This window comes from Schistocerca americana, chromosome 6 (assembly GCF_021461395.2).
Source record: "Schistocerca americana isolate TAMUIC-IGC-003095 chromosome 6, iqSchAmer2.1, whole genome shotgun sequence".
In the NCBI taxonomy this organism is placed as follows: domain Eukaryota; kingdom Metazoa; phylum Arthropoda; class Insecta; order Orthoptera; family Acrididae; genus Schistocerca; species Schistocerca americana.
In genome coordinates, this window is record NC_060124.1 from 537,932,017 (window position 1) to 538,004,105 (window position 72,089).

Consider the following 72,089-nt stretch of genomic DNA (forward strand, 5'->3'; position numbering starts at 1 on the left):
CTTTCGCGATTACTAAATGGTCCTGTAACGAAGCGCGCTGCTCTCCGTTGGATCTTCTCTATCTCTTCTATCAACCCTAGCTGGTACGGATCCCACACTGCTGAGCAGTATTCAAGCAGTGGGCGAACAAGCGTACTGTAACCTACTTCCGTTGTTTTCGGATTGTATTTCCTTAGGATTCTTCCAACGAATCTCAGTCTGGCATCTGCTTTACCAACGATCAACTTTATATGATCATTCCATTTTAAATCACTCCTAATGCGTTCTCCCAGATAATTTATGGAATTAACTGCTTCCAGTTGCTGACCTGCTATTTTGTAGCTAAATGATAAGGGATCTATCTTTCTATGTATTCGCAGCACATTACACTTGTCTACATTGAGATTCAATTGCCATTCCCTGCACCAGGCGTCAATTCGCTGCAGATCCTCCTGCATTTCAGTACAATTTTCCATTGTTACAACCTCTCGATATACCACAGCATCATCCGCAAAAAGCCTCAGTGAACTTCCGATGTCATCCACAAGGTCATTTATGTCTATTGTGAATAGCAACGGTCCTACGACACTCCCCTGCGGCACACCTGAAATCACTCTTACTTTGGAAGACTTCTCTCCATTGAGAATGACATGCTGCATTCTGTTATCTAGGAACTCTTCAATCCAATCACACAATTGGTCTGATAGTCCTATGCTCTTACTTTGTTCATTAAACGACTGTGGGGAACTGTATCGAACGCCTTGCGGAAGTCAAGAAACACGGCATCTACCTGGGAACCCGTGTCTATGGCCCTCTGAGTCTCGTGGACGCATAGCGCGAGCTGGGTTTCACACGACCGTCTTTTTCGAATCCCATGCTGATTCCTACAGAGTAGATTTCTAGTCTCCAGAAAAGTCATTATACTCGAACATAATACGTGTTCCAAAATTCTACAACTGATCGACGTTAGAGATATAGGTCTATAGTTCTGCACATCTGTTCGACGTCCCTTCTTGAAAACGGGGATGACCTGTGCCCTTTTCCAATCCTTTGGAACGCTACGCTCTTCTAGAGTCCTACGGTACACCGCTGCAAGAAGGGGGCGAGTTCCTTCGCGTACTCTGTGTAAAATCGAACTGGTATCCCATAAGGTCCAGCTTCCTTTCCTCTTTTGAGCGATTTTAATTGTTTCTCTATCCCTATGTCGTCTATTTCGATATCTACCATTCTGTCATATGTGCGACAATTTAGAGAAGGCACTACAGTGCAGTCTTCCTCTGTGAAACAGCTTTGGAAAAAGACATTTAGTATTTCGGCCTTTAGTCTGTCATCCTCTGTTTCAGTACCATTTTGGTCACAGAGTGTCTGGACATTTTGTTTTGATCCACCTACCGCCTTGAATAAGACCAAAATTTCTTAGAATTTTCTGCCAAGTCAGTACACAGAACTTTACTTTCGAATTCATTGAACGCCTCTCGCATAGCCCTCCTCACACTACATTTCGCTTCGCGTAATTTTTGTTTGTCTGCAAGGCTTTGGCTATGTTTATGTTTGCTCTGAAGTTCCCTTTGCATCCGCAGCAGTTTTCTAACTCGGTTGTTGTACCACGGTGGCTCTTTTCCATCTCTTACGATCTTGCTTGGCACGTACTCATCTAACGCATATTTTACTATGGTTTTAAACTTTGTCCACTGATCCTCAACACTATCTGTACTTGAGACAAAACTTTCGTGTTGAGCCGTCAGGTACTCTGTAATCTGCTTTTTGTCACTTTTGCTAAACAGAAAAATCTTCCTACCTTTTTTAATATTTCTATTTACGGCAGAAATCATCGATGCAGTAACCGCTTTGTGACCGCTGATTCCCTGTTCTGCGTTAACTAGTTCAAATAGTTCGGGTCTGTTTGTCACCAGAAGGTCTAATATGTTATCACCACGAGTCGGTTCTCTGTTTAACTGCCCAAGGTAGTTTTCAGATAAAGCACTTAAAAAAATTTCACTGGATTCTTTGTCCCTGCCACCAGTTATGAACGTTTGAGTCTCCCAGTCTACATCCGGCAAATTAAAATCTCCACCCAGAACTATAACATGGTGGGGAAATCTACTCGAAATATTTTCCAGAATATCCATCAACTGCTCAGCCACAACAGCTGCTGAGGAAGGGGGCCTATAGAGACATCCAATTACCATGTCGGAGCCTGCTTTAACCGTGACCTTCACCCAAATTATTTCAGATTTCGGATCTCCGTCAATTTTCTTCGATACTATTGCACTTCTTATCGCTATAAACATGCCTCCCCCTTCACTGCCCAGCCTATCTCTGCGGTATACATTCCAATCTGAGTTTACGATTTCATTACTGTTTACGTATGGTTTCAGCCAACTTTCTGTCGGTTTCAGTCCCTAGTTACGAAGCATTTGGCTTCCTTAAAAGAGTCATAGTTACACCTGCCAGTTGTTCCCCTTTTTTCCACTATCACATCTTCAAGTTTACTCTGGCCTGTCCGCCAGTAGTGATACGCAACTATTTGGCAGATTAAGCTTTTCACAGTTACTCCTGCCAGATGCCTCTCGAGTTTGCCGATGTTTTTCGCCTGGTGGCGAGGCATTTGGCTACCTTAAGAGAGTCATAGTTACTCCTGCCAGATGCTCCATCTTTTTGACCATGACACCTTCAAGCTTACATTGGCCAGTGCTACAGAAGCGATACGCCATTATTTGTGCACCTTAAGACTGTCCCAGTTACTCCTGCGAGACACTTCTCGAGTTTGCCGATGTTTTTCGCTTGGTGACGAGGCATTTGACTACCTTAAGAGAGTCATAGTTACTCCTGCCAGTTGCTCGCGCTTTTTTCACTATCAAATCTTCAGGTTTAGTCTATCCCGTCCATCAGTAGTGATACGCATCTATTTGATACATTAAGCTTTTCACATATACTCCTGCCAGATACCTCTCGAGTTTTTCGCCTGGTGGCGAGGCATTTGGCTATTTAAGCCGTCTTTATTCACGTCAAGTGAACAAACATACAGAAATAGATACCCACAGAGTGGGTTTTAAATGACATATACAATACAAACATTAGACGGACAGGAAGAGACGTGAATAATGATGGTGGTGTGCCTGTGGATAGATGCCAGGCAGCAGCGTAGACACATGTAATTGGGCCATCACCCGCCACCACTCTGGGGCATCGTGCGCCTTACGGCAGTCATAGTGTCAAACTGCCATGCCGCCATCACAGTTCCGATGAATACCCACGTAGACATCGTCGCGAGGTGGTGGTTGTTGAACCCAAGCTGACGCAGGTCCTGTGCAGATGCGGGTGTCCACACCCCCCTCCATGAGATGGCAGCCAAAGAGGTGGTGATGTTCTTGGCTGCTGGGGTCTGGCTCCTAATTGCCTGGTGGACGGCTTCCCTACTGTAGACCGCAACCTTCTGCTGGTGACACTCATCGATGTCAAGGTTGACACCAACCACCTGGGCATCGATGATATGGGCTGCATCGCCACGAACTGCCACGATGCCCGGCTTCTTCAGTCCCTTGGGTGTCCTGAGGTGGGGCTCCAGATGAACGTCGAAGCCCCTGCGACAATGTCCTTGCGCGGTATAGGACGCAAGGGCGTTGTGTCGCTTCACTCAGGCGTCGTGACTTCTGAAGCAGTGCGGGACAACGTGATTTGCAGTTTCCTTAGCAATGCAGCCAGCCCGGCAGTTGGTGTCACCAGCACAACCTCGCTGCAACCGTGCCTGGGTTGGAAGGGCGTTGATCCTAGTATGGAAGCAGGAGATAAAGTCGCGGCCTGTAATAGCTAGTTGTGGATTGTCGACCCAGCTATGCTGCCCTGGTGTTTGGGCAGACTTCTTAAGGGCGGCGCCGTCCACTGACAGATGCAGCCATTCAGCCCACATCCGGCCCATTTGGTTGGTCGTTCGTATTACTGTGTTGGTACCCCATAGTTGCTGATCAAGCCTCCCAATCTCACGCCCCAGAATGTCATCTGCTGTCCTGTCAGATAGGACACCCAATGCCCGCATCTTCGTGAGCTGGTTCCGCTGTAGCAGAGGCCCGAGCCAGCGAGCTGATGGCACTCCCAGTCCCCCAGATGTCACAGGGGCATGGAAGTAACCAACATGGACGTCCACTGGCAGGCACAGCCAAGATCTAATTGCTGCGCGGATGGTGGTGTCCATGGCTGACAGGGCTCCAAGGCGGGTCCTCAAAAGGGCCAAGCCATGGTGGATTCCTGGCAGGATGATGGTTCTGAGGGCATGCAAACGCTGTTGTGATTTGAGTGGTGCCTTGGACAGGACACTTAGCTGTCGCGTCCGCTTGAGGAGAACTCCAGGCCAAGGTACCGGAAAGTGCTCTCAATCGCCAGGGCTGGAGGATGGTATACCCAGCCCTGAAGGTCGCGGTGTCACTGACCCTTATCTTCTTCTCGCGGCCAGATGCAGCGAGGGCGAGAGTGAAGCACTTTCTGGGATTGACTTGCAGACCAAGGTCCCCAAGGGCAGATGTTGCTGCATCGATAAGGTCCTGAAGCCCTCCTGGAGTTTCAGTGAACAGCAGGAGGTCATCAGCGAAAGCAGCAGCGTTGAGACATCATCCCATCACGTTGGCACCAATGTAGTCTGGGAGGCGAGCAAGCATGAGGTCCAAGGAAAGGTTGAAAAGGATAGGAGAGAGGGGATCTCCCTGCCTAACACCCCTTGAAGGCCGCAATGGACCCAGCAACTTCCCAGGACCAGAGATCATCGTCACTCCATCCTCATAGCATCCCAGGATGTGTCCAATGAACTCGTCAGGTAGACCATGTGCCTCAGGGCGGGCCTCAGGGCGCCATGGTCTAGAGAGTCGAATGCCTTGGACACATCCAGGGACGCGACATAGAGGGAGCGACAGTTCGCCCTGGCCTGAGTCATTGCCAAGTCCAACAGGAACGTGTTGTGCTGAGGAAGGGAAGCCCACTGACGCCTGTCCAGCACACAGGTCCGCATCAGATGGCCCACCAGGATCTTATGGGAGACCCTAGCGAGGACAGAAGTCAGTGAGGGATGCTGGGGCGGCCTTCTTGGGCAACAGGGGTGTATGAGCTAGGAGAAGTCGTGATGGGAGGCGACGGGTCAAAAGGAAAATGTTGAGAATTTTAAGGAGGACCTCATGGGGTATACGGAGAATCTGGGCCGGTGTCAGTCGGTCTGGGCCTGCAGCGGAGCGACGAGGGGGGAGCGCTGAAGCAACTTCCTCCATCGTAATAGGGGCCCACAGCTGTTCAAAGGGAACCTCGATGGAGGAAGGTAACAGCCGACCTTCCAGACGGTCCACCCGGCCAGATGGTCGCCGGGTGAAAAGGTCCTTCCAGAACTCCACCAACCCAAGAATAGCAGGTGGTGGGTGAAGGAGCATTCCATCCAGAAGGCCGCTGATGCAGCGAGCAGCACTCTTTGAGAGGGCCCACTGACAGAGGGCATATTCCCTCCTCCGCTGGGCCCTCTTCGTCACTGGTGGTTCCGACATCCAGCGGGAGGCAACAGGATCATGTGATGGCTCCCTGCTGCCAATGGCATCAAGGGCAGCTGATAACATGCCCATAATGACCGAGGCTGATGCAGTTGGCCCAAGAGCCAGGGTGTCATCGACTGCACGGAACTTAGGCCCAGATGATGGGAGGGCTGCCAGAGCCGACCAGACTGCCTGGTCGACTATATCCCCAGCTGCAGACGGGGAGGGGGGTACTGCACAGGAACCTGCAGGCTCAATGGTTGCAACAGATATAGGTGGCCCCACCCCAACAGCAGAGAGGGCAGCAACAAACTCGGCGACCTGGTTCCTATAGGCTGTTGCACGACACTGCCCTTTAATAGACTCAAGAGAGTGGTGCGGGAAAGCCTTTGTCAGCTCTTGATTTGGAACCGGGTGCCCTTGAGAGTAAGTGCTGCCTCAGAGTGGGCCAGGCATAGCAGCTGTTCACTGGACCACCTGGTCTTTGTCCTCTTGGTGGTCACCTTTGCATTGGTTGCGAAAGGATGGGCACGGCAACGATGTACACCAAGACCCGTCTTGGTGGTGAAAGTCCGGTCGCACTCAGGACATGTGACGGCAGACACTGCGGCTTGACCCGGGCTGGCGGCATCAGATGCTGACCCAACAACTGGTGCGGCGCCTCCTGTGGTACTACTGCTACCAGGTTTTTTTATTCTGTTGGGGCCAGCTGAAAGAAGGGCAGGGGGGATGGCAACCCCCAAGCCCCGAAAGAGTCATAGTTACCCCTGCCAGTTGCTCCCAGTTTTTTTCCACCATCACATCTTCAGGTTCCCTCTGGCCAGTACACCAGAAGAGATACGCCATTAGTTGTCCACCTTAAGACTGTCACAGTTACTCCTGCCAGGTGTTCCTCGGGTTTGCCAATGTATTTCGCCTGGTAATGAGGCATTTGGCTAACTTAAGAGAGTCATAGTTACTCCTGCCAGTTGCTACCACTTTTTGACAATCTTGATCATTTCAAGCTCAGTCTGCCCAGTCCACCAGAAGAGATCCGCCATTATTTGTCCACCTTAAGGCTATGCTTAAGCACCAAGTTATTAATACACCGGGAGGTTTCATGCCCTGTGATCGCCTTAGTATCACATAAACGTCAGATTAGACTCGTTTGTATGCAATGGCGATGTAATTTCTGTGTACTATCGTCAATTCAAGACTAGAAGAAAATTACAAAAGTTATCGGTTACAAGTTATTAATTTACAGGAGGGGTTCCATGTGCCTACCGTAAACGCTGTTCGCCCCCAGTAGCTGAGTGGTCAGCGCGATAGACTGTCAATCCTAACGGCCTGGGTTCGATTCCCGGCTGGGTCGGAGATTTTCTCCGCTCAGGGACTGGGTGTTGTGTTGTCCTAATCATCATCATTTCATCCCCATCGACTCGCAAGTCGCCGAAGTGGCGTCAAATCGAAAGACCCAGCGAGCAGTCTACCCGACGGGAGGCCCTCGTCACACGCCATTTTTATTATTACGGTAAGCGCTTTAGTACCACATAGACGTCGTTTTAGACCCTGTTGGATGCAATGGCGATACATTTTCTGCGTACCATCGTCATTGTGACAATTCCAAGACTAGAATAGACATTCGAAAGTGCATCGGTTTTAAATTATTTGTACTCTGGAGAGATTTCATGCGCTTAACGTATTCGCTAATCCAACGTTTCTGTGGCAGAAGAGCGAATATGGTAAGCGCATGAAACTTTTCCTGAGCGTAAATAACTTAAAACCGATGCACTTTTGCATGTCTATTCTAGTCTTGGAACTGTCGCAGTCTATTTGGTACTAAAACGATTACGGTAAGCGCATTAAACCTCTCCTGTGTATTAATAACTTGTAACCGATGCACTTTTGAATGTTTTTTCTAGCCTTGGAATGGTCACAAAGACGACAGTAAACAGTAATTGATCGTCCATTGCAAACAAGAGGGTCAATTCAACGTTGCTGTGCTACTAGACCGATAAAGGTATGTGCATGAAGCCTCTCCAGAGTATAAATAACTTAAAACCGATGCACTTTTGTATGTTTCTATTAGTCTTAGATCTGTGACAATGACGATGGTACACAGAAATTGCTTCGCCGTTGCATACAACAGGGTCTAAGCCGACGTTTCTGTGGTACATGAGCGAATACGGTAAGCGCATGAAACCTCTCCCGAGTATTAGTAAGTAAAAACCGATGCACTTTTGCATGTTTATTCTAGTCTTCTCTATCAAAATGAGTACAGTACACAGAAATTGCATCGCCATTGCATACAACTGGGTCTAAGGAGAAGATTCTCTGGTAAGAGAGCGAATACGATAAGCACATGAAACCTCTCCTGGGTATAAATAACTTAATACCGATGGACTTTTGCATCTTTATTCTAATCTTGGTATTGTCACAATGACTATGGTACACAGAAATTGCTTCGCCATTGCATACAACAGGGTTTAAGCCAACGTTTCTGTGGTACAAGAGCGAGATTACAGTAAGCCCACTAGACCACTCCTGTGTATTAATAACTTATAACTGATGTAGTTCTGCGTGTTTATTCTAGCTTTATAAATGTCACGCTGACATGGTAAACAGAAAATGTTTTACCACTGTATACTACAGTGTCTAATCCAACGTTTATGTCGTACAAGAGCTAATACAGCAAGCGCATGAAACCTTTCCTGAGTATAAATAACATAAAACCGATGCACTTTTGCATGTTTATTCTAGTTATGGAACTGTCACAACGGCGATGGTACACAGATATTTCATCCCTGTTGCATGTAACGACGTTTATCTGCTACTAAAGCGATTACGGTAATCGTATGAAACGTCTCCTGTGTATTAATAACTGGTAACCGATGAACTTTTGCATGTTTATTCTATCCTTGGAACTGTCACAATGATGATAATACACAGGAACTGCTTCGCCATTGCATACTACAGGGTCTACGCCAGTAGTGAGATAAAGTATGTGTCGCCCCACTCTCCATTGTTGCCAAATTTATTCAAAATGAAGGCGCTGACGTCATCCAAGATGGCGACATGTAGATTTGGCAACAGCGCAAGACGTCATCCAAGATGGCGGATTTTGGCAGGAAAATAGGCCAATTGCGCTACGTCCGCTAACCTAAACCCCAAGAAAAAATGGCGGGAAATTTGAATTTTGGCGCGAAAATTGGTCAGTTGGGCTACATCCACTAACCTAAGCCTCCAGAAGAAAAAATGGCGGGAATTTTGAATTCCAACAGGATAATGGCGCCCTTCTCATTATTATTATTATTGTTGTTGTTGTTGTTGTTGTTGTTTATATAATGTACATGTCCAATTGGGTTATTTGATATCTGCCCCACCCCCATTACGTGATTAAAGATGGCCAATTGGGCTACGTCCACTAACCTAAGTCCACCAAGTTTGAATTTTCGTGGTCACTTATGCTTCCGCCGCTACATTGTTAAAATCTCGTCACTTGTACTACGCTAAGTCACAAGGTGGGAAAAGCACTGTTTATTTCAGGCTTTACGGTCATGCAGGCGTGTCCCAACTGACTTCGCGCTGCTCACATAGCGAACTCTAGAGCACAGCTGACGTACGCACGGCCGGCTGAGCCCGCTCCCTGGCCGGCCGAGGCGCTCCACTCCGCTCCGTGCCCCACCGGTCGGCCGCCGATCCACCGGCGCCTCAGAGTCCTGCTATGTAAACATCTTTTCACAAGCACTTTGGACAGGATAGAACCTGTCGACCACGTGCTGGACAGAGGATACCTTTCACCCCAAATTTATTTTTCTGAACAGGTTGGAACTTGTCGATGCCTGTGTCACACAACCACCTGAGATGTTTGGAAAGTTCTATCATGTGACCCACTAAAAGCTATATCGGTCTTAAAGTTCGGAAATTCCCCACCGACAGATAGGAATCGACACGCTTGCTTTGTCCAAACCACCCTCACGCCACATACCGCGACTCAACGGCACCACCAGCATGTGTGATGGAGCATAAAGGACACTCTCATCCCCATAAACTTTGGAATTCACAACCGATAGACAGGAACCGACACACTCGAACTGGAATGTTTGCTACCGAGTTGGAAACTTCCTTTACGTCACAACGAACGATCGACCACATGGCTCCGTCGAACAAAGGACGCTCTCACTAAGTTAACTGATCACCCAATTCTCATTATTCACCCCACATGCTTCGATTACTTAATCCAAGATCTTCGCGAAAACACACACATATGCGTGAACCGTCGCTCCCGTCAAGATACGTGCCTCCGCAAGTTCAAATGGCTCTGAGCACTATGGGACTTAACATCTGTGGTCATCAGTCCCCTCCGCAAGTCAATTTAACACGAAGCTCTCAACTCAAACAAAAAAAAATAACAAGTCAATATCACGCGCACATGCGGGAGCCATCGTTTGCTGCTAGCAAACTTCTCAACCTATCAACTCACTCAAATTCTATATCGTCCCACAAATATTTAACCTCCCCTTTATTCATTCAAAATAAATTCGTTCCCTGCCATAAACTCCTCGCTAATAAAAAAAATAGCAAAAAATTTTCATCTCCAAAAACATTTCCTTCAGCGCCATTCTTAATACCATCAACCTCGAATTACGCCTACATAACATACTTTTAAATAATAATAATAATAATAAATCATTCATCCTAACACACATATAATGATCTCATTATCATCTAATCTAAATAAGATCTTCACTGATACTATGAATTATTTGTCTATAATTTTATAAAATATAAAATGCTCAGCCCTCCACCATGTCCTGGAACCATCTGACTAGTTCAGCTGTCAGCTACTAGGGACGCTAGTCAACTCTTTCACCAGCCCTACAGAATTCTCAACAGCCTTTCGTTCATCCTAAGATCACGTAATACTACGTCATCACACTTATATAAGGAGTCACCCCCCAGTCATCTTTCTCACTCGTCACTTGCCTTCCGTATCGTGCGTTTATGTGTCTGCCTAGTTGCTGTTAAAATGAAGAGATTCAACAGCCAGGAGTCTGCTGCTGCGAAGAGACTTAGACTCCACGATTCACAATTACCGAGTAAGCAAATAATTTTTAATTTTCACTATCATTTTTCCTTTATATCTTATATATTCCGGTTATTAATTATATATCTCATTGTTATAGCTGAACTCGTGGACTTTATCCTCGAGTTTGAGGAGCGAGCAGGTGGCGTCAATCAGCCTTATCCTGAACAAGTTCCATTACCTGGTAAGTACATTTTCAATGTTCTGATATCTCTACCCTTTAACTCCGTGTACGAGCTCTACATCTGTTTTTGGATAGCTCTATATAAAGATCCGCTTTTCACGTGGTGCGTGTGTGTGTCTGTTATACTCGCTCTTTTATATCTGCTGTCGTCCTCTCATTTCTATATCACCAAACTTCTTCTACAAACATTTTTTACTTTATATTATACTCATTATATTCCACATTTCTAGATTACATCGGCCCAGCGCTAGAAGCGCTTGATCACCGCCAACTCGAAATGGAGAGAGCTCAGCGCGAATGTAAGTACATCTCTGTTGTTGTTGTTGTGATCCTCAGCCCTGAGAGTGGTTTGATGCAGCTCTCCACGCTACTCTATCCTGTGCAAGCTTCTTCATCTCCCAGCACCTACTGCAGCCTACATCCTTCTGAATCTGCTTAGTGTATTCATCTCTTGGTCTCCCTCTACGATTTTTACCCTCCACGCTGCCCTCCAATACTAAACTGGTGATCCCTCGATGTCTCAGAATATGTCCTACCAACCGATCCCTTCTTCTAGTCAAATTGTGCCACAAGCTCCTCTTCTCCCCAATTCTATTCAATACCCCCTCATTAGTTATGTGATCTATGCACCTAATGTTCAGCGTTCTTCTGTAGAACCACATTTCGAAAGCTTCTATTCTCTTCTTGTCTAAACTATTTATCGTCCACGTTTCACTTTCATTCATGGCTACACTCCATACAAATACTTTCAGAAACGACTTCCTGACATTTAAATCTATACTCGATGTTAACAAATTTTTCTTCTTCAGAAACGCTTTCCTTGCCATTGCCAGTCTACATTTTATATCCTCTCTACTTCGACCATCATCAGTTATTTTGCTCCCCAAATAGCAAAACTCCTTTACTACTTTAAGTATCTCATTTCCTAATCTAATTCCCTCAGCATCACCCGACTTAATTAATCTCTAATAATAATGTAAAAAATCATACTCACTAAAAAATTAAATAATTTTTTTCTTCTAATTCTAATATATACCCTTCTTCCTAGTGTATAATCCAGCCTTAACATGTATTTTGTTTCTAGAGGGAGCCAAGCACAGTAATAACTTTTTAGACGAGGACGAACTGGACATGCCTGACTGGCTTGAGGGGCTTGTGGAATGCGGCAATGAACTGCTGAAGCCGTGGAATGAGATCAGAGAAGGTGAATAGTTTTCACCATTAGTCCAAAGTAATTACCATTATTTACTCTTATTATTATTATTAGTAGTAGTATTTATCACTCTTTTAAATCCAGATCATTAAACTTATATTTATGTTACAGGTATATCTCACGGCATTACCCGTGTTTCGCGAGCGGCGGTTGCGGTCGCGAGGCTCGAGGGTGGGCGAAGACACGCCCCACCTTGCCTCACACCGATCACAGCAGCGCGGGAGGCCGCGGCAGCCCAAACAATCTGGCGTCCTTGGGCGTCCCAACAAGCGGGTAGCAGCACTGCCAGGGGTCCCTCGCCACGGCCTGGCTTCTCCACTGGTCTCTCCTCGCCGCCTTCTCCGCCTCTGCAAGCTGACTGCCCACGACACCGCCAGCGCAAGGTTCGTGTACCAACAAGGATACCCCTCCCATTAAATGATGATGATGCACCATCGCCAACACCGTCATCCACCGGCTGGACCCCCAGTATTAGTAGCAGTAATAGTATTAGTGATCATCCTGTGGCTAGTGGCAGTTCTCTGACCCGCCCTTTTAGTCAAGTAGATCAGGTCGGTGACACCATACCGCAGTTGGAGTACTTGGCGGTTGCCGACGCCTTTGAGGGGCGAATCTCAGTCACTAGAATCGAATACCCGGCAGGGTGGTACTGCGATCCTGTTGGATTTGTAAACGTGTGCCTCCCTGTCCTGGAAACCGAGCTCCTCAATGTAGTCGATAATCCACGTTATCCCGCCGTTAAGTGCAGTGCATTGAGTTATCGCACCCCCCCCCCCCCCCCAAAGATCAGTCTGGTGATGGAGAGACCAGCATTCATTATCTTTGGGGGGATAATGGCGTGATAACGCGGAGCACATCAATAGCCGTGTGGTTTCGTAAATCCACCTTGAGTGTCATATTGGGCCGGTTTTCCGAGATGGAAGTCAACGGCTCTCTGCTAAGGCACTCAGCCGCATTCTACACCACGATGTCCATATTCATGTCCACGATGCATTAAATGGAGGTTCCAGCTATATTAAGCACCCTAAAGAAATAGCTAACAAGAGAGCGTGCATTAATGTTGAAAACAGAAACGATCATGCTTGTTTTGCATGGTCAATCCTGCCTTGTGAGAGAAATTACGATAGAAGAGATCATCCTGAACATCTGATTACATACCATGTAGGTGATAATATTCATTCCGTTATAACTTCAATGGTATTGAGTTCCCCGTCAAGATCCAGGACATACCTAAATTCGAGGCACAAAATACCTCACTATCGGTACATGTTTATGGCCTGGAGAAGAAAAGCAAATCAGACGAGCAAGACAAGCATATCATTGTCGGCCCCCTCCATTTCTCAAAATTTGCCGGTGAGCGAGAGCTGCATGTAAATATGCTTCTCTTTTCTGAAGGTGATAATTATCACTATGTCTGGATCAAGGACATGTCCCGAGTCCTTTCCTCCCAACTATCAACTAATTGTCATGTAAAACATATTTGTTTAAGGTGCCTCAATTATTTCTTATCTGAACAGTTATTAGCTAAGCAACTAGTAGACTACCTCAAAGGATGCGGTACGTATTATCATGCCCAGCCGGGAAAACAAATTCATAAAGTTTAGCAATGCTCACCACCAGGAGCGGTGTCCGTTTGTAGTATACGCCGACTTCGAGTGCCTCCTCGCTCCTGTGACCCGCTGTGAAGGCGACCCTACGACCTCACACACTACCTTTACAGAGAAACACGTACCATATGCGGCAGCGTACCAAATTGTATCGTCATATCACTCCAACCTTAACCGATACAAATCTTATGTCGGGGCTAATCCATCGATTTGGTTGCTCTCTGAGCTTGACAAATTTTCGCGCGAAGTTAGACTGTACAGCGACAACGTTCCCATGACCAAATCGAAGGAGAATGAAGATTTGTATAATAACGCCATCGAGTGTCATTTCTGTGGGCTGCCGTTACACAGAAAAGCGGAAACTCCTCGTAGGGATCACTGTCATCTTACAGGGAAATTCCGCGGCACAGCTCACAATGCATGCAATCTGAAGTACCAATTACCTAGGCACATACCAGTTTTCTTCCATAACTTAAGTTTTTCTAGTTGAGCACTTGGCTGATTTCGGTTTGGAGAAAGATCAGGTAAGTGTCCTACCTGAGAGTGTCGAGAAGTATATTTCATTCTCCAAACGAATGACGCCGAGAATTACGCTGCGCTTCCTCGATACACTACGTTTTATGCAGGCACCACTACAGAAACTTGTTGAGACTCTACCTCTGGCGGATATGCATATCACTCGAGCTGCATTTCAGGACGAGGAAAAGTTTCAACTCGTCACTCGCAAAGGGGTTTTCCCATATGAGTAAGTGGATAGTATAGCCAAACTCAACGAAACCAGGCTACCCGACATAACTGCATTCTCGAGCAACCTCACATGCGACACTATAACGAATGCAGAGTATGAGCATGCCGTGAATGTCTGGCGGGAATTCAATATTTCTAATTTAGGAGAGTGCACTTGCTTGCTGACGTTTTCGAGAAGTTCCGGGGTCTATTTATGACCACATATTCTCTGGACCCCGCCTTTTATTACACGGCACCTGGGTTGTCTTGGGATGCGATGCTCAAGAAAACGAAGTGCAGTATCGAATTATTGACCAATCCTGACATGCTGCTTTTCTTTGAGCGAGGGATCCGTGGGGGGCTCTGCCAATGTATTCATAGACACATGAAAGCAAATAACCCACGGATGGGCGACAGGTTCAACGCATCCCCTGATTCAAGTTATATATTGTATCTCGATGTGAATAACTTTTATGGGCACGCTATGATGCAATCGCTGCTGATTGGTGAGTTTACGTGGCTGTCCGAAGATGAATGCAAGGGATTAGGTGGAAAAATCAGGGGGGGGGGGGGGGTATGGCCGCTGATTCTGATGTAGGGTATGTTGTGGAGGAAAAACTAACTTACCCTATTAGTTTGCATGATGCACATGCCGATTTGCCGCTGTGTCCTGAGCAACTAGTTCCGCGAGGAGGTTCCACACCAAAACTGATGGCGACGCTGGGGGACAAGCAGAGGTATATCATTCACTATCGTAACCTCCAGCAATGCCTCAGCTTGGGTATGGAGCTGGTTAAAATCACCCGGGCCATCTCCTTCAAGCAGTCCCCCTGGTTGAAGGAGTATATTGATCTGAATACAAGACAGAGAACTTCCGCGTCATTTCACGTTGAGAAAGATTTTTATAAATTAATGAATAATTCAATTTTCGGTAAAACTATGGAGAATTTGAGCGAACGACGTGAAATTTTTATTAGAACGCAATGGGATGGGCATTATGGCGTTGCATTGCCATATCAAATTTTAAACAGGTCACCATTTTCAATAAGAAATTTGTTGCTGTGGAGATGGCTAAAACTGCAGTAGAGTTTACTAAACCTATCTATGTGGGGGTGTGTATACTAGACCTATCCAAACTCCACATGTACCGCTTTCATTACGAGTTCGCGAAAACTCATTTAATAGATCCTAAATTACTTTATACGGATACAGAAAGTTTCGTCTATTGGGTGAAGAACTGCGATCAATATGAAGTAATTAGGTACCACGCCAATGAATTCGACACGTCTTCTTATGTGTCCGATAATCGTTATGGTATTGTTCCACAAAACAAGAAGGTTATCGGTCTCATGAAAGATGAGTCGAATGGATTGCCGATTGTGGAGTTTTTAGGTCTTCGGTCCAAGATGTATGCATATCACACGTTGGAAGGTCCCACTGAGAGACAGGCTAAGGGGGTACGACGCATGGCATCGCGAGCTCTGTCTATCGAAGACTATCTGCAGTGCCTACGTCGTGGTGTTTGCGGTGCTCAGCTGCAGCCACCGCATATGGTCCGGCAAACTAGTATTCGATTAATAGCGCACGAGGTGTACACTGTGCTGCGGTTTAAAATCGGTCTGTCGCCTCACGACGATAAAAGGGTCATCTGTGATGACGGCATTGAAACTCGCCCATACTCACACTATTCACTTGTAGCGAGAGAAGGGGTGGGGGACTCTAATTGACAGGGGGAGAGAAATAGTGAGAGAGAGGGAGAGAGAGATGGCGAGAGTGTCTGCAGAGTAGTAGTATGACCCTTTTATCATAGTGTAAATACTAGATGAGGGTGTTTTGTAGTTTGTATCAGCTTGTGTACTCCTGTGTATGTCTGAGTGTGTGAATGTGTGTGTGCCTGTGTTAAGTATGTCTGTATGTAAATACAAATATTATTTATTCTACAAAAGAAAAAAAAATCATAGAAAACACAAAAATTGAAAAAAAAAAACAGAAAACTAAAAATAAAAGTATTAAAAAAGTATTTATTTATTTGTATATATTTCTTGACGAGTATTACTAGTTAATATATATATGAGCAAAAAGATAAAATTTTAGACCTTCAATTCATCCTTTTATAATGAAGAAGAAGAAAATACGCCGGCCGAAGTGGCCGTGCGGTTAAAGGTGCTGCAGTCTGGAACCGCAAGACCGCTACGGTCGCAGGTTCGAATCCTGCCTCGGGCATGGATGTTTGTGATGTCCTTAGGTTAGTTAGGTTTAACTAGTTCTAAGTTCTAGGGGACTAATGACCTCAGAAGTTGAGTCCCATAGTGCTCAGAGCCATTTGAAGAAAATACAATTAAAATCAGAACTAGTTTTAAGTATGTGAGTTCCACAAATTAATTATATATATATATATATATATATATATATATATATATATATATATATATATATATATATATATGCCCAAACTCTTTGCCTTTACATATGTCTGCCTGTGTCTGTATATGTGCGGAGGGATATGTGTGTGTGTGTGTGTGTGTGTGTGTGTGTGTGTGTGCTAGTGTATACCTGTCCCTTTTTCCCCCGAAGGTACGTCTTTCCACTCCCGGGATTGGAATAACTCCTTACCCTCTCCCTTAAAACCCACATCCTTTCGCCTTTCGTCTTTCCCTCTCCTTCCCTCTTTCCTGATGAAGCAACCGTGGGTTGCAATAGCTCGAAATTTGTGTGTGTGTTTGTGTGTTTTTTTTAATTTTTTTTAAATTGTGTCTATCTACCAGCACTTTCCCGTTTGGTAAGTCACAGAATCTTTGTTTTTTTAAATATATTTTTCCCAAGTGGAATGTTTCCCTCTATTATATATAAAATAGGGGGAAATATTCCACGTGGGAAAAATATATCTAAAAACAAAGATGATGTAACTTACCAAACGAAAGTGTTGGTATGTTGATAGAGACACTAACAAACACAGACACACACACAAAATTTTAGCTTTCGCAACCCATGGTTGCTTCATCGGGAAAGAGGGAAGGAGAGGGAAAGACAAAAGGATGTGGGTTTTAAGGGAGAGGGTAAGGAGTCATTCCAATCCCGGGAGTGGAAAGACTTACCTCAGGGGGAAAAAGGGACAGGTATACACTCGCACACACACACATATCCATCCGCACATATATCTCCCTTTAAACCCACATCCTTCCATCTTTCCCTCTCCTTCCCTCTTTCCTGATGAAGCAACCATGGGTTGCGAAAGCTTGAATTTTGTGTGTGTGCTTGTGTTTGTTAGTGTCTCTATCAATATACCAACACTTTCGTTTGGTAAGTTACATCATCTCTCTCTCTCTCTCTCTCTCTCTCCTCTCTCTCTCTCTCTCTCTCTCTCTCTATATATATATATATATATATATATATATATATATATATATATATTCATTTTATTTGGTGAAATGTTTTTAACGCCACATATATGTTCACCTGGTTGTTCTAGTGGGAAAAAAAAATTACTCCACCACTTTGCATGAATGCTATTAACGCACAGTGTTTAATTATGAATCACCAACGGTCATGGTATAAAAATCTCTGAATATCAGCTATGTATGATCTTCACACATTGAGGTAACATTGTGATCTGTCTTAGAGCTAACAGAGTGCGTATTAATTTATACAACTCGTTGCACTAGATCCATGGGGGGGGGGGGGGGGGGGGGGCAATAGTTAACAAGACGATAATGCAGAACGAGAGCATACGCCGAAGTCTGATCAGGAATGTTTGCCAAAGATTCAAATTCAATCTGTACATCTACAGGCCCTGATTTAATTATCTCATTCTGTTTTGAACAGTCAGTCACAATTATTGGTGCTAGCTTCTTGAAACTCTGTGGACTGAGTAGGCATCCTTCATTTTCAATGCCTTCATAGTAAGATGCCCGGAATCTCGCGTACATGTCAAATGCCAGACTGTATACACTGCTGCCCCACTGTAGATGTAGATTCTCGTAAGGGAAGTGTTCTGAATTCAAGTAGACTCTGGCGTTAGTTAACTTGCAGTGGTCATATTCAGTCGAGTCCTTTGTACATTACCATGCCTTTGAGTTTGAAATGTGAGTATGATGAATCGTGGTGCTTCCAACTGCACTGATGTTCTAATAGCCCAAGTATGTGTGGATGCTGTAGGTAGGACTGGGTATTTAAAAAGCTCCCATGACGGAAAGGTTAGTGGTAGGTAGGTGCCGGCATTCAGAACTTTTAAGAGCTTCAAGCACTCCTCGTCAGCAATGGTGATATGAGGCATTTTCCATGATATGCTATTGTAATACCGACATTGCGTGTGCGGTTGATTTCAATTCCGTTGCGTTCATAACGTATCTCTTGAAACAGGAATGCTACAGCATTTCGAGTGAGTTTCGAGAGCTCTACCACAGCCCCGTCAGCTTTCTTTAATGTGTAGTCCAGATAGAGGAAGCTCTTTCTAGGCAGTGTTACCACGTCCTGATGCTGGATAACAATTCTAATTTCATCATTTTTGTTAAATGTGCTTGAAGCGTAGGGTTTGTGTGAGTGGTATTCATGACGAATAATTCGGTCCTCATACTCTACTGACTGAGTTACGTTGAACGACGTCATTCTGCGGTTTTAAACCTGCTGAAATGAGGAATTCGTAATTAAGACATGTTATCACCTTGCCTTTCCGCGTTGCACTGATGGGTTGTGAGCTTGGTGCGCTAGCTTTATACCTTATTCCCATCTCGCCTTAGATGCAGGCGTACAATGATCTCTTCTCCTCTAAAGTTAACAAGCTGATTATTCTGGTCCACAATACGCAGTTCACGGCAGTCCAGTGTCTGAACAGTCACCGGGAGATATATAGGGTTTGTGGGGGCTTGAACTATTTTATACCCTGTGCCGACTGTAGCAAAGAATCCGTAAATTGAGTGAATCAATTTATCGTTCAGGTATGAGTTGTGGCAATATTACACTCAACGTGGGTTGTACTCACTGGGAGTATATCTACAGCATGATCTGATGCGTGAAATTTACTGGCTTCCTTCACCAAAACACGATCCTTCGCAAAACCTAGCAGTGGACCAACTGAATGTCTCTGTGTAAAGTCGATCGTAGCACTCTCTGTCCATATTTTAGATTTAAGGGTATTAATGTTTCCCCGTAGTTGAATACCTTTTCCTGACTGTTTTAGGAGCTCGTTTAAATCATCAATATCGTAGGCACCATGTTATATTTGTAGAATCTCCTTCCGGCCGTCAGTTTCAAGATGTAGTTTATTGTTGCTCTATGTGATATTTGGAATGCTGTTATACGTCTCTAGACCAATCAACGCAATACTCCACTCCCCTGAATTTAAATCAATCGGTGGAAAGTAATTTGCGCGTAATACTGATCCTCGCTCTTTTAAAGTCAGAGTGTGCGACAGCCGACATTGCATCCAAACATCAAATTACGGTTATCCATTCAATGACGGCTCTTTTATATGTGGCACGAGGACAGGCGAAAGCGCAGATTCCGGACTCCTCGGTCTAAATATAGCGCGCATTCCCAGGGTTCGCCATCGCTGTGATGAGGAACATAACGCATAGATGCCTGCAGAAGTATGTGTTAAAGTCCTGGTATCGCCGGAAATTGTAGAAGACGCGTCTTTCACTGGTGAAGTAGCGCTGTAATTATTGAGGTGGCTGTAAATCCCCGGATGAATCAAAATACTGTACTGTATTTGCACTTTTCTTAACATACGCAACCCAATGGGTCCCTGGACCGCCAGCAACATCTAAATTTACAATTCCACACTCATTAGTCTGCCACATGGTCTTCGGTAATGTATTCCGCATAAAGACGCCGCGGAATGCGAGAATATGGAGTTTTTCTTTAACAATTTTAACTAGATCTTTATTTGTGAGCGCTCGGTAGGGTAGGATAACTAATGGACTTTTTTTATTTATGAAGAGACCTAGTCCTTTCCTGTATGGCTTCAAGTAGAGGCCTTTTCCGATAGCTGCTACCTCCATAGCGCGATTATGTCTTCTGGCTTCCTCTAGTTGGGCTTGTGCATTTTGTGCGTTTTTGACCATTTTGGCGACAGCTGCAGCCCCGCCTGTGAGTGAACCTACAGTGGACAGGGCTGCAAGGGCTGGAACGAGGAACGGAATAATTCCGCCCAAAGTCTTTGGTGGTGGTAGGACCCTAGGTGGTTTAATTCAAGTCGTGTTTTTCTTCTTGTTCCCACCATTCAACATACGTTTAGCTGCAGACTTCGAAGTGAGAATACATTTTTTCAAACAACCAGGTTTGTTGTTCTTCTTCTTGTTCTTCTTCACTCGCAGAGCTGTTCGCGCTGCCTTCATAATTCGTTTGAAACTGATCACACTGTAACATTATGTGATTGCCTTATCATTTTAAATCATTCACTAATCGAGCAGTCGCTCGGCAACAGCTACAGTTAGCAAATAATGTTGCGAGAATGTAAAAGGTGAACGACCTGTGACGTAACTTGTTTATTGTCGAAGCGCCGTCAGAGATGCAGTGAGTTATTGACTTTGAAAACCGCGGCGCGAAAAACGGACAGAAGAAGAACACTTTTACACATTTTTTTTTTTTTTTTTGATGTACGAGATATTCTCGATTAACAGTTACTCATTCTTCTCTTGTCTCTTGTAACTTGTGTCGGACGCGCCTGTCTTGCCGCCGTATTATTATCGTTAAAAATAATATTTTTTTAGTGTAAAGTAAATGTGTAGTACTAAAAGTGCCTAGCAGTAGATTTATTGTGCGACGTGTATGTGAAAACGTCAAAGGAATTGTTTTCATTACGAGAAGTGCCAGTCAAAACGGCATCCATGTTAAATCCTTCATTGCAGTGTAAGTTCGTCTATTAATTGCCATAAATTCAGAGTTAAATGGAACTGGTGTATGGACTATTCATTTAATATAGAATCTATGTCTCACTCCTTCATGAAGTTATTTAATTTTCTTTATGTTTCTGCCAAATAGAGAGTTCACAGTCATGAATTCTTTCGTCGAGTTCGGCTGGAAGTTGCATGCGGCGAAATATTTTCTCCGCGCCATATTCTACTGGTAAATGCATGATAAACTACGGTCCCTTAGGAAATTCATGTTGAGCTATCCAAAAATAATTATACGAGGGTTATTCCAAAAGTAAGGTCCGATCGGTCGCGAAATGGAAACGACTATGAAAATCGGATAAAGCTTTGCACAGATGTGTTGGGTAGTGTCTCTAGTATAACCCCAGTTAGCATCACGTCGCTCTTCTCATTTCTGAGCTCGCAGTGAGTGCGTAAAGATGTCTAGAAAATAGTGTCTGCCGCCAAGTACGAGGGCTTGGTGAGAAATTTCGCCTGAAGCTATGCAGCCAACATTACATAACTGTCGTGCTGTTTCGTCTTCACGACAATTCTCAGCCGCATTCTGCAGTGGCAATGAAGATGCTCCTGCATCGTTTTCAAATGGAAATGTTAGATTACCCACAATACAGTCCGCAATTGTCTCCCCCTGAGTTTCATCTCTGGTCACATGAACCGCTGTCTTTGAAGACAACATTTTGACACAGACAACGAGGTGTAGGCCAGCGTGGAGAATTGGTGGAAAGCACTGGCGGCTGCCTTCTATGATGAGGCTATTGAAAAGTTGGTACAACGCTATGACAAAAGTCTAAGTCAGAACGGCGACTACGTAGAGAAGTAGCTGAAAGATGTAGCTAATTGTTACAAGTAAAACATTTCTGATGTTCACTGTGGTTTCAATTTGGCAATCAATCGGACCTTACTTTTGGAATAACCCTCGTATTTTGAATAGGCATTTACTCTCCTCTGCAATGCAACTTCCGACTGATCAGACGATCAAACAAGAAACAGCCGCACACGGTCGGCGTTCGCAAATATGTTTCCACCGCTGATTATAGCTATATGTTACAGCACAAAAGTAAACATATTGTTATAATTAGCGACTACGAACGGGGACATTTATAACTGTATGTTTATGTATACACATTACGTAAACATATCGTTATAACACCCAAGCCCAACTTAATTTTTCCACACATGGTTTTATCAACCACGAATGCAGCAACGCGTTGGCCTATTCCGAGATCTTTTCGTCGCCTTATTTGCTTGGCTTTATCTGCTAATATCCGGTCGGCGACGTGGCGTGCTGGGAGATCCTTATTTGCTGCGTATGCGAGGTCGTGCTCAAGGCAGGCTTCGTATAGTAGGTTAATACCTTTATCACCTTGTGCCAGGCGCTTCTGAAGCTTTGTTCCAGGCCCACAGAAGTTATATCTGGGAATGTGCAATTCAACAGGCAACTTGTCGAGAATACCACCTCCACCTATTATTATGATGTGCCTCCTATCGTGCATGGTACGTTACTGAGGAGATAGAGGTCTACTCTCCCTGTTATATACTAACTTGCCAGCTTCGATCCAACTGTTCAGCCATTTAACCAGGGCTCTATTCCCACGACGTCTTATCACGTGTTTGATGAGAAATACATGTGGTTCAGAACTCTTCTGCAATTCCTCCGTGTAAAAGCATCCTGAAATTTCTTCGCCCTTGCCGTCCTTTAAGATATATGTCCTAGGGTTGGTTTTCTGCACTTTGGATACAGTTAATATCTCAGCCAACCAATTTGGTAAGTACGACTTCTCGAACACTGTCTTGTGTTTTGAAATACGTACTAAGTCGCCTATATTGAACCTCTGTTTGTGAGGGTCCAGCATTTTTATCTAGAAATATACTGTGTCCATGAGTGAATTATCGCGAACATCGATCGGTCTCATTTTTACTATGTTTGGTTCGATTATACTTTGCAATTATCTGTGGGAGGATATCTACCCACTTGTACGAACCGCGAAGATTAAACTGCATCCACATTTGAGGTGTGACTGTTCTGTTCAACTGCTCGACGATACTAGCTTTAAGGTGGGTAAACGTGGAGTAGTGGTGTATGCCATACCGCTCTATCAAAGTCTTGAAATGTTCATTGTAAAACTTTCCACCGTGATAGGTTTGAAGATTGGCCAGGCATCGATTCATTCCTGTCTGCAGCAAACGCTTAAACACCACAGCAACATCTCTACCGGTTTTCGTTATCGCAGGTAATGCCCATACGAATTTAGAGTATGTATCAATAACCATTAAAATATATTTGAATCCATTATTATGAGGTGAATATGGATTCATATCTACAAGATCAGCGTGCCACAAGTCATCCAGCCCTTTAATCATGACATGCCTACGAGGGTATGTTTTGCGTGCTGGCTTGTGCAGTTCTCGAACCACGGTCTCCATACTTATTCAATGATAGCTCTCTCTCGAAGCTCGGAGATTATGGATACAACCTCATTCGAATGAGCTGTATTGCCCGCAGCAGCCAAAGCCATCAACAGTCGAAGTCTGTCTATTAGTTCATCCAGCTCATCGTAATATATATACTGAGGGGGTTGATTGCTCACTCCTTTGTGCTGGAAGTCTACGCCCTCACCGATGCTTTTAGGTTGTTCATTAAGTAAAGGTTGTATAATGGTCGTGTATTTAGAGTTTTCTGGCTTTCTCAGTGTTCTGTCAGGATTTTTATACACATCAGTCAAGTGAAGTATTTCATGACAGACTTTGCGATCATCGGCAGAGTATTTTAAGTTTTTTGATGCCCTTATGAAGATTAGGTTCACTAATCCAGGGGTTCTTTTAAACTCTGTATCCCCGAAGCGTATTGTGCTATTGGATAAATTTATAGTTTAATAGCCTAGCATGTAAGGTCTCTCCCTGCTGACACCAAATGTTCTATCTACCTTAATGGGCGGATACTGGTTTGTGAATTCTCCTATTGGATCATTATCACGCGAAGCCATCTTGGTGATGGATTCGGTAACGGGTTTAAAAGTTTGCTCACGATTGATATGTCCCAACTGCAGCAAACGTAATTTATGTCGAACTGCTTTGCGCACCTGAATGACTTTATGCTTTGTCGACATCTTGAAGGATACTAATCAGAGCTCTGAATATCATGTGGTTTTATATATGCTTTGTTGTTGTTCTTTCTCTTGTTTCCTACACTACCTCCTTCAATAATACAGCCTTGGCTTCTATCTGCTACTCAATTGCACTAATTCTGTTCTCTATCCGGTTTTGGTTAATCGTAAGAAGTTTCTGAATGTCCTTTAATTCCCTTACAACATTAACAAGTCTCGCTTCAAGATTGTTAAATTTGATATTGGTGTATATGCGAGCATTCTGTGTCTGCACACCTAACTTCTCAGACTGAGTGTGTGCCATACTTGCGAATTTGTCCATGGTGTAGTGTCAACTGAAGCACTAAGCTATATTGCATGTTTATGTATGGAGAAAGTCTTGAAAGTTCCGGCTATACCTAACGTCATTCAGTTTGCGAGTTTTATCAATAACGAGAAACCCGTATTGTGAGTGGTTCCAACAATCAGAACATATCTTCACAAATTCATTGTATGACATGTCAGTCCCCACATGATCATGGTCAATGTGCTTTAAATTGAGATTGTCTTGTTTGAAGGCTATAATGAGGTTTGTGTTATCCCTCACCAACTGTTTTGGGATCCTGGCATATGTCTGGCTTGGATGAAATACGTCAACACCCATATGACGGCCAAAGCAGAAATATTTACGGATTTGATCCTGCTTTTTGGTTCAAATGGCTCTGAGCACTATGGGACTTAATATCTGAGGTCATCAGTCCCCTAGAACTTAGAACTACTTAAACCTAACTAACCTAAGGACAACACACACACCCATTCCCGAGGCAGGATTCGAACCTGCAACTGTAATGGTCGTGCGGTTCCAGACTGTAGCACCCAGAACCGCCCAGCCACTTCGGCCAGCTGATCCTGCTTTTCAATGACCACATCATCAAATATGAAAACGGTGTTAGGCTTAACCTGTTCAGGTGGGGGGGGGGATGTCGCCACTTTCACTAAGGCTCTGTACTGGTACTTGGGTTGAAAGAGTGTTTTAGAGAAGATGAAAAGATGCTCGAAGCGGACTCCGTCTATGTGCATTAACAGAGCCATGAGGACATTTGTCTTACCACAGTTGGATGGAGCTACAATTATAGCTCGTATGCTGTCAGGAAGGAGTGATCCATTCTTGTTGGTCTTCTGGTCTTGGTCATCATCACAGGACCAGTCACCTACAACGAAGTCCTTGCAGCAAGGGTGTTTCACCCAGCCTGCCATGATACCTACTGTGGTAAGTCCAGGCGTGTAATACACTTTTATATGTCTATGGTGAACAATATGTATGTGTGTAGCCCGTATAGCACAGTCATCTTACCAACTGAGCTACAACATCTATAAATTAATGTAGGTGACATTTTCTCTTGAGAAATAAAAACACACACTATTTTAAGATTATAAAAATATTTATTTATAAAAAGATTTACAAATATGATCAGAATGACAAAACATCAGTAGATTCTTTTTTAAGTGGTGCAGCAGAAGTACAGTATTTGGAAAATAGCTGCTTCTTGTATGCTTGAAATTCAGCACGTATATCTCATAATTTTATCGGTGAATTACAATAATCTGGTATTCCGTCAGTAAATTTGAGTTCGATATTTTCAACACTTATTCGAAGAATAGCACAAGACTTGGGCACTGGTGTTATACATGTACTAAAACAATGTTTTATATCATCTATGTGGATGCTACATGTGTGAAGCCAGTTAATCATGTTGGTGTATACTGCCTGAACATATGGGCACCAGCTATTTAGTCTCTCTATCGTACTAGTTAGAGCCATGTCTAAATTGAACAAGTTATCAACAGTGGGGTGATGCATGAAAATACTATAACCGTCAGCACTTTTAATTTTTAGTGTAGCATCATCATACATTGATAGAAAATGCACAATTAGACTGCCACAGTACATGTCCTGGTAGGAGTGGGATGGATAATATCCAGTAGTTATATGATTCTTGATGTGTGTTTTTAAACGACGAAGTTCATCCCACTCGTAGTCAGAAAATTTAACTTTAATACGTTTGAGCACATTTTCCAGCACTAACACAGTTGAGAGGCTACCGTATTGTGAAACTTCAAGTCCTACATGTATACTTTTGGACCACTAACTGTTAACACATAACTTGAGGCGAATAGTAAAGGTTGAGGTGCAGTGGCTGTCGGTATCTTCTCATCCATGACATCCACACCAGCGCGGTTAGCCTGCTGTTCTTGCACTGATGGCAGGACGTCCCTTGTGAGATTATGATCAGTGGATGGTGCGTATGAAGGAGCCCAGTACTGTGAAGCCCCGTCAAGCGCAGCCTATGGCATTGACATTAACACCTGGCTATCCTGCTCCAGCATGCTGAGAAGCTGAGCTACAGGATCCTGCGTGGACGAGTCCAAGGCCTTCACGTGCATGGACCAGGACACGCTGGGACCTGCTGATGCTGGCGTCACAGGTGGAGCTGCTGGAGGGCAAAGACGAATAATATTCATAAGAAATGATCTGGAGGTGGTAGAGAAATAATAATAATGATGATAATAATAATAATAATAATCTCACAACAAGAAGCGATAGAGTAATTAGATGAAAAGAAGCAGAAATTACAAGCATTGGCCAAATGACTTAGAAGATACAAGAAAAGTGAAAATAGAAGGAAACAAAACCAAACATTCAACACAAACCAAAAGAAATTTTACCAGACAATAGATAACACACACATTAAAATAGACAATCCACCAAACATAACAGACATGGAACACTTCTGGAGCAACATATGGTTAAACCCGGTACAGCATAACAGGCATGCACGGTGGATACAAGCAGAAACAGACACATACAAGATGATCCCACAAATGCCTGAAGTGATAATTTTGCAACATGAAGTCACCCAAGCAATTAATTCTACTCACAATTGGAAAGCCCCTGGAAAAGATAAAATAGCAAATTTCTGGCTAAAGAAGTTCACCTCAACACATTCACATCTAACTAAATTATTTAACAGTTACATTGCAGACCCATACACATTCCCTGATACACTTACACATGGAATAACTTATCTGAAACCTAAAGATCAAGCAGACACAGCAAACCCAGCAAAATGTCGCCCCATAACATGCCTACCAACAATATACAAAATATTAACTTCAGTCATTACACAGAAATTAATGACACATACAACACAGAACAAAATTATAAATGAAGAACAAAAAGGCTGTTGCAAAGGAGCACGAGGATGTAAAGAGCAACTAATAATAGATGCAGAGGTGACATATCAAGCTAAAACTAAACAAAAGTCACTGCACTACACATACATTGATTACCGAAAAGCTTTTGATAGTGTACCCTACTCATGGTTACTGCAAATATTGGAAATATACAAAGTAGATCCTAAATTGATACAGTTCCTAAACATAGTAATGAAAAATTGGAAAACCACACTTAATATCCAAACAAATTCAAATAATATCACATCACAGCCAATACAGATTAAGCTTGGAATATACCAAGAAGACTCATTAAGTCCTTTCTGGTTCTGCCTTGCTCTGAACCCACTATCCAACATGCTAAATAATACAAATTATGGATACAATATTATTGGAACATACCAACACAAAATCACACATTTGCTATACATGGATGATCTAAAACAACTGGCAGCAACAAATCAACAACTCAACCAATTACTAAAGATAACAGAAGTATTCAGCAATGATATAAATATGGCTTTTGGAACAGACAAATGTAAGAAAAATAGCACAGTCAAGGGAAAACACACTAAACAAGATGATTACATGTTGGATAACCACAGTGATTGCATAGAAGCGATGGAAAAAACAAATGCCTATAAATATCTAGGATACAGACAAAAAATAGGAATAGATAATACAAATTTTAAAAGAACTAAAAGAAAAATATAGACAAAGACTAACAAAAATACTGAAAACAGAATTGACAGCAAGAAACAAGACAAAAGCTATAAATACTTATGCTATACCAATATTGACCTGCTCATTTGGAGTAGTGAAATGGAGTAACACAGACCTAGAAGCACTCAATACACTTACACGATCACAATGCCACAAATATAGAATACATCACATACATTCATCAACAGAAAGATTCACATTAAGCAGAAAGGAAGGAGGAAGGGGATTTATCGACATAAAAAACCTACATTATGGACAGGTAGACAATTTAAGAAAATTCTTTCTAGAACAAGCAGAAACTAGCAAAATACACAAAGCAGTCACTCATATAAATACATCAGCTACACCACTGCAATTTCATAACCACTTCTACAACCCTTTAGATCACATAACAGCAACAGATACGAAGAAAGTAAATTGGAAAATGAAAACACTACATGGCAAGCACCCGTATCATCTAACACAGCCACACAGCCGATCAAGACGCATCCAACACATGGCTAAGAAAAGGCAATATATTCAGTGAGATGGAAGGATTCATGATTGCAATACAGGATCAAACAATAAACACCAAATATTACAGCAAGCATATTATTAAAGATCCCAATACCACAACAGATAAATGCAGATTTTGCAAACAACAAATAGAAACAGTAGATCACATCACAAGCGGATGTACAATACTAACAAATACAGAATACCCCAGAAGACATGGTAATGTAGCAAAAATAATACATCAACAACTTGCCATATAACATAAACTAATAAAACAACACGTTCCCACATACAAGTATGCACCACAAAGTGTACTGGAGAATGATGAATACAAATTATACTGGAACAGAACCATTATAACAGATAAAACAACACCACATAACAAACCTGATATCATACTCACCAATAAAAAGAAGAAATTAACACAACTAATCGAAATATCCATACCCAATACAACAAATATACAGAAGAAAAGAGGAGAAAAAATTGAAAAATACATCCAACTGGCTGAGGAAGTCAAAGACATGTGGCATCAGGATAAAGTTGACATCATACCAATTATACTATCAACTACAGGAGTCATACCACACAATATCCACCAGTACATCAACGCAATACAGCTACATCCAAATGTATATATACAACTACAGAAATCTGTAGTTATTGATACATGTTCAATTACCCGAAAGTTCCTAAATGCAATGTAACGTATACCATACAGTTAAAAGGAAGTCACACTTGATCAATGTCCGTGTCACTTTCCACATAACGTCTGAGAAGAGAAAGAAGAAGTAATAATAATGATTTCAGGACTTACTTTTCTGATGCTGCTTGTTCCTTCTCCTATTCTGCTGTGGTGGTGAGTGATGCTTCATCTTGACTGACTGGAACAGAGATTGAGGAGCTGCTGACTGCTCCTTATATAGAAGCCAACTATGTCATCATGATGCTGGGTTCCTATTGGTAGAATGAGGTGAACACGTAACCTATTGAAGTGTCCTCTAGTGGGGAACACGTGAACTAGATCATTTCGCCACTCTTCTGGATTGGAGGCAGTCGTCTCTTGTGGGCTGGGAGCTTATATGTTGGCTTTAGAAAAGGTAGACAGTTCCAACAGTAGCAGATGTTTCCATGAGATGGGTAATGCATTTTTAAAGCATCTCGTTGGAGGGAATTTATTTGGAGGACTGTGTTCTTGTTCTTATTCATTCCAGGATTAATGCACATTTCCATTCAACATGTAGGAGGCTATGGGGGTAGTCCTCGGCTGTATGCTTGCAAACTACACTGCTGTTACTCACTGCAGTCAACCACCAATAGCTCATGGATAGAAGACATTCTGCAGGATGGTCTTCAGTGATATATATCGAGTATATGAATATGCTTACGTCAAAGCGAATTGGTGTGAACTGAACGTCTCTTGCGTTTTGGGAGAGTGAATACTTGATGATGAATATCTTGGCAGTTGGCACATGCGCATGAGCATGTACTGGTTACGAGATGCATCCTGACTCAATCCTTCTGCATTGCCGAAATCTGACAAATAGAATTCTTGTGCTTATTACCACGACACTCTTTGTCATGCTCTTCCATACCTGATGTAGTGAGGTGTGGCTACAGTCCTCTCTCGAATGTCTACATGTAATGCGGCCATTGAAAGCTTTTCTATCCCCCGCTTTCATCTCAATGATCGAACACTTGGCAATGACAGCTCAGCAAAGACTGAATGTGCATTTAAGGACATAACAGTAGTTGAGTGGCTCCATTGGCTTTTCCCCCCACCATCTTGAATGACGTAACGGAGGCGCTCTCTGGTGTCATGGGTATGAACTAACACGGACCTCCTAGTGAACACACGTGCATGGTATAATAAATAATAATAAGTGTTAATAAATGACAATAAATAATAATGACAAGCACGCCATTATCATGTTGGAATTCAAACTTTCCACCATTTTTTCTTCTGGAGGCTTAGGTTGGTGGATGTAGCCCAACTGACCTATTTTCCTGCCAAAATTCAAATTTCCCAACATTTTTTCTCGAGGGTTAGGTTAGTGGACGTAGCCCAATTGGCCTATTTTACTACCAAAATCAGCCATCTTGGATGACGTCATGCACTGTTGCCAAGTCTACATGCCGTCAGCTTGGATGACGTCAGCACCGCCATCTTGGATAAATTTGGCAACAATGGAGAGTGGAGCGACACATACTTTGTCCCACTACTTACGCCAACATTTATTTGCTGAGAGACCAAATACAGTAAGCGTATGAAACCACTCCTGAATATAAATAACATAAAACCGACCCACTTTTCCATGTTTATTCTAGTCTTGGAACCATCACAATGACATTGGTACACAGAAATTGCATCGCCATTGCATACAACTGTGTGTTTCAGTCTCTTAACACACTGAGGTTTCTGCTTTTGGTATATTGAACTTCTTTATTTGACATAACATATATGCTAAGTAATAGTATTACCAATCAATTTTTCATTGGTCCACAAAAAACACACATTTACAAAGAAATTTTGAATGCAGAAATAACGCATCCAGAAAACATTTTACTGTTATTGAGAATTAAATATTATGCAGTTTCATTATCCTGATGTCAGAATTTCACTCGCATTTCAAGCTTGGAAAATTTTGGGAGAACAATACACATGTTTAATTTACATTATGATCAAACAGAGCTTAATATCAATTTTGTTTGCATCTATATTTATAACTTAAATGACATTAAACCAAGTACACATGTGCACAAGGATCATTCCACTAGTCATGGCAACTTTGGTATATCTTCAATAATGCAACAATATGAGAATTTCACAATGTACATAGAACTGGTATGGTAGTGTGTATCTGAATGCTAACATAGAATAGGGTTCCAAAGCAAGAGGTCATGGGGAAGTCTGAAATGAAAAGGACACATTGCAACTCAGTGCAAATCCATTAGGCACAAGCACAGATGAAACGAAAGTTAGTCAAAATCAATTACTGTGCTTAAAAATAGACCCCAGTGCATACACACAGGATTGCCACTGACGGGAAAGTCACTTAACGCCACTAGTATTGCCATCAATGTGTGCCCTATGTTGCCAAAATGCTGCGAGGGCATTCACCCCATTTGTGCCTCCCACATAATGGTTTACTCGCTTATCGAATGCTGTTGAGGTTTCATGGACTAGAGGCCCGGTGAGTAGGACGTGGGAGAGGATCCACCTTGCAGCATGACCAGCCTCACACTGAACGTTTCAGGCAGAGGTAGTGAGCCATCCTCACATGTGGCTGCAATCTGTTGGTTGATTTTGGTATTTGCCGCAGGTTTTTGAATGTAGTTATTGCAGTTGCAGCGATGCTACGCATTTGTATGATGTACTATACCTGGCATGAGTTATGGAATGAGCCTTGTGTCAATATGATCTATCAAATGATATTGGTTTGAGACTATTTTGACAATTGTCATTTTCTAAAATTAGTTTATTTAGAAATTTTTGATGTTAAAATTACATTTGTATCTCTTTGTTATTATTGTTATTATTATTATTATTATTACTGAACCAATTACAAAATAACAAAAAGGATGTGCAATATAAATGAGCTCATTTGTTTGTGATGTGATTGATATCTGTGCTTATAAGTCAGATGTCATATTGGAAAGAAGTGAGATGGTGGCAGACATGTTATTAAAGCAGTGGTACTGTGTAGAACACGTTTGTGCACTGTGTTGTATTCTGGAACTTGTGTTAACTGAATTTGGTTATCGGAGAATTTCACTGATAAAATGTGGAAAAGTATAGAAAATGGCCTGTTAAATTTCATTTAATAATGCAAGCAGGGCCATATCTCTGGAAGTAACTGTGCCCTCAATGAAAATGAGTAATACTTCATCAGTGAACAGAAGCTAAGTTAAAATATTTCCATAAAACATCAACATGAAATTGTGAACAGTTCTAATTTTATCTCTTATTTAGTCCAAAGGTAATGAGAAGAGATTATGTTGACATCATCACAGAAGACACTTATGAAGTTTACTAAATTATCATTGTCATCAAAGTAAAACAACAGATAAATTAGACTCATTCAAACTGGAACTGGGAATAACAACGTACTCTGAGGCTCACATTACACTTAAAGCTTCTGAAGTGAGTTATTTCCTCTGAATGGCTCTGATACCAGTGACCCTTCATGCTGATCTGAAAGAACAACTAAATTGCTTAGAGTAGCATAATGGTCTGATATCTACAACTAAAAGTCAGTGGGCAATATGACTGCCAGCTGTTCACAAACCATGATGAAAATTGTGCTTGTGTGGAAATTTTAAAGTAAAAATGAATACACAATCAGAAGTAGACTTGAATCCTTTACCTAGGCTCAATGAACCATCCATACACCTTTCTGGAAGATAATGCTTTCCCAAGATATATTTGTCCAGTGCCAAATTTTTTTCTTAACTCCCTGTAGACAAATAACCCCAAATAATCTATGTCAGGGGACAGGCAACCACTCATGTGCAGCAGACTGATGTGTAGAGCGTAGAAACAAATAACAGGAAACAGTATTCACATTAGCTCTTGCTCTTTTTTTAGTAACAGTACACACATTCACACACACAACCACACAAATGCACATTTCCTTGGCCATGAAGAACCTGATTATTGATTATTAAAAGCAATTGCCTGAGCTGATGGAGGTGGGAAGTGGGTAGGGAAGGAATGCAATGAGGAGGTAGTGGGGAAGAGGCAGGTCTTGTTGACTCAGTGGCTGCAGAACAAGACAAGAGCAGTGTAGAGAGTAGAGCAAAAAGGGATACAGAAACAGGGAAAGCGTGTGGAAGGGAGGAGGTGGGGGGGAAGTAGAGGAAGGTGGAGAAGAAGAGGGAGAGAGCAAGAGAGAGAGAGAGAGAGAAAGAGAGAGAGAGAATAGAAAAGGGAGGAGAGAGGGGGATGTAGAGAGAGAGAGAGAGAGAGAGAGAGAGAGAGAGAGAGAGAGAGAGAGAGAGATAATGTGCTCACTTGGGGGGAGGAGGGAAGAGTAGTGGGAGAAGACATGAAATGACCTGGTCTGGTATGAAGTGATGTAGGCAAAAGAGAGAAGGGTATAGGTATGGCGAGGCAGTGTCAAAAGGTCAGTAGAGACTTAAGCCAGGGGTCTGCAAGAGTGCAGGACATATTAGAGAAATTTCTTTATGTGTAGTTCAGAGAAACTTGTGCAGGAAGGGAGTATCCAAATGGCCTGTATAGTGAAGCAGTCGTTGAAGTCATTTGTGTTGTGGTGTGCAGCATTTTTGGCAACTACCTTGACAAATCTGCAGTTTTCCGCAGTTTGGCAGTGGCCATTCATGTGAGTAGATAGTTGTTTACTTGTCATGCTCATACAGAATGTCCTATAGTATTTTGCAGTGCAGTTGATAGATATCATGGCAGCTTTCACCCTCTTACTGGGTAGGAAATATCTGTGATTGGACTGCAGTAGAAGTTGATGTGTTGGTGTTTATCACAGGTCTTGATCCTCAGCTAACTACAATGGAATGACCAGTGGGGTGCTGCATTGGGAGCAGGAATAGAATAGCAAAGGACAAGGATATTCTGTAGGTTGGGTTTCTGGCAGTACACTATTTTGTGTGATGAGAATAAGATATTGGTTAGAACAAAATGACATCATCAAGATGTCTTTCAAGTACTACCCATTACCATTCTGAGCCATCAGTACCCTTAAAACAATCCAATTATACCTAGAACAGTCCTCATGGATCATGGACCTTGCCATGGTTGGGTGGCTTGCATGCCACCACAGTAGACCTGCACAATAGGTGCAACCGCTGTAGAGGGATATCTGTGGAGAGGTCAGACAAACATATGGTTACAGAAGAGAGGCAGCATCCTTTTCAATGATTGTAGATACATTTAGCTGGATCATTGACTGATCTGGCCTTGTAACATTACTAAGTTGATACTGTAGAATGCTGGAAGTGAGAGAAAATTACAATCATTATATCTCCTGGAGATATTCAGCTCTACTGTACAGATGATTGATGATGGTATCATTGTGAGTAAAATGTTTGGGAAGTAAAATTATCCTCCACCTAGATCTCTGGATGGGTAGTACTCAGACGATGTTGTAAGAAGAAAAGAAACTTGATTTTCTGTGGATCAGAGTATGAAATGTTACATGTCATAATTTATGAACTGATTAGAGGACTTGAAAAAGAAACAGACAGATTGTGGTAATTAGGGAGGTGTGATGCTAAGAAGAACAAAATTACAGGTCAGATGAGACATAATGTTGGAGTAGGTCTAACAATTAATAAGAAAATAGAAATGTAGATAAACTGCTATGAACAGCATAACAAATGATTTATCTTATCCGAAGAAGGCACAAAGCAGCAAGCTACCAGAGTAGTACAGGTATACGTGCTTAGTAGCTACACAGAGGATAAAGAAATTAATATATATATATTATTCAGTAACTTAAGGGGAATTAAAAGTTTTTGGCAAACAGAGACTTGATTTCTATATTAGAAAGAGCAAGAGGAAAAGTAGTTCATAGATATGGACAAGGGCAATGACTGAAAAGAAGCAACTTGGTAGAATTCAGCACAAAACATAATTTAATTATTGTTGGCACATGGTTTGAATACAGTGAAAAAAGTTGTATATTCGGGTAAAACCTGGAGACACTGGAAGGTTTCTGATAGGTTGTATAATGGTACATAGAAATTTACGAACAAGATTTTAAATTTAAAAACATTTTCAGCAGCAGATGTGGACCCTGACCATAATGTAATGGTTATGAAATGCAGATTAAAGCTGAAGAAGCTAGGAAATTAAGGAAGTGAGACCTGGTCAAGTTGAATCAACCACAGGTTGTTCAGAGCTTCGAAGGGAGAATTAGGAAATGGCTGTATTGTGTTGTATTTGTTGGTCCTGTTGTCTACAAAACAGTGGATTAAAAGCAGTGATGCTGTAAATATGATTTAGAGATTTTCCAAAGGTATTGACCTCAGTAATAGCTTTTATGTCTTCAGGAAGTTTGATATATTCTAAACTCCCACATGAAAAGTATCTTTTTGGCACAGAGCTGTGCTGATTTGGGTTATATGTAAGTTTCTGTTTTGTAAAGTTATCATGTATATCACAGTTTTTTGCACTCTGCAGTCCTTACCTATTACATTTATTTTAAAGGTTAAAAGGGTCTCTGTAATGTACACACATGAGAATGGAGGAATACCAGATTTCTTAAACAGAAGTTTACAAGAGTCTCTAGGCTGGCATGCAAACAAGATTCTACTGACCCTATTTTGTAGTTTAAAAGTGCTATTAGCTGTTTTAGAGTTTCCCCAGAAAGTGACACCATATCCAACACGAGAATGAAAGTAGGCATGATGAGCATTCATTACTGTTTTCTCACTGCAGCATGATTTTAGTGAGCAAGGAAGGTAACATGTATTGCTCAGTTCTGCATTGAGATATTCAATATGTTTATCCCATTTTACATTGCTCTGCAGCCAAAGTCCTTAGAATTTGGTTTCAGTACTGTTACCAACTTGTTCTTCATCGATTGAGACTGATGGCATAGACATGTTCTTCTTAGGAGCATCGTGGAATTTTAGTGCAATGGTGTTTTTTACTGTTGTTTTGTGACCATTTTTTTCTGACTACTGTAACTGCTCATTGCTGTATGCTTTGGTCCCATTACTGATCCTTGAGGTACACCACATTTAATTTGTTTATAGTCAGATAAGGGTTCGGATAAAGTTTTTAGTTTGATGTTTGTGTTCTTGATGCACACTGTCTGCTTATAATTAGTCAGGGAGGAACTGATCCAGTTGTTGGACAGACCTCGAATACCATATCTTTCAAGCTTTGATAGCAAAATTTTATGATCCACCATGTCAAAAGCTTTTGAAAGGTCAATAAATATTCCTATTGATCCTTATGTGTGCATCAGGTTTAGGATGGAATTGATGCACTCATAAGTAGCAGTTGTCATTCAGCTCTTATTTTTGAATCCATGTTGTTCATTACATAGGTTGTTATTTTTATTTATCAATAAATACTCCTAGTGGTCCCTATTTTTGTCCATCAGGTTTAGGATGGAATTGATGGACCCGTAAATAGCAGTTGTCATTGAGCTCTTATTTCTGAATCCATGTTGTTCATTACATAGGATGTTGTTTTTATTTATAAATTTCATAAGTTTGTCATACATAACTTTTTCTAATGTTTTTGAGATGCAGGAGGAAATTGTGATGGGTCTGTAGTTATTTACATTATCTTTCTTTTTGTAGACTGGAATAACTTTTGATGTGTTCAATACATCAGGGAAAGTGCCAGCCTGAAGTGAGCAATCACATAAGTGTGTGAGTATTTCAATTAGGTTTGATGCACTCTTCTTTAATATTGTTCCAGGTACACCATCAATGTCTGTAGAGTTGGAATTTTTTAGTCCTTTCATTACTTTAGCTACTTCATCTTGTGAAACAGAACTGATATATATTAATCCTCTACATGCACTTATTTTATATTGATTTGCCCAGGTGCTCTTATGTAAGTTTGATTATAACATATTATCAGCAGCACCTGTGAAATTTTTTTTAAATATGTTGGCTACTTCTAAGGGATTTGTTATTTTTTTTATTTTTCATGATAGTGTTATATTTTTGCAAGATTGTGTTCTACAGATTCTTTTTTTTATAACACTCTACATAGCCTTTGATTTATTAGCTGAATTAAAGACATGTTGTTAATAATACTGCCTTTTACTTTTGAGCTTAATATTGAAAATTTTTAGTGAAGTGTTATGCAAACTCTTCTTGACTAGAAGTTGATCTAGAGTTGTTTGGAAAGTTTCTGTTATTCGAGTAGCAGCTTTTACTTCAGCCTTTAAATTATAGAATGTTGCAAGGTTCAAAAGGATCTCTCTATTTCCACTATTTGTGAGGAAATCAATATTGAAATCACCACAGATTATCAGCTCACAATCCATTTTATTTACTTTATTTAGCAATGACTGCATTTTGTGTATGAAAAGTTAAAAATTTCCAGATGGTGACCAGTAAACTGTAGCAATAAGCAGGTTGAATTGAATAATTTTTATAGCTTCTATTTTATAATCCTTTTTGACATTCATTCTAGTTAAGTCAGGCAAAGTAATAAAATCTAGATCTTCTTTTGTGCAAATTTCCACCCCACCTGCTTGCTGTTTTTCCTGCAGTAGTAAGAAGTCTAAATGAATTTGTTTATTTTCATATTCTGGATTAATTCTGGGTTAAGCCAGTGCTCAGAAATGCATAACACTGAGATATCTTTAAGTTCATCTATTAACAGTACATTGATTTCATCGATCTTTTTACGCAGGGATTGCACATTATGGTGATACATTTTTAGATCAGGCATATTCACAATTTGATAGTTGGGAGTCTTATTTACAGCAGAAGCTTTAGTTTAAATTAGGATAATCAGTAGTGTTGTATTTTTGTTCTTTTTTATTCATTTTGTTTTCCTCACTGTTGTTGGAAGGATGTACAGGAAGCAGATAGATTATTCTATTTCTTACAAGTCTTTCTTTAATTATTTCACTGACATGATTACAAACAAACCTTTTCCCTTCATGGTTCAAATGCATTGCATGCTTAGTCTGCAGATTTTCGTGTAGCTTGCTCATATCCAGTACATTGTACATAGTGTACTGTGAAAACAGTTTCCTGATTTTAATGTTTATTTTCTTTGTTTACACATGAACTATAAATTAGGTCATGTCTATGAGGCAGTGTGGCAACTACTGTGTTTCTGCATTTGTTAAAAAATGTGTGAAAGAAATTACAACTGAAGACAAGTGGACAGCTTTGGGGGACAAAATAGTAAAGACAGCAGATGAACAACTAGACATGAAGACAAGACACTGTCTTTAGGTAATCTATGAGATATTAATTTTAATTACTGGAGGGGGAAAAACATTAAACTGCAGAAAATGAAGCAGGCAAAATGAGTCACAGATGTATAAATACGAAAATGAAAACAATTATAAATGGCAAAATAAGTGTGACTAGAGGAGAAATGCAAAACTATAGAAGTATATATGACTACAGAAAAATCACTGTGTCACATCCTTCACCTCAACTGCTCTTACATGAACTGGATCAGCTCCAATCAACACCCTCCAAGGACTAGCATTACCTCTGAGCCACCAAATGACCAGCAACCATTCTTTGATGACTTCTTACTGACTTTCAAGTAGTCCCACTCTGAGACAATGACCACACCTTATGGAAGTAGATTGGCCAGCATTGATAGCATCTACAGTGCCTATCAACTTCAATGGATTGGCTGAAGCAGAAGGTAGTTTTCAGTTGCTACTGGCATCATAACTGCAACATACAGTGCCACCAACTCTGTGACATTACATCATATTCCTGGCACACTCTATAACATCAGCCAGGACGTTCTCAGCTATATGGATTAGATGGTGTGGGGAAGGATTTTGTAGTCCTACTGGACATCAATGTATAAAAACATTATCAATCTGTGCAACTGCTATAAAATCTAGTGGGGGCACTATGAGCCAGCTGGCATAAGGCCTGTAATATGTGTGGCAGTCACCTGGCCAATAAAAAGCAGGCTGTATGTCACTTCAGTCATTTAAGTCTGATCTTTATAACAAACTCATTTGGTTTGCTCTTTGAACTTTGCCTTTATCTCCTGCCACTAGACTCATGCTTAGAATTTGATTCTGATAGGCTACATTCTCACAATTTACCTGTCATAGCTTTTGATGATTTTATTATTTATGATGTCACAATTATTTCCTGTGTCTGTATTGAGTTTTATGTTGAAATAAATGTTGTGAGCTGCCTATGAAAACAGAGCTAAAAACATTCCTCGGAATGTGTCTGTTCTAATAGGGATAACCAGTGTTTGTACGGCATGGATACCACACTTATCAGGGAATTCAATAGCTTTTGTTATATGTCAAACACTTTCTCCATTATAGTTTAGTGTAGTATACAATAATTTTGTGCCATAAACTTACAAAGAAGACAACCTGGAGCTTGAAAATTTATGTGTTTGTAGTGATTACTGTATATGTTTGCTTTCTTCAAAATCAGTTCTACTTCTTTGAAGGTGGCTTATGTCGGTTTGTCTGGTGTAGCCATTTTCTGTACCTCCACACTACTGACATATTGCCTATTTGCTTTTGTTGCAGGATCTTTGGCCAGTATTTATTGCATTGTATTTCCAGCACTTCATCAATGTGAGTGGTTGCCATTGCCAAAAATTCATCCTCCATTGTTGGTGATGGACTGGATACACACTTGTTGCCACAAGTTGCAGGTACTTTCCATACCAGTGCCTGAGGTCCTTTCCCCTAGGTCATTACTGCTATGGTTCTCCCTTTGTTACCTGTAACAGTCATTCGCTGCCGCACAGGCATCCAGGTTCAATTTTTCTTGAAGCTTTTTTCTCTTAAAATGTTGTCATGCTTATGAATTTCAGTTGATCCTCTGAAGAAATGGATATGGTAGCTCTTCTCCACATGCAGAACCTTCGTGTGTCAGTCAGTTTTATTCCATAGTCAGTCTTACACAGAGCATGCTCCACTATGGTGTTTCTCTCCACTTGTCCTAGCCTGCAACACCGTTTATGTTGGATGGATTGTCCAGTCATTCCAACATAGACTTTTCCTTTTGTAGGACCTGTACAGTATGCTGTACACTCCCAAGATCATGTGTGGGTCCCTTTTGCCCTTTTGAACAATCTGAGATATTCTCTGATTTTCTCAGCCAGCCTGAATACAGTCTTTAAAAAATGTCTGTGCAATATACAGCCAGTTCTATCTGTCATCCTGGGGATGTATAGCAGAAAGGTTATATCTGCCATTTCTTCTTCTGATATGTTACTTCACTGGTTGTTAGTTTTCATGGCAATTCTTATGTAACTGGTGGAGTATGCATTGTTGCTCAGAATGCATTCTAGGTATTGTATCTCATGAGCAGTGTGCTATGGATTACACATTTCCGTTGCATGCATTACAAATGTGTTAGTCGTACTCTCTTTTCTGGCTTGGGTGTAATCCAAAAGTTTTTACAATTATAAGTCCATGTGCAGCAGTTTTTCATACACAGTGTGGCCCAGGTTCTTACTATTACTTGTAATCAGAACATCTAGAAAGAGTAGCTGTTTATCCTTTTATACCTCTACATTAAATCTCATATTGACATGGAGACCTTTCAGATGCCTTAGGAAGTCACCAACCTGCTTCTTACCATTGCTGCACATTATGAAGGTGTCATTAACAGATCTGTGTCACACAATAGGTTTACAATGTGCCAAGTCAACCACTGGACTAAGTGACTACTCTTGCTAGGACATCATCAGACTGTTTCTTGATTTTTAAATAAATAAAAAATAAATAAATAAATAAAAAAATAAAAAAGAGAGAGAGATAGAAAAGAAAGAAAAGAAACACCTCCACTTTTTGACAGTATATTACTGTATTTTTCTTCTACACTACCTAGATTTTGGATTTTATGCCATTATGAAGTACAATGGTAAAAGTTCTTAAACAATTAACACATATCTGGTGAAGTCAGTCCAAAGATTGTTTACCTGCTTTGGACTGATATTACCAGATATGATGTTTTAATGGTCTACAAACATTTAGCATTGTACTCTATAATAGTATAAAAGCCAAAATCTAGATAGTACAGAGGAAAAACACTGTAATATACAGTCAAATGGCAGTTTATTATTTAAAAAAATACTGCATGACTTTGGGTCAGTACCATCAAAAACTTTTTACTGATCTGCCTAACCAGGCATTTGGAAATCTGGATCTCATAATGCAGTGCCAAACTATGTCCAATTACAAACAAAAGCCAAGACAGTGCTTGCAAGGCAAGATCTCAAAGCAGGGCAATGTACATGGCTTAAGACTCAGATTAAAGAAAGCTACAAACATAAGAAGTCACTTAATATGGAACTGTATGTAGCCTACCTAAGTTTAACTGCAGTGCTATCTACATTACAATTTGATTACACTACACATGTCATTGAAGAATATTATCAATATGTAGGTCTTCAAATAAGGTATATAAATGTAAAGAAGTTAGCAAATCTTATGCACAAATAGCACAATGGCAACAGGAACCACCTGAATATAGTACATTACAAAAATTTTAAATTCCATAAGAGGTTAATAAACCTTCCAGACATCTCTTTAACTGATATGGAAATGAGTCTTTTAAATAAGGATTCGCAGTTCATGTTAAGTAAAAAACTGTAAGTTAGTGCAGTTAAAACAGATCCTGTTTCCCTACTTTGGACTGACTTTACCAGATGTGACATGTTAATGGTCTAAGAACTTTTACCATTGTACTCGATAAAAGCCAAAATATAGATAGTACAGAAGAAAAATATAGTAATATGCAGCTAAATGGCGAAGTATTCTTTAAAAAATACTGCATGACTATGGTTCAGCACCACTGAAAACTTTTTCATGCATGTTTTACCATGAGATACTTTATGAGGAATCACAATTTCTCAAGCATGTACACATAACCTCCAGCTGCAGGCCTGACTCTAGTCCACCACCAGCAATAGAGCATGACTCTTTGAGAAAGCCAGTGATGTGTACTTGTGAAATGTCAGCAAAATCATTAAACAAACACTGACTGAAGTTCCTAAGCCAACAGGCAATACATCAACAGCTGCCCATGGGAGCCTCAACAGTTTTGTAAGCAGACAATTGTTAATATCTTGTTTATGTGTTCATTACTTATAGGTTATTATACACAAGATTATAATTACCAAAGAAACAGTTTTTTCCACTCATTCATTCCAATAGCCTTAAATATGCTATTTTTAATTATAAGGTACAGCATTTGTAATACTTTTTGAGTGTTTGAATACTATAGGATGCTGGGAAAGTTTCTAACTTGAAATTGTTTTTATTCTTTACAGATTAATATGCCTCAGCAGAAGAAAAGATTGCAGTAAATTTGGAATAAATCTGTTTTGCTGAGAATATTTCCAAAAGAAAAATTAAAAAGCCAAGCGACAGACCAACAGCTAAAACTAAAAATGCCGTTCTGAGATCACTGTTAGATAATGAAGCCATTCTTGTTTTCTTGACCTCTTTAATGTTTAAAAGAAATGGCTTTGGTTTTATTCCGTGTTCAATACTGAAATACAGTGAAGGATCTGGCATTATCCCAGCTTGCATGATTCGTCCAACAGCAATGTTGAAAGCATCAGAATATGGAGATCTGGATGGAACTGTAAATGATGAGTATATGGTTGTAAGAGGTTTGCTGAGCACCTGAAAAAAAAGGTTCTTTCTTACAGGTATAATCAGTGTGTCACACCAAAAGCAAATATATGTGAAGCCAGAGGAATACTACAATTTGTAAGAAAAATATCAATGGCTTTTTGGCTTCTAAGATATCATTGTTAGTCTTTGGTCATCTGTTCACATTAGGTTTCTTTGTACTTTACTGTAAATAAATTTACTGTCATATAGCTATAATAAATTATATCCTTGATGAAGTGGAGCTGGTGATGGATTCACAAGACTGCTCAGTACCTGTTTCAGGCAGCACAGTAGCTACAAACTATAAACTGAAATAGATTACAACTGGAAAGCTATGAGTGGAGCCAATCAGAATAAGAAATGACTATATGAATTTAAATGTACTGTACAACCTTACCTTGAATGCCAGTGCACTTGCAGTCACAAAAACATTATAGAAATGCATTCTTTTTCATAGCTCACTATGAAACAGTTTCCCCTTGACTTTGGAGCCTATAACAATGTGAGTTGTTTGGAATCAAATAAGGGTAAGTCCAGGATGGAATAATAATAAAGAAAGGATAGATTGCTGTTATCACATCGAGGAGGCATTGAGTTGCAGTCAGACTCATTGAAAAATAATGCTAGAAATATTTCGACTTTTGGAGAAAGTCCTTCATCAGAGGTGTAAAACACTCATACACTGACACAACAACTCACATATACATGGCCACCATTTTTGATAGACTGAAGTCAGTCCTTAGCACCTGGAGACAGTGGCCATGCATGTGTGAGTTGTTCATTTGCGAATCTGCATTAGTTTTTTACTCTGAAAATGGACTTTATCCAAAAGCTGAAATATTTCTAGCATTCATTTTCATTGTGCCCATTTGTGACTCATTGCCTCCTGTATGTGATGAGTAGCTACCTAACATTTCCATACTTTTTTTTATTTATTTATCTCTTGTTCCGGTGATCTATGTTGTGACACTATCACAGGATAAGGAAGGTGTCGATTTTGCAAGCTTTTGGCCAGAATTTATGGTAATACATAAAACAAAAACAAAAAAAAAACAGTGAACAGTAACTTAGGTCCCACTACAACAAAATACATTTTAGAGATAGATATAGATTACAAAACAAAAAACAGTAAACAGTAACTTCGGTCCCACTACAAAAATACATTTTAGAGATGTTTGAAATGTTAGAAATGACGTTGCATCTGTTGTCTCTCATTATGAAGCCAGTGTAATTAGACTTACAGTAATGATATGCAAATTGACCTATAATAATTACTTGCAGTTTCACATACAGCATGATATCAACAAGGTAAAGAAAAGAGTAATCATTATCAGCAGCAATTTACTGGCACAAGAATAGAAAAAGATCAGTTACATAAACGACATTCCTTACTGCTATTGTAAAGGAGGTCTCGTCATGCTGTGTATCTTTGATGGTGAAACGGGTGTGCAATGGACGTGTAGCACATCTGGTTTAGATTTGCACTCCACTTTAAAAAAATAGATGACTGAAACAATTGTGACTCTGCATTCAGGATAAAGAAAGAATTATATGACATTGTTGGTTGGGAGATCCTGATGGGTTTTTCAGCAGCTTAAAATCAGAGAGGGTTTACTTCCTCTGTCCACAATGGGCCCTTTCCTCACTGCATATGATAGTTACATTTTCAGTTTACCTGTTATGTACAGGTGACTATAACAGATGTGCTAGGCCACTTGTCTGATGCTTGAAGTTGAGCCGTGCTGGAAAATTGTGCAGGACACTTTTCTTTTTAAATTATGTGGCTCTATGGTTCTTGGGATACTGAACATAAAATTGTCCTTTGCAAATTAAAAAAAAAAAAGGAAATGAAAGACCATTAAAATACAAAATAACTTTAAAAATAATGCTTTTGTTTGGTTTTGGTTACATAGCTTGAAGAATATATGCTAATTTGGAAATAATAGCCAGTACAAAAATTAAGTAATTTAAATTTACTAGATATTATTAACCTATGATATTTTTTCCATACAAATAGTTAAGGCACAGTGAGTGGTGCATGAATTTGTTACTTCCACATTCTGCTGTTCTTGGGTGGACCCCAACCCTTCCATTGCCATTCACCCCTCCTTCAACATTGGGGATTCCTCACATACCTCCATTGCTAACTGCATGTCCAGCAACCAACACAGTTTAGTTTGATTTTAGAGGTCTAAGCATTTGTAACATTTTTGTTATTTCTGCAAAGACATACTTTGTTGGTTGCAAGGAGCTGCATGATGGAATTAAAAGAGGTTACCTCAATGGAGAGACAGGGATTGTAGAATTTTACTGAAAGAAAAAGAGATCGCTATCCATCTCAATGGATCTGAGCAGAGTTGACCACAATCAGCAACACATTATATCCTTGATGAAGTACCCCCAGTTTAAAAGCTTACCATTTTTCATGAGCACTTCTTATAACACTTGAAGTAGCAGAGGGAGAACAAGAAGACTGATTGCAAGACTGATTTCAGTATAATTAAACAAACTGTTTTAAAGCAAGTTGAACATTGTAATGACTTTGGATGAGTCATAATACAATGGCTTTGAACAAGTCATAATACAATATATGTCACAAATTAGTGACTTGGTGACATTTTGTGCCAGTTTTCATTGGATGAGTTAATGGACCAAATCGATGGTGGCTGTCATCCTGGCAGTAAGACAGTACAAGCTCATCTTCTCAAGAAATATGGTAGTGATACAGCAACAATGGTTTCTGCAAACAACAAAACACCTGTTGCACATTTTGAAACACACAATTTGAAATTCGGACTGATTGATGGTATAAAAAAAAATTGCAGTCTGAATAAGAAAGGCAGGGCATCTTTCAGACACAGCTGCTACATTTGTGAAGATATGTGGAGCTGAGTACGGTATACAGCTGTTGTAGCATCAGCTAAAGGTACGCCTTTCCAATCGGCCAAGGCATGTCCAGGCCAGCCACCAATATAATAATGTAGCTGGGAGTTTTGATAGTGCTGAATAACCATCCTGCAGTGGAGCATTCCAGTGTGAGTGGTCAACTGGGTAGATAAATGCTGCAGCATAATGCAGTATTTCTACAGCCACCTATTAATTGGGAGCTTAACTCCTTTTGTCATGTGCCTAGTGCTCACAGGGAGATCTCAAACATACAAGTTACATACATCCTTCCAGAATAGCAAGCAACCTACACTATGTGATCAAAAGTATGCAGACACCTGGCTGAAAATGACTTACAAGTTCGTGGCGCCCTCCATCAGTAATGCTGGACTTCAGTATGGTGTTGGCCCACCCTTAGTCATGATGACAGCTTCCACTCTCGCAGGCATACATTCAGTCAGGTGCTGGAAGGTTTATTGGGGAATGGCAGCCCATTCTTCACTGAGTGCTGCACTGAGGAGAGGTATCGATGACACAAAGTCTGCATTCCAAAACATCCCAAAGGTGTTCTGTAGGATTCAGGTCAGGACTCTGTGCAGGCCAGTCCATTACAGGGATGTTATTGTCGTGTAACCACTCCACCGCAGTCGGTGCATTATGAACAGGTGCTTGATCATGTTTGAAGGATGCAATCATCCTCCCCAAATTTCTCTTCAACAGAGGCAAGTAATAAGGTGCTTAAAACATCAATGTAGGCCTGTGCTGTGGTAGTGCCATGCAAAACAACAAGGAGTGTAAGCCCCCTCCATGGAAAACATGACCACACCATAACACCACCGCTTCTGAATTTTACTTTTGGCACTACATCCTCTGAAAGTTGATGTTCATTGGGTATTTGCCATACCTACAGCCTGCCATCAGATCACCAAACTGTGGTACCATGATTCGTCACTTCACACATTTTTCCACTTTTCAGCCATCAAATGTTTATGCTCCTTACACCAAGTGAGGTGTTGTTTGGCATTTACCAGCATCGTGTGTGGCTTATGAGCAGCTGCTTGACCATGAAATCCTAGATTTCTCACCTCCCACCTAACTGTCATAGTACTTGCAGTGGATCCTGACGCAGTTTGGAATTCCTGTGTGGTGGACTGGATAGATGTCTGCCTATTACACATTACGACCGTCTTTAACTGTCGGTGGTCTCTGTCAGTCAAAAGACGAGGCTGGCCTGTACGCTTTTGTGCTGTACATGTCCCTTCACGTTTCCACTTCACTATCACATCAGAAACAGTGGACCTAGGGATGTTTAGGAGTGTGGAAATGTTCGAAGTCCGTGAGTTCCGTGGAGCACCCCTTTCTGCTCTCTCACAATGTCTAATGACTTCTGAGTTCACTGATATGGAGTACCTAGTGGTAAGTGACAGCACTATGCACCTAATATGAAAAGTGTATCTTTTGGGGGGTGTCCAGATATTTTTGATCACATTGTGTATATACACACATCAAAAAAGTTTTGCATCACCCCGGTTCCCAGAACTCCTGAATACAGACATTGACAGTGGAAATTGTATACCAGTCACATCCCTTTAACTGTCCAGAGATGTCGCTAAACCTGCCCAAAGATATAAACAACCATGCATGAGTAGTGCCTATTAGATGGAGGGTTTCCGACCGCTGATCAGTTCCATTCATTTCACCAGGAAGGAGGTACACGGTTCCTGTTGTCTGTAGTTCAACCATGCTTAAGCAGTCAATACTGTGGTTCAATCATGTCCGCATTGTTACTTTGTGCCAGGAATGGCTCTCAACAAGGATTGTGTCCACGCATCTCGGAGTGAACAAAGCAATGTTGTTTGGGCATGGAGGAGATACAGAGAGACAGGAATTATCGATGACATGCCTCGCTCAGGCTTCCAAAGGGCTACTACTGCAGTGGATGACCACCACCTACAAATTATGGCTTGGAGGAAACCTGACAGCAATAATGCTTTTCATGCAGCCACAGGACATTGTGTCATGACTCAAACTGTGTGCAGTAGGCTGCATAATGAACAACTTCACTCCCAACATCCATGGCAAGGTCCATCTTTTCAACTATGGCACCATGCAGCGCAATACAGATGGGCCCAACAACATGCCAAATGGACCACTCATGATTGACATCATGTTCACTTCACTGATGAGTGTCGCATATGCTTTCCACCAGGCAATCGTCAGAGACGAGTTTGGAAGCAACCCGGTCAGGCTGAACACCTTAGATACACTGTCCAGAGAGCATGGCAAGTTGGAGGTTTCCTGCTGTTTTGGGGTAGCATTATGTGGGGCCGATGTACGCCACTGGTGGTCATGCAAGGTGCCGTAATGGCTGTACGATATGTGAATGCCATTCTCCGACTGATAGTGCAACCATATCGGCAGCATATTAGTGAGGCATTTGTGTTCATAGACAACAATTTGCACCCCCATCATGCAGTTCTTGTGAATGAATTCCTTCAGGATAACGACATCGCTTGACTAGAGTGGCCAGCATGTTCTCCAGACATGAACCCTATCAAACATGCCTGGGATAGATTGAAAAGGGCTGTTTATGGATGATGTGACCCACCAACCACTGAGGGATCTTCGCCTTTCAGGAGTGGGACAATCTGGACCAACAATGCCTTGATGAACTTGTTAATAGTATGCCATGATGAATACAGGCATGAAACAATGCAAGAGGACGTGCTACTGGGTATTAGAGGTACCGGCATGTACAGCAATGTGGACCACCACCCCTGAAGGTCTCCCCGTATAGGGGTAGAACATGCAACACTTGGTTTTCATGAGCAGTAAAAAGGGCGGAAATGATGTTTATGTTGTTTGCTATTCCAGTTTTCTGTACAGGTTCCAGAACTCTTGGAACCGAGGTGATGCAAAACTTTTTGGATGTGTGTGGATAAAAACTGTTTGCTAAGATCACTGGATATTATGTTTGCCTGTAAATTTCTCTTGTAGAACTGGTCTTGCTATTCAGTCCCAGATAATCTTTTTCACCATGCTCCAATCTTCTTTTATGAAGATTTTGTTAATTACCTGGAAGAAAAGCTCATTTCTCTCCTCAAACAACATAAAGTATTCATGCTATAGCAAGAACAAACATGGTTTACGCAACATACTACTTTATAGAGCAACACATAAGACGCAGTGAGGTGCAGGTCATGTGTAGCACTGAACACACTGACTAGAGAACAGTAACACATGTTATAGAATAGGCTGAGCCCCCATATGTGACAGCTTAGATAATACTGTTTCATTGGCGGCTCACCAGGTCATGCCATTAGATCAACCCCTAAGTGGCCTCTGTAAGTGCACCTGTGAACTGTATGGATGGGTGATCTCTAAAATTGCAGGCATCATGAGTGAAGGTACATCAATTCATAACCATAGTTCTATAACTTCAACTGTATACTGTCAGATTAATTGCTAATACAATGTATTTTACAGTGAGCAACAGGCTCCTCCTCCTCTCTGGTCCACATACCGTAGAATAAGTCAAATAGATAACATTTTATGTGACATTCATTGCTAATGCAGGCTCTTTGGTTATTCCTTGGTGGTCCACCATAGCACCACAGCAGCTGCACAGAATAACATGTCCACTATAACAAGTGACGACTTCTGTTCACCACTCATGCCCATGGGAAGTGCAACTCCTGAGTACATTATTGGCCGTGCATGGACAGAAGCCAGGTGACAGTGTTTTTCTTCACTCTAGGTCTGTTAAGTTAAAATAATAGTTTTTCTCTCTATATATTCATGTGAATGTCTTCAATTTCTCAAAGAGCCTATCAAAATGTCATGTTACACTACACTGGCATAATATACATAGCTGGAGGGATTATAAATGCTTGCAGCTCAGATGATAGCAGCTTTCTTTGGGTGCCATGCATTTGACTGGCACTGTCTCCATGCCAGTAATCAGTCAAATGTGTGGCTAAGCTAATACAGCCTTACGAAGCAGGATAACCACCTCAGTGAAGCTGCTGAATCATGAGCTGGCAGCTAGCACACTCATGATTCCAGACTTCAAGCTGGATCCATGATTGCCACTGGTTGACCCCCCATCCAATCTCCAAGGGTCCTGGTTTCATTTTAGGAATCCTGCGCAAGACTCCCAGCTGCATTGGGGCATGTGCAATGCATGCTATCCCAGCAGGTGCGACTCACTGTGCAGCATCTGGCCACTCGCATCAGAGTGTGGACACTGCCTTCTGACTGTTGCCACTACCTCAGCTAATGTCATTCACAGCCCACCACCAGCTACAGTCAGCATACTGAGTTGAAGCATCAGAATAATAACGAATTTTGTTACTGAGCAAGCATCTTGACTCAGTACTCACTGCAGTACTGGAGATTGTGTCACACAGTTTCCTGCATGCGCCTTTCTGGAGTCAGAAGTGGCCATTCTGCAACACTGGTGTCAGCTGGTTGTAATGTTGGTGTCAGAAGAGTCAGTAGTTATGAGAAACATTGTGGGCCAATGATCTGTGGCATCAGTTCAACACGGTGCTTGAAAATCAAATGTTTTGCGATACTGGTTGGGCACATAATACACTCCTGGAAATGGAAAAAAGGACACATTGACACCGGTGTGTCAGTCCCACCATACTTGCTCTGAACACTGCGAGAGGGCTGTACAAGCAATGATCACACGCACGGCACAGCGGACACACCAGGAACCGCGGTGTTGGCCGTCGAATGGCGCTAGCTGCGCAGCATTTGTGCACCGCCGCCGTCAGTGTCAGCCAGTTTGCCGTGGCATACGGAGCTCCATCGCAGTCTTTAACACTGGTAGCATGCCGCGACAGCGTGGACGTGAAACGTATGTGCAGTTGACGGACTTTTAGCGAGGGCGTATAGTGGGCATGTGGGAGGCCGGGTGGACGTACCGCCGAATTGCTCAACACGTGGGGCGTGAGGTCTCCACAGTACATCGATGTTGTCGCCAGTGGTCGGCGGAAGGTGCACGTGCCTGTCGACCTGGGACCAGACCGCAGCGACGCACGGATGCACGCCAAGACCGTAGGATCCTACGTAGTGCCGTAGGGGACCGCACCGCCACTTCCCAGCAAATTAGGGACACTGTTGCTCCTGGGGTATCGGCGAGGACCATTCGCAACCGTCTCCATGAAGCTGGGCTACGGTCCCGCACACCGTTAGGCCGTCTTCCGCTCACGCCCCAACATCGTGCAGCCCGCCTCCAGTGGTGTCGCGACAGGCGTGAATGGAGGGACGAATGGAGACGTGTCGTGTGGGGAGCGATCTCCTACACTGGCCATACACCACTGGTGATCGTCGAGGGGACACTGAATAGTGCACGGTACATCCAAACCGTCATCGAACCCATCGTTCTACCATTCCTAGACCGGCAAGGGAACTTGCTGTTCCTACAGGACAATGCACGTCCGCATGTATCCTGTGCCACCCTACGTGCTCTAGAAGGTGTAAGTCAACTACCCTGGCCAGCAAGATCTCCGGATCTGTCCCCCATTGAGTATGTTTGGGACTGGATGAAGCGTCGTCTCACGCGGTCTGCACGTCCAGCACGAACGCTGGTCCAACTGAGGCGCCAGGTGGAAATGGCATGGCAAGCCGTTCCACAGGACTACATCCAGCATCTCTACGATCGTCTCCATGGGAGAATAGCAGCCTGCATTGCTGCGAAAGGTGGATATACACTGTACTAGTGCCGACATTGTGCATGCTCTGTTGCCTGTGTCTATGTGCCTGTGGTTCTGTCAGTGTGATCATGTGATGTATCTGACCCCAGGAATATGTCAATAAAGTTTCCCCTTCCTGGGACAATGAATTCACGGTGTTCTTATTTCAATTTCCAGGAGTGTATCTAAACCCCCGAATAGAAGACATGGACCAAGGAATGTAGGGAAAGACGTAAGAATTATGTGTTTAGTGGTGAGAGATGTGACTGTGGTATTGTTGTTGATTCCTTTGCTGTTGAATTTTTTCTTTTATTGTGGACACAGGCTTTTCAATGAATGAATGAATGAATGAGAGGTTACCACTCCAGATACAATTCAGACCTTATTGAGACGGACAACACACAGGTTTGCAAGCACTTGAATGCAAAGAGAGAGAATAGAAGGGATCAGTCCTCATCCAGTATCCTGGTACCCATCCTAAGGCGTGACTCATAATTAAAGGCTCTGAGGCAAAGCTGCCCCAAAATATATATTAAAACAAATTTTTGAACAACATGATACACATTTACATCATCAGGACACATTTCCCATATCTCCCACATGGATTTAATCAATGCCGGTCAACTTTTTTGGAACAGCTGATATGTGATATCAAGAGATATTTTTCAAACAGGTAGTAGCCAGTCTTAAGAGTGTGCCTTGAAATGCCTCTTAGGCTGCAGTCAGAGTGGCTCTGCCAACTGTCATCAGAGGCTATCGACAGAGGTCACACAATAACATTGGCCAACAATGTGGTCATAGTGCATCCGATCTCATGTGTCAGTTTTTGACAGGATTGAGGAGTATGAAGTACATTATACTTTAACTTCCAAGGATGGGATAGATACCACAATACCTCTGTGCTTGGAGACAAGTGCTGCAGTGTGGTTTTTGCTATTGTAAGATGTGTGTAAACGAGCTGGTCTGCCTCAAAATGAACATGGCGAGTACTGTACACTCTGTCCTTAGTTACTGGAATTACCAGACAAGTTTTATGGATATATGAAATGAAGGGAAAAACACCACACCACAAAAGTAAAAAACACTTAAACTTCGTGGTGCCACTTTCCTTCTCTCACCAGAAATTAGCATCAGAAGGTACCACAACCTGAGAAACTAACAGGCTATAATTGATGTTTTTCATATTTATATGCATGTGTTACAAAAACATGTAGTTTCAGTGATACACTGCACCAACGATCTCTCCAAAACACATTGTTCAGAGTGTGGTTTATTATGCTACAGTGGCAGGATGTGCGACTTCAGTTTTCAAAGTTTTTGCCAATGAGGTTATGAGCACATAATGGTTAATTTATGTGGTGAAAGTACATGTTTCTATTACATGATGCATGAATAAAATTTGCATGTAAGGAAGCAAGCATACATAATTAATGAAAGTTAGATTTGTGGTTTCACAGCAGGCTCACTTTATTCTTAAAATGGTGAAAATTAATACAGTACTGGCTGAATATTCAGATAATCAGATTGTAGTACACTTCACTGCTCTCAGAACACTTACCCAGTGGGTTTGAGAAAGGAAGTACTGTAACAACTTTCCTGATGGCAGTATTATTTCAGATTGAGTGTTGCTTTTAACAAATAAAATTAATATTACAGTGTCTTTTAGTGCACTTGCACAGCTTCAAAATTCAGTTTGGAAAAAATTATAAATTTCATACAACAGGTATTTCAGGTGCAAGAGTGAAAATATTAGATTTTAAATGAGTAATAGAGTATCATAAACAACACTTAATGTATCAATCAAAAACTTTGAAATTGTGCTTTTCAGAATGTGATATAGGCCTAATTATTAGAAAGATGTAATCAACAGATGTCAAATATCAAAGTGTCACTTCTGGTTTTACTTGAACCATAACTGGATCTTTTAATGAGTGAATTGGATTTTTTATAGACCTCTAACCACACCTCTACAAGTAAGGGCCTACTCAAAATTTGTTTTACTGAATTTAATTAACATTGTGCACGCATACATCAAATGTCCTTCAATGACTGTCATTCAGTATATGTGTGAAGGACAAACATAAAGTTTAGTGGACATACTCTGACCACCCAAAGCACTGAAAAATGAGAACACATACATACATCACATTTGTAAATCCCTTCATATAACAGAATCACCACCCTAGTGCCATAAAAATAATGCCAGTAAGCAGTAATAATAATTTTTAGACAGCTGATGTGCACATACCACAACCCAAAAAGATCCACTACAGTAACTTTAAGCAAAAGATAAGCCATCCTTGTTACTTGAACAAATTATTTTTCCAGGTTATAACCCTACAACTTGAAAAGATTTCCTGTCTCCATGTCTTGTGAGGAACACACGGAGTATTACACACTCTGTACTCAGTTACTGGAATAAGACAAGTCTTACGAATATACAAGATGACTGGACAGACAGAACATGTTTGTATGGGCGCACGACAGCAAGCTCTTTAGCACCCATGCAGAAACAGACTGAGATGAGTGTCAACAAAATACACAAAACAAGAAGATAAAACAGCATGTAAAACTCAGGTAACAAAAATTGGAAAACTATGTGTGCAACCGCACAGAACCACAGAACGAAGTACTGTGTCAGTAGTAAAATATTAATGACACAGGAAAAAAGTGGTGTAAGGAACTAAAACAATAGCAGATAGACGTGGCTAGCTGACCACAAGAATAACAACAGGAGAAGCCAGCCACTCTGCAACACACTAAAACCTCCAGCCTATAAGTTTAGGCCAGAGTCGAGACACATCACAAAACTTTAAAACCTTAGTCACACTCATCTGATCATCAGCTAAAATAGAGGGCAGATCTCCTCCAAAATTTGTTTGTGCCCTGCATCACAATATAAAACGCAATCAATTATAATATGGTGGAGGCGGATAGAGATGTGCACACCACAAGCATCATAAAATGGGGGATCCTCTCGCCATAGTAAAAAGCTATGTGTGAGAGGGCAGACCCAATTCTAAGATGCATGAGGGTCACTTCATCCTGCCTGAGCAAATGGCAGGAGAAACGCCACAGTCGGGTTGTTGACTTCACCACCCGCAGCTTAATGGCTATCACCATCAGCCATTCCTCATCCCACAACAACATGCAATTCCTGTGTAGTGCAGAAATCACAGTCTGCAAGGAAATAGGACACTGTGCCTCATCCTGCCCCTGCAGGCCTCCTTGGATGTGCAGTCTTCCTGTTCATTTCCCCAGATCTCTACATGACCAGGCACCCAGCAGAATGACATCTGCTTACCTTGCCGCTGGAGCAAGTACAGTTGGTCATATATCAGCCGGACCAACTCCTCAGCTGGGTACAGGTTCTGTAATGATTGTAAGGCACTAAGGGAATCAGAGCAAATGAGAAACTATTTGCCCTGAATACGACACATCTTCTCCAATACCATCAGGATCATGTGGATCTCCACTGAGAAAACAGTATACTTGTAAAGAAGGCAAATCCTTGTGACATGGTCGGGAAACCTGACAGAGCATCTGAGGGAATTCCCTTGTTTGGAGCCATCAGTGTACACTTCTGTGAAACTGTGATTCACACAAAACATTAAAAAACAGAGATTGAAATGTTCAATCTGATGCACAATCTTTCTTAAAATTTGTCACCTCTAAAATGAGTCTGCGCCTCCGGAGAAGCCAAGATGGAAATCTGCTCCCACCGCAATGTGAAACATGAAGACCATCCACACCCATCTCTAGAAGCCAATTCTGTGCACTGTAATGTCCCTACATAATGTAATATTATTGTAATATTCCAGCTACGAGTACCAGTGATGATGCACTACTGTAATTGAGATGACAATGCTCTTTACTGTGAAAAAAGAGCATCTATGCTTTTTGCAATTCTTGGAGATAAGGAATGCCAATTGGACATAGTTAGTTTTTTTTTTGGGGGGGGGGGGGGGTGGTGTCAGGTAAGTTTGCATATAGACATAATTTGACGAGCAGAGGAGATACAACTTGTAATTGCAAGTACCAAGAATAAAAAAATTAATTTGTGAAAAGGAAGGTAAATATTGTCTACAAACTTTTATTCAGTGTTGGATTCCCAGACATTATAAAATAATTAGTGTGTTTAGCAATCCAGTGCAGAGTGATTTCGTTGCAAATTAATAACACTGGGCAAATCTGCTACTATCATGGTCTGAATGATGTGAACTATTTCACTGTCAGCTTGTGTGTTCAAGATATAAAACTGCGACATCCAAGTGCATATCTGTTGGCATATCCTAATACACTGAAAATAAATGGTGTATAACTTCATAAGGATTTAAAAATGTTCTCTAAATAATCCTGCATATTTTTTATAAGTGTGTCATGATTTGTGAAACTATATGATCTGTAAATAGAAGTTACTTAAGGTTTTGTAATTTGTTTCCTATGATATGTGTTGATAATATGTCACCATTATGTGCCATGAACTGGTGTTCTAAAATGAGTGAACTTTCAGTCCAGATGTAGGGATATAACTATGTGATTTATTTGTGGTTACTTCCACCATGCTTGATTTTCTTGTCAGTTGCCAGTACTTGTAGGGTAATCTGCCTTCTTTCTTTTTATTCTGTATGTTATTCCATTTTTTGCAAGTTTCTGATTTTGTGTCTTAGTGATAAGTGAGTTTTGTGGACTCTTTTGTCTGAATAGGGTACCCTATATCTTTCCCTGTTCTTTTGTCCTTTATTAGTGTAGTATTCTAGTATTTTTTGAACCTTCAGATCATTAAACAATTTTTTTCTATGCTGCTCAAGGTAAAACTTGAAAATCTAATTATATACATGTAATTGTTCTATAACATTATGTGTTGTGTTTCATTGTGATTACTGTGTCTCATGCTAACTAGTGACTGTTCTGGACAGTATTCTTTGGAACTCGGTGAAATCACCTTCAGCAATATAAAGGCAGTGGACTTTGTCCCTGTGAGTTGTTTTAGGCCTGCATCCTGTCTGACAACAAAACTTCAATGGAAGTGATGTCAATTGACAGTGTTTTTCATCCCACTCTTGAGTGCAAGTAGAAACACGAACCACAGTCAAAGTGGACTGTTTATACACAGGAGCGAGTTGGGTCAACTGAACACTAATCCATCTTATTTCAGACAGGTGCTGTAGTTAGCCGTTTTGTCCTTGCTCATTCTTCTGTACCTCGCTGTATGTCATGAGAACTTCTACCTTGGCTCTGTGAGGACTCAGTAGTTCCATCCCAGCCTCCAGTCCATCCAGTCCTTCACTAACAGCTTCACATCTAAACACCTGACCAGCCATCACCACTGACCACCATTCCATCCCTATGTTTTGCAGCTTCTCACCATCCTTCTGTACCATCGGCATCACACCCTCAACATCGTACCATTATCACCGCATCATTGACATAATGTCCAGAACATGATTACTGGTTGAATGAATCTTGTATTGTGTGGGTAACTCTGTTTTCAAGGATTATAAACAGTTCTGCAAACATTTAAACGATTTTCTGTATTTTTGTTCCATACAAACTGAGTAACATTTTTTTTTTCAATATTCATGTTGAAAACCAATATGTTTGATTCAAAGTTCCAGTGGCCAATTACAAAAAGTCCTTTCCACTGGAAACTGAGCAACGGTATGGTAGGCGGGTATGTATGGTGTGGACAGTGTTTTATATGCCTGGCACATCATAAGTAGCCGTCACCTGAATGCCCCAGTAGCCAATCAGATCCCTTTATGGTCCAGTGTGTCCAATACCTTTAAATAAGAGGGTCTCGCAGACCCATACACCATGCAACCATAATCGACCTGAGACCATACAAATGCCCTGTAAAACCAGAGCAGGCAAGTCCTGTCCACTCCCTATGTACTGCGGCTAAGACATTTTAAAATACTTAAAGCATAAGTGACCGTTTTTTCAGGTCCTTAAGATGTGGTAACCACATAAGCTTAGGGTCAAATATGAGCTCCATAATGCCCACTGTGTCTTTAAAACTTAGGGCAGTGTCTGTCATCCTCAACACAAACTTAAAACTGCTCATCTGTGCCCATTCATCCAAACATTGAAGAGTCAACTGCAACTGACATGTTGTCATTGCAAGGCTTGAAGAAGAGCAAAACACAGAGAGGACATCCACAAACAAAGAACACTGGACAGCACTTTTCACTATGGATGTAACGCTATTAATAGCTATGGCAAAGACAGTCACAAGTAAAATGCTACCTTGAGGGTATGCTGGTATATGCTGGCACCAGCACACCATGTGGTCTAGAGATTATGAGAGTATTGAGAGAGGCCAGAGACAAGACTCAATGGAAATGCGCCACCAGTGCCCTCTCAGCCGCCAGTATTTAGGATCAATGCCACGGACTGGAGGGCCAGTTAGCTAGTCAGTTAGTTCTTTCCACGTATGCCAGTTAGTTCAAGTCTGTACACCGTGGAGTTTCAGCATGTCTCAGAGACGGAGCCTCTAGTACAGAGACAGGGAGCGCATAGTAACCTTATAGTGAACACAGTAGACTTCTAATTCAACAGCATTGAGGCTATGTGGACTATACAGAAGAGAGCTTGTGCCACAGCACATGGAAACTTAAGTTAAATAGCTCTTTCTTTATGAACAAAGAACCAGTTATTAATTGTGTGATGTTTGTGTTATAGAACAAGGACACCGGCCACCAACCAACCTCCTCTCCTTGCTTCCCATGGTACAGCTCTATACAGACAACAAGCTGACATAAAAGCAGCTAAAGAGAATACAACAGAGGGACACCACTCTCCTGCTCAAAGCGATCAGACAGGACATCACCGACTTGATATCTAAAATATTGTGGCAAGAGGAAGGACTGAATAAAAATGGGAATACAACCACGAAAACCCCATTCATGAAGCTGCTCCAGGATAAGATGCCTCCTAGTAGTATTCTAAGCCTTCTCAATGTCAAAAGATGTACCTGCACTATGTGATCAAAAGTATCTGGGCACTGGGTGGAAAATGACTTACAAGTTTGTGGTTCCCTCCATTGGTAATGCTGGAATTCAATATGGTGTTAGCCCACCCTTATCCTTGATGACAGTTTTCCCTCTCGCAGGCATACATTCAATCAGGTGCTGGAAGCTTTCTTGGGGAATGGCAGCCCATTTATCACCAAGTGCTGCACTGAGGAGAAGTATCAATGTCAGTCGGTGAGGTCTGGCACAAAGTCAGCATTCCAGAACATCCCATAGGTGCTCTATAGGATTCAGGTCAGGACTCTGTGCAGGCCAGTCCATTACATGGATGTTATTGTCGTGTAACCACTCTGCCACAGTCCATGCATTATGAACAGGTGATCAATCATGTTGAAAGATGCAGTCGCCATCCTCGAATTGTTCTTCAATAGTGGGAAGTAAGAAAGTGTTTATAACATCAATGTAGGCCTGTGCAGTGATAGTGCCACACAAAACAACAAGGGGTGCAGGCCCTCTCCATGAAAAACACGACCACACTATAGCACCACCGCCTCCAAATTTTACTGTTGGCACTACATACGCTGGCAGATGACATTCACTAGGCATTCGCCATATCCACACCCTGCCATCAGATCGCCACATTGTGTACTGTGGTTCATCACTTCACACAATGTTTTTCCACTGTTCAGTAGTCTAATGTTTATGCTCCTTATACCAAGTGTGGCATAGATTGGCATTTACCGGCGTGATGTATGGCTTATTAGCATCTATTCAACCATGAAATCCAAGTTTTCTCCCCTCCCACCTAACTTTCATAGTACTTGCAGTGGATCCTAATGCAGTTTGGAATTCCTGTGTGATGGTCTGGATAGATGTCTGCCTATTACACATTACAACACTCTTCAAATGTCGGCAGTCTCTGTCAGTCAACAGATGAGGTCGGCCTGTACGCTTTTGTGCTGCATGCGTCCCTTCACATTTCCACTTCACTATCACATTGAAAACAGTGGACCTAGGGATGTTTAGGAGTACGGAAATCTCTCGTACAGATGTATGACAAAAGTGACACCCAATCACCTGACCACGTTCAAAGTCCATGACTTCTGCGGAGCGACCCATTTTGCTCTCTCATGACGTCTAATGATTACGGAGGTCGTTGACATGGAGTACCTGGCAGTAGGTGGCAGCACAGTGCACCTAATATGAAAAACGTATGATTTGGGGGTGTCTGGATAATTTTGATCACATAGTGTAGAAGGTGATGCCGGCATAGGAAAGCCTGTTGTTTAGCTGCCTCCAAGAGGGCAAGGTTGTCAAAGATGAAGCGATACCTCCTGAACCCACACTGACAGTGACTAAGGAGTTGCTGGATTCTAAGTTCCAGACAAGGTGGTGGTTGACCATCTGCTCTAAGGTCTTCCCCATACAGCTAGTGAGGGCAACACTACAATAACTACTTGGGCATGTATGGTCTTTCCCAGGTTTTAAAAGATGAATTAAAATTGCCTCACACCAGAAGTCGGCAAAGTTATCGACTACCTCCCATTGAGCAATGTGAGTCAGCTGGAGAGCAAAGCAAGAGATCAGTGGCAGAGAATGACCCAGTTGCTGTGCAAAAGTGAGTGCTCTGCTCTCAATTGCTCTACCCCTGGGCCAGGTAGTTGCAGAGCACATTGTGTGCATTAAAATCACCACAGAGGATGAAGTGGGCGGGAATTTGTGTAATAAAGTTGGTTAGGATCTATTCATTGAGTGCATCATGTGGGTCAAGTAAAGGGAACATATTGTAAACTGATGAGGGAACATATTGTCAACTGATGAGCATGTGCACTGATACAGCAACTGCTTGTAAAGTCGTTGTAAGTGAGAGAGGCGAGGAATGGTAGTCAGTACTGATGAAAATACCTACACCTCCTCTAGCTCTCTCTAATCAGGTCATCCTTTTTGTGGAGTACATAGCCTCGTAGCTCAGGGATGTGCGATTGATGGAAATGAGTATCCTGGAGAGACAGATACAGTGGCCTACCCTGAGATAAAAAAGGCGGAGTTCCCCCACATGCATCCTGAACCCCTGCAAATTCCATTGTAGGATGGGAGCCATTTCATTTTAATTTACCCCTATCTTTGCACTGTGGAGGTGAAGCACTTGCAGAGTGAGGGGGAGTGGAGGGGCTGCCTGGATCCAAGGCATCTAACTCCATGATGTCCTCCTCATCAGTAAGATGAGAAAAAATGATGTCTGCAGCACTCAGGACAGCTTTTGACCCAAACTTTGTAAACCTTTCCCTGCACCCTGTCTCTTTGAGGATGAGGGGGGAAAGGGAGCATTGAGAGGCACTCTGCTTGTCATGTGCTTCTTGACGCTTACTACAGAACTGTTGCTGGTCTTTTCTGTGGAGGCTGCTTGGATTGCTTTATCCTTTCTTGTTTTGCCTTGGCATGTACACATGCAAGTACAGGTGCTGGTGGTGGATGATTGTACACTGGATGATGTCTGTGTTGAGGCGTTGACCTTAGGAACAGATTTCTGTGCCATGGAAGCATAAGAAGTGGTAAAGAGATTACGTCACCTTTTATACCTTTTTGGCTTCAGCATAGGGGATCCACTTGGTGACTTTTAGTGCCTCTGAAAAAACAGGGCAGTCTCGGCTCCCAACTGGCTGGCTCCCTGAGTAGTTAACACAGAGATGGACAGTCAATCCCAGCTTCATGGGCTGCCTTTCCACATTTCCCACAGGTCACTTCACCCCTGCAACTTGGTGTTGTGTGACCAAAATGCTGGCATTTGTAGCATCACATAGAATTAGGTACATAAAGCCTAACCCTAAGTCAGAGAAAACCTGCCATGATGTGTCCACACAATGTTTGAGAGTGATACTGATACAGTGAAAACCACTGAATATGTATCTCAATATGCAGCTTCTGTCCAGCATGTTCAGGCCTCACTAAACTCAATGATCACTGGGAACAGGAAGAGCCAACTGCAAAATGAGATCATTTCTCTGAATCAAGAATGTGTGTGCACAAGACGTCTGTGACCACAACATGACTCAGATCAGTGATTGATTCAATTTTAACGATCACATATCAATTACACAACTGTTTGAGCCATCATTGTTTTCTAAACATAAAACTATTTTCCCTGAAAAAAACTGGATGTAACTGTCAGTTTGCTTAAATTACAGTGTTCAGACTCACAACATGAAATGAATGTGTTATATAGCCGAAATGATTCTGTGAAAGTGTCAGGTGCTTTGACTTTGTTGAATATTCTTTACAAAAAAATCTGGAAAAAGCATTTCCTGAAAGTGTTAAACTTCTGCAAATAATAGTAATCTTTCCAATAACAGGAGAGGCAGAATGCTGCTTCTCTACACTGAAGCAAGTGAAAACATTTATGTGCAGTACTATGAATTAGGACAGACTTTGTGCACTTGTGATGTGTTCTATCAAAAGGGAAGTGCTGAATCAGCCAAATTTCAATGAAATGGTCATAGACCATTTTGCAGTGCAGAAGGAGAGACAATCCGATTTAATTTACAAACAAATGAATTAAGGTAAGCAAAAATACATTTATAGATGATAAGAAGCAATTCCTTTGTTGTAACAATCAGTTTAAGTTATGAAATTAAGTGCATAAAAAGGGTAGTGACATGTTTAGCCAATGACATTACATTTTCCAAAATGCATCTTCATTCATAGTACGTCTTTTTGATCTAAATACAAAATCTGCTGACGCTTTAGCACAACAAACTGTACTAAAATCTACACATTTGGGAAAGATCTTTCATGTGCTAGATCATTTAAAATCCATAAATTCATAATACATAAATGTGAACAGTACAAGAAATATGGTATGTAAATATACTTGGGTCACAGCACAAGACTTGTGATGTCATGGAAGCATCACTGTTTCATCACGCGAACTCAAACGCAGTGGTCTGAACACATTAAACGTCCAAAGTTTAGAACTAAAAACACAAGAAATATTAAGGGTGGTGAGAAGTTAACATAAACTGCATTAAAAATCTCTCCAAAATGCGTCTTTTAATATGATTTGTTGTGGTAAACTGTCAGGAAATACTATGTCAGGGGATAAATAAGATGCCTAGTGATTTTGTCTTGGACTTACTTTGTGATGTCATTTAGTAGTTGATTATGAAACGGAAAGGAGATGCAGTGTATGTGAGCATGTAAACATTTGGTTAGAGTGCGATGCGATATTGCCCCCCCCCCCCCCCCCCCTGCCTCCCAGAAATCTTGGTTGTGGAAACATGTCATTCTGTAGCATACACTGAGGTCTAGGTTAGTTTTGATTTATTAGTGTTGCAGCCTTCCCCAGTATGGAAACCACAAGCTGCGTCTGCATCCTAGACACTAATACCACTGCCCTAGTCTCTCATTTTATGAGTACAGCAGGAAAGGACATCTTAATGTTTGTAGACAACCTGTTAACAGTTACAAAACTAGGATGTTATCAAAGGGACAGCTAATACATGTGGCCAAATTTCGTTTTTGCGCTAGATGGTAAGGATACACAATGTACTATGAGGAATTAACGAATACATAGAACTTCGAAATAATGAAGGCAGGCTTGGTGCATTGATTCAGAAGAAAAAATTGTTGCAGATATTACAGGGAACAGTTGAACAGCGTTTCATAAAAACAGGTGGGCTCCATTTGAAACTGTATGGACAGGATTAGAAAGATAAATTTCAATACATAAAGGTTGATAAACAATGATGTTATCAACAAGACAGTTCTGCAAGTGACAACATAGATGGCATTAGATACATTTTTGGAGGGATTGCTGTCCAGTGTGGCATGAAAAATACAGGCTGGTTTTCTTAAGAACTTAGCTGATGCCATAGAAATTATGGTGACATTAGAAGAGACAAACATGTTGGCCGGAGTTTGGGGTGGAATGGAAATTTTCAGCTTGGAAGACAGATATTACAGAAGTGGACAAACAGGCCACATATGGTGTGAATCCTGTGAACCACACTGTAAGACATGTGGGCAAATAGCACATCTGGAACAAGGTGGCAGATGCAAGTCTAACATAGGCCATGGGGTGCAGGGTGCGATTTGTGCTTTTACCAGTGGGGGGGGGGGGGATGTCTTAGGGGGTTAGTAGAATTATATATGTTACTAGCTTGGACTGTGGCATTACGCATGGTTAAACAGCTATTTATAAATAGATGTTAATGCCGAAACTCACTATTCACGCGTATGCACTATCAGAAAAGCAATCCCTTGTTATATCTTTAAAAGTACATTATAGATGAAGCTTATTTACAAAATTGTCTACATACAGGTATACAAGGGGAATTCAAAAAGTAGAGGCACATTTGTGAAAAGCTGTACTTATTCTGATGATAGAAAACTGAAACATATTAATAGTAAGACTTATTAAAAACTGTCAGTGTTCGGCTCCACAAATTTAAATTATATGTAAAGTTTAACTACAGTGCGTGGGAACTAAACATCCCAGGTTGGGATGCATAAACTAAAACCAGAGGAGGGTATGGTCTGATGCAGAGGGGGGGAAATCCCCCCCCCATCCCCCCTCCCCCCTGCAAATCGCACACTGATGGGGTGGGAATAGTAATTCACTGTTAAATGACAGTGGGAGTTCCAGAGCTGCTACATGGTTCTCCCAATAAATATAATCACAGCCAAAATGGGTGCAGCTGCAGAATTTTGCTTGATAACTGTGGATGAAAGGAAGCATAAAACTTATTACACACAAGTTCCCAAGCATGTATGACAAGTTTGGGCCTCATGGGGGATAGAAGGTGTGGTCCAGCAAGTAGTAGATTAAGTGCAGTGGTTAGAAATGATGTATGTTTGCTGGGTTCAGCAGTAAGTTTCCAAGTTGGGTCAAAAAATTTCTGTGATGGTATGGAGCTTTTGCCTTCAACAGACGAGGCCTGCTGTACAGCCTTAGTGGTAGATCTCTTATTTCAGCAGCATGCTAAAATTGGCCTTGATCAGCACTTGCTAGGATTCAATGAGACATTGTTCCATCTTGGAGGAGGAAGGGGGGTGGGGAGGGGGGGGGAGGGGTAAGCAAGGCTCATTCCTGGTGCAAGGGGAACCACATAACATTGTGTGCATGGCCATTAAGGATCAGTCTACATGATAATGTACCACAAGGTATGGAAAAATACTGTGCATGATCATAAAAACTAAATTTTCGGTAAGTGTATTGTATGCAATAGAGCCATTAGAGGCAAATAGAATTAGATAAACCATGGAGTTTTGTGTGCATTAATTTTGTTTGCACACAGGAGTTGACTGTCAACAGATAGTGTTCATCAAGGATAGATAATTTTGGAATTGAGGACATGGGATTGTCCAAGGGATTGCTTGTCACCAATTGAGAGCTGTTGTGAAGATGATTTAGGAAGAGCACATTTGGACCCTAAGCTTAAGAAGCCACTGCTTTAGATGCATTATGAGAGAAAGTGGTGCTATTTGAAAGAGCAGAGAACATAGCAATGGAACAGTTATTGTTAGATTATAAGGGTCTGTTTAAGAATGAACTGACTGTGTGTCATAAACCATACTGTATACATCACCTGCAACCAGTAATTAAGAATTTATTGATGAACAGCTATGAGACGATATTATTGAGCAAAGTACCAGTTCCTGGGGAGCACCAGTGATAATCATCCAGAAGAAAAGTGCACATGGCATGAAGGCCGATTGTTTCTGTTGTGATTATCAGTACTTTAACACTTCCAGGAATGGGTTGACTAGGGTGTAATTCAATTGGCTTATGCTGTGCATTTTCAGAGTTATTCTGAATTTTGTGTAGAAGGTTCTATTGTACACAACAGGTCAGTTTATAGCATTTGAAAGATGGATCTTTGTCCTATAGAAAGCTGCCAAGGGACACAGTTAGTGATAATTTTTTTTTTTTTTGCTGAAATGAAGATGTGTTATTTTCACAACAACAAAATATGTTTTTCGTCTTTAATTCCCTAAATGGAGATAAGATTAGAAGTTTTTGGTACTAAAAATAACACTATTTGAAAATATGGCTTCCTTTATTGAATATTATTTGCTTACTTTTGGCTTTGTGACAAAATTTTGAAACATTCTGGAAAACAAAGTCCTACATCACACTCTTCACAACAGTATGTGGTCACTTTGCCAGGTCCTGCTTTGCTTCTTTCTGCACAAACTTTGCATCTTCTCTGAGACCATTTTGACTTTTCTGAACCTGTAATCATTTTAGGAAAATGTCTTCCACTGAGTCTATTTACAGGTGAGCTATTTTGGGTGGAAGTTAATTCAACCAGATCACCTCTGTTCCCCAAAGCCTCTATCAATTCTGCGATGAATTCAATTAGATGTTTATTCTAGGTCTCTACTTTTTGTATAAAATATACAAATTTATGATCATCATCATGAAATGGTGAAAAAAATCTTTCTTCCACCACTTTATTTGTTTCCTCTCAGAAGGGTAGTACACTGTTAGCTGGTCACTGTGATCCACACCAGCCTTGTTTTTATTGTAATGCAAACAACAGTCAAGTTGCATCCTCTCTATTATTCCTAGATGACATTGACATTAGATGCTGTCATTTTATTTTTTGTTCCCAAAAGAAGTACACGCCAAGTGTCTTTCCACTTACAAACAGTGAATGGTCTCGTCTGTGAATGAAAGTTCTTTTTTTTTTTTTTTTTTTTTTTAAAGTTCTTGGCTACTAGATCTTTAGTTAGCCCTTTCCTGTTTTTCACTATTATAACCACTATCTTAGTTTTGTTTGCGCAAATGATTGACTATATCAGGGCTAGTGTACAATTGATCCACATATAGAGCATGGCCTTTACCATAGTAGCTTTCACACAATCTGTTTACGACATGCAAAATGCAGTTATTACCATTTTGCTGACTAGCAGAATACATTTAATATTTTAAAATGTATCAATTTTCACTTTCACATAACATTAAAAATTTTATGCTATACTTCTAAGCTTATTTTTGACGTAGATCTTGAGATTGAGTCTTCCAAGAAAAGGGCAAATTCCTTCATCTATAGTAAGATCTTCTCCTGGGTTGTATGCTCTTCAACTTTTTGTTACAAATATATCAAAGATAGGTCTTACCATATGAATAGTATTGTGCCTTTCTTGACTTTTTGAAACAAAGGTTGCATTTTCTACAAGATGTAGCATTCACAGCATCAGAAAATTATTCCTTGATAAACACTTCTCTATAGGGGAGGTCTGCAGTACAGGATTCATAGATCAATAGTCTGTCAATTTTGATTTTTCTAACAAGGCACATATATAAAACCACGCCAAAAAAACTTACACAGGTCATCAAGTTTCACAGTACTCTACTGATGCCAAACTGAATTTGGCCTCAGGTTCCCTGTTGCGGTTAGCTTGTCACTTGTTGTTCTAGCATAGCAGATTGCCTCTTGTTTTACCATATTCAACAGTTCTTCATCAAAAAGGAGACAAAACAATCAAACACAGAAGAGTTCTGATCAATTTGAATTTGAATTCCATGCATTTCTTCTTCAAAACCTGTAGGTCGTGGAGCGACAGTGTCATCATCGGTCCGCTACCCAGTTGAAAGAGGCAGATTGGTAGGTTGAGACAGATGAATTTCTGATACAGAATCAACATCAGCAGCTTCATCAGAGGGATTACTGACACTTGATCATTACAAATTCCTACTTTTTCTATAACATAAATCATAAAAATTAGCTTTCTGGTATTCAATTGGCAACACATATAATTACAGAAAAAATATAACAAACAAATAGTTTTTGAAACCAGAAATGTGTTCATCAAGCTCTGGACAACTATTCTTCAATAAAAATTTTATCTCATCATCACGTAAGACCATCTTGAAGGTAAGTACAAAGCATGAAGCTGACAACAGAGACACAATCAAGCCAACATGTACCACTTGTGACCTTGTAAGTCACTGTGCATGGCAACAAGATGAATCGGCATGCCACAAAACAAATAACTTTCCTTTCCTACTAATATGAGTGACAGGTGCTGCCAACTGTATTCTTTCATGGTAGTACAAACATCATAGAATACCTTTACACAGATGAAAGATGAAAAGAAATGTTGTAATACATTTACAAAGCTGAGAAATTGCCAATGTAGCTCCTACATCACTCATCTTTTTGGAGTAAATCAATGCAATGTAGGACCTATATCACTCATCCCAAATGTGTTAACAAGCATTTGGTTACAGATGCTTATCCTACCCTCACTATAATGGAAATATTGGATAATCAGGACCAATGCAGATGTTTCCCTGTCATGAATCTATTATCACCAGTTACAGGTGGTAGCAGAGGATCACCTAAGGACAACATTTACAGTACTGCCAGGACATTATAAGTTTCGATATGTGTTATTTGAGCTGAAAAATCTTCTACATTTGGCACGCTGGCACATCTTAGAGGGAGTATTGTGGGGACTGAAACCTAGACAATTCTGGTGTATTTTGATGACATAATTGCAGTCGCAAAAACAATGAAGAGCACATATTGTGACTAAGGGAAGTAACTGCCCATGGTGCACCTAACACTCAATTCAGAAAAGTGTCACTTCGCACCGAAAGGATTACAGTATTTTGGGCATGTAATTGTTACTGTTACTTGTTTTGATTTAAAAGAAATCTGTCTACTTCATTGAACATTACGTTTATTTCACATTGTACAGCCACACAAAGGACACATTGTTAAAGACCTAGTTTCTAGTACTTGTCTCTCCAAAGGTTCTAGAGCAGAAATGCTGCCATCTTTTGTCTGCCACTTAATTAAACACAAACACATATAACTGTAACACTTTCCCTTATTTACTTAAGAAAAAAAAGGGAACACATCAACACGAAAGACCCATCTTATGACATAAATCTAACAATCTTGGTTTTGCCAGCAGCTTTGTCAGTATATCTGCTAACTGGTCCTCAGTTGAAATATGTTGAATGCCTAACTCTCCTTCCAGTACCTTTTCTCGGCCAAATAAATACTTTACTTTTATATGCTCAGAGCGATGATGGAACTTGGGGTTTTGTACGAGTTCATTGTTGCCTATTGTCAAACTTAAGAACTGGAACTTCACTCCGCTTTCTCATTCCTCTAAACAGTCTACACAGATATGTTATCTCCTTCACAGCTTCTGTTGCAGCTATGAACTCTGCTTCTGTTGTAGATGTTGCAGTCACTGCCTGTCTTTGGCTGAGCCAGGAGATAGCTCCACCTGCAAGTGTAATAAGTACATCAGATGTTGACCGTCCAGTTTTGTTGCACCCTCCAAAGTCTGCATCGCTATAGCAATCTAATATGCCACTGCACAAATTTGGACGATAGATTATGCCTAGGTCATATGTACCTGCTACATACCGGAATACTCACTTTAGTCGCTCTACATCTTCTGTTGATACTGCATCAAGAGTTCGAGACAGGAAGCTCACACTATAAGCCAGGTCAGGTCTTGTTCCAAGCATCAGGTACATCAGTGCTCCAACTGCTTGCCGACAGGGAAAGTTACACTTCTCTGCATTCTTTCCTTCTACATGTAATGTATCTGGTTCCTTTACAATTGGTATTGAGACAGGTTTGCACTCTTGAAAACTAAAACGTTCCAGAATCTTCTTTGCATAAGCTTGTGGACTTATCTTGATTGCACCATCATCAAAGCGTTTTATCTCAAGTCCAAGGAAATATGATGCTGGTTTCACAGTGATCTTAAATTCAGCCTTCAACTCATCAACAAACTTTCTGGCATCCGGCTGATCACTTGCCATAACTAACCCACCGTCTACATAAAGAGCAACTAACAGTTTCTTGCCACCTGCTTCTCTGGTATGTAAACAAGGATCTGCATCACTTATCTTGAAACCTGCTGACATGAGAAATGCTCCAAACCGCTTACTCCAACATCTTGGGGCTTGCTTAAGTCCATACAAACTTTGCCTTAATTTGCAAACTCTCCCTGTGCCATCATTATACCCTTCTGGCTGTTGCATGAATATTATTTCTTCTAGTTCTCCATACAAGAATGCTGTAGACACATAAAACTGTATTAGATGCATCTTTTCAGCTTCAGCAACACTTAACATTGAACGAATTGTGCTCAACTTAGCTACTGGACTGAAGGTCTCACAGTAGTCTACACCATAGCGTTGATTAAATCCCTTGACGACAAGTCTTGCTTTATATTTCTCAACACTTCCATCAGGATTAGTCTTTACACGGAAAACCCACTTACATGGTGTAACTCTTGCTCCTTCTTTTGGCAGAGTAGTCAGTTCCTATCTCTGATTCTTTTGTAGTGACTTCATTTCATTTTTCATAGCTTGCTTCCAGTAAACACTTTGTGTACTATTTACAACTTCTTCATATGATTCTGGTTCTTCATTTGTTTCATTAATCATCTCTTCAGTGAAAATTACAAAGTCAGACAAGTCATTTTACCCATGAAGGTTTCATTAATGTTGAACGATTTCGCAGTTGTCGATGAGGCTGGATCTAAGATTTCCTCTTCTCTGGTATCGGCACTGCCCTCTTCAGTCTCCGATTCTTCAGACTCTTCCTTATTGGAGTTTACCTCATCTTTTTCTTCAGTTGCATACTTTCCCTGATGACTTTGCTCAACATTCTGCAATGGTAATTTGACTTGTTCTTCACAACTTTCAGGCTTTTCATGGAAGATTACACCTCTGCTGAGAATGACTTTGTACATCTCTGCTGAAAATGACTTTGTATATCTCTGCTGAGAATTACTTTGTTTTCTTCTTTCACCCAGATTCTGTAACGCTCATCTCCATCATACCCCACCAAATAACCCTTGACAGCTTTCTTATCCATTTTCAATCTTCTTTGAACTGGAATGTGGGCATAGCATGTAGAGCCTATTATACGTAAATCTTTTATTCTTGGCTTCTTGCCAAACCACAGTTCTAATGGGCTAATTCCTTCCACAGATGATTTTGCAGTTCGATTCAAAATGTACACTGATGCTCCAACCGATTCTGCCCATATGGCTTCTGGGAAACTAGCTTCTTTATTTGAATACTTTAAGGTTCTTGCCATTTCAACTATAGTTCACATGTCTCGCTCACTTCCACCATTTTGTTGCGGTGTGTAGCGTGCTGTCATCCTCTGAGTAACGCCTTTTGCTTGCAGTATGTCTTTAACTTCCTTACTGTCAAATTCTCCACCGTTGTCACTCTGCAGCTCTTTGACTGTATGACCTAGCATATTTCAATGTTGACGAACATATTTCAATGCATCTTTAACTTCAAACTTTTGCTTTACAAGGAAGCAATCCGAAATTTTGTGTAGCTGTCTTTGAACACAATCATATATCTCTTCTTCTGAAAAGATTCATTGAAAGGTCCACAGACATCAGCTGACATTAGTTCACCTGGGAAGGTTGACTTCTCTCTGTGACCAAATGGTAAGCGATGTGCTTTGCCATAAATGCATGGCTAACAAAGTGACTTCTCCAAGGGAACATTAATGCCTACTTCCCATTCTAACATTCCTTTGACATGGTGTTTATCCTGATGTCACCACCTCTCATGATACAACTGCAATAATGAAGTTTCTTCAATGGCATTTACTTCAGCAATTTCTTTGGGCAATTTTGGTTGAATGTCTGCCTTGGACAAGGTACCAAAGGGTTCACAGGTTCCATGCAGCACTACCCTGTCATCAATTTTAAGCCAACACTCTCTTGTTGATGACTTAAATTTACTATTAGGATTCCAGTCCTGAGCAGCTAACACTGAAAACAAATTTCTAGATAATTGTGGAACATACCACACATCCACCAACATCAATCTTGCCCATCAGTCGGAGATGATAATTGAATATTGCCTTTTCCCACTGCCATTAGAGTTTCTCTTCTGGCTGCCTTTACACCACATGGAATGTCAAACTTTAGAAAGTCTGTAAAATACTGCGAACAGTTTGTTATATGTGTTGTAGCTCCATTATCAACCCATCACGATGCTCAATCTGCCTCAACTGTATAGGCCTCTTCACAGACATTAGCACAGCACCAGCAGCAGCACAACTTGCTTTACTTCTGTTTCCATTTTTATTTGGTCTTCCATCAGAAATCCACGTTTTGCAGTCCTTTACCCTGTGGCCCTTACGCTTACAATAACTGAAATATCACCTTTTCTTGGGTCATTCTTGATGAACTTGCCTTTGCCATCTGGTTTTTATTTACTTACATTCACCATTAATGCTTCCTTTGGTGTTTTGTCACTGTTTGGATTCTTCAAGAAATTCCTTTCAAACATACATAACTGCATTGTTAACTCATCAAATGTTCTTTTTCCGTTTCCTGTGTTAACAACAACCAACTTGACTGAAAAGTTTCAAATTCACTTGGCAGAATATGCAACGTTTTGTACACAAACATAAGGCATGGTAAAACACTTTCGTTTGTAGCTTTGAGTCCACTGTTTAATTCATTCCACAAACTCTATCACTAGATGTTTCCCTGTCCATTACCTTTTGATATACTTCA